Source organism: Anoplophora glabripennis, unplaced genomic scaffold, assembly GCF_000390285.2.
Source record: "Anoplophora glabripennis isolate ALB-LARVAE unplaced genomic scaffold, Agla_2.0 scaffold65, whole genome shotgun sequence".
NCBI lineage: Eukaryota > Metazoa > Arthropoda > Insecta > Coleoptera > Cerambycidae > Anoplophora > Anoplophora glabripennis.
Window position 1 is genome coordinate 1460281 of NW_019417609.1, and position 72089 is coordinate 1532369.

General features: G+C 30.9%; 4 protein-coding genes across 5 annotated transcripts in view; all 4 read right to left on the minus strand.

The window, feature by feature from the left end:
* Positions 1-1176: 1176 nt before the first annotated feature.
* LOC108904432 lies at positions 1177-26867 on the minus strand. The gene is made up of 10 exons (XM_018706989.1): positions 26599-26867; positions 26234-26445; positions 23621-23864; positions 22217-22375; positions 19296-19575; positions 16619-16698; positions 14290-14489; positions 8902-9228; positions 2936-3054; positions 1177-2001 (listed from the first exon to the last, which is right to left on the minus strand). Exons 1-10 carry the CDS (start codon positions 26710-26712, stop codon positions 1925-1927), a joined length of 1812 nt encoding a protein of 603 aa, XP_018562505.1. The 5' UTR covers positions 26713-26867; the 3' UTR covers positions 1177-1924.
* Positions 26868-27137: 270 nt separating this feature from the next.
* Positions 27138-28307, minus strand: LOC108904433 (histone H2A.V). Its single transcript, XM_018706990.1, has 4 exons — positions 28215-28307; positions 28002-28079; positions 27746-27859; positions 27138-27693 (listed from the first exon to the last, which is right to left on the minus strand). The coding sequence occupies exons 1-4, from the start codon at positions 28215-28217 to the stop codon at positions 27499-27501; spliced, it is 390 nt and encodes a 129-aa protein (XP_018562506.1). The 5' UTR covers positions 28218-28307; the 3' UTR covers positions 27138-27498.
* Positions 28308-32104: 3797 nt separating this feature from the next.
* LOC108904428 (SPARC) lies at positions 32105-56842 on the minus strand. The gene is made up of 7 exons (XM_018706980.1): positions 56736-56842; positions 42094-42179; positions 39199-39328; positions 37652-37914; positions 36046-36248; positions 32346-32493; positions 32105-32287 (listed from the first exon to the last, which is right to left on the minus strand). Exons 2-7 carry the CDS (start codon positions 42157-42159, stop codon positions 32243-32245), a joined length of 855 nt encoding a protein of 284 aa, XP_018562496.1. The 5' UTR covers positions 42160-42179; positions 56736-56842; the 3' UTR covers positions 32105-32242.
* Positions 56843-71421: 14579 nt separating this feature from the next.
* The window catches only part of LOC108904429 (ras GTPase-activating protein-binding protein 2), a 31822-nt gene continuing 31154 nt past the window's right edge, over positions 71422-72089 (minus strand). For both annotated transcript variants that reach the window (XM_018706982.2, XM_018706981.2), the window contains exon 7: positions 71422-72089. This exon is cut by the window's right edge and continues 408 nt beyond it. The gene's annotated coding sequence lies outside the window, so the exon portion shown is untranslated.

Below are 72089 nucleotides of genomic sequence, written 5' to 3' on the forward strand. Positions count from 1 at the left end.
CTGTATTCGGATATAAAACACATGCGCCAGAGGCAGAGTTACCGGGAGTCGTTCTCACTGAAAACACCAAAAATGCGACACCAATATACAGGGTGTGCCATTTAACACTCCCGCTGCCAATATCTCCAAAATGAAATTTATTTTAGTTCCGGAAAGTGGGGTTGTTAGATCCCTCGAATAGCTTCAAATTGTAGTTGAAACTGTTGGTTCAAATCTCTCTGTATAGTAAAAAAATGTTTGCTCCCTGGAATGTGGAAATGCGGCCCATCTGAAGGATCATTAAATTTTGAGTAATTTTTGTAATATAAAGTTTTTCCCAATATTTACTTGTTTTCGAGACATGTCGACTTCAATATGCAATGTATGATGCAACAGGAAAATCTATTATTTTATCTAAATCACACCGAGACAAAATACTCTTTTAAAATATTGTTATAATCACTTTATTCACACCACACACTAACTAACAAACAATAAATTATAAAAAAGCAAATGATCACCTACAGAAAAAAAATTGTACAATGGTAAAACTAGTACATATAGTTAAATTGAAAACACAAGCTGATAAAACTGTAATTATTGGAAAACAAATTAATATGTGTCATCTGCCACATATGTTTCATTTTAAACAAATAAATGAGCCACCTATAACTACATTTTTTAATAACATTTAATAAAATGCGGTTCGCCTCTGCCCTTTATAAGGTTTACCATTGTACATTTTTTTTTCTGTACTTGACATTCGTTTTTTTTAGATTATTGGTTGTTAGTTAGTATGTGATGTGAATAAAGTCATTATAATATTTTAAAAGTATATGTATTTTGTCTCAGTGTGATTTAAATAAAATAATAGATTTTCCTGTTACTTCACAACAAATAAATATAGGGAAAAACTTTATATTACAAAAATTATTCAAAATTTAACGATCTTTCAGATTGACTGCATTTCCATGCTCCAGGGATAAAAAAAATTTTTAATATCGCCACGCCCATCTATACAGAAAGATTTGAACTAACAGTTCTAACTACAATTTGAAGTTATTCGAGAGACCTAACAACCCCCAATTTCCGGAACTAAAATAAATTATTCATTTCGGAGATAGTGACAGCGGGAGTGTTAAATGGCACACCCTATATATGTATATTGCAGTATTCCCCAAAAAAAAATATCCTTCATTTTCTTTAAAAAATTATCCATTTTTGATTTATTACTTTTTTTAATTTTCATTAACATTAATCGAACATACCACAAAATCGTAGATAATTATAAAAAAATTTTAGAGGCATAAATTTAAGAACAGACAAATTATGACACATCTTTAAAAAAGCAAAAAATATTCCACCAATTATTTTCTTGAACTTCATAAATATGTTGTGTTTAAAATCGTATATTTAGAAAAAAGACATCATTGCACTTTTTCGCGAAGCAAGTAGTTCTAAACTTACAGGTATGTTAAACTTTAATGAAGTGCTTGGTAATGTTAATAAATGTTTAAAAAAATATATAAATCAAAAATGGTTAGTTTTTAGAATAAAGTGAAATATATTTTTCTTGGAAACATTAAAAGAAGTTGAAAGAAGTGACAAAATTTTCAAAATATCCAGTGGTGTCAAACTTCTGAGGTTTTGCATATGAAATCAGTGAATCTTTACCTTTAAATTAGCTAAATCATTAGCCTATGTTTCATAACTTTCTATTCTATAAGATTTTTTTAAAAAAGGTGATTTCTTTTTTAAATCTTGACACCCTATTGATTTGTGGGCCCATATAATATAATAGTTGGTATAAAATCACCCAAAAAATCACACTTTAAAGTTTGCCAAAGTACTTATTTAACACCCTGTAATTTCATTGATTTATTTGTTTTCTCTGAAACCCTGTTTTATAGTTCAGTGATGAGTCATTTAACATTAAGAACTAATACTATAGAAATTCCTTGTGGCTTAACAGTTTGGAGACATAATATACCATTTTGTGTTCGTCAGTGATATTGCCAGGATCTGAAAATAGACATACATAATAGAAATAGTCAAGAGTGGAAATATTGAATTTGAAAGCAAGGAAATTATATACATAACGTTTCAGTTTTAAAACATTTTCTAATCTTTTCCTGTTTAATTCAAAGAAAAGTGTTGCTGAAAGTCATTAAGTGTTCTTGGAAAATTACGGTGAATATACTCCATCATAAAAATGTGTGAGTATTGGTATTAATATTTTAGAAGTGGTGATTTCGATACAGTTGACAAAGAATATGAGGAATTGCAAGCATTACTCGACAAATGCAAAATGAACTTACTGAATCATTGAATGTTGATCGCATAACAGTTTCCAAACGTTTAAATGTACTCGGTATGTTTAGAAAAGAAGGAAATTTGGTGCCATATGAAATAAAGCCGAAAGATAACGGCGATTTTTCACATGTGAACAATTGTTTCAACAGCAAAAAAGAAAGGTTTTTTTGCATCGTATCCGTACTAGCAATGAAAAATGGATATGCTATGACAATCCTAAGCATAGAAAATCGAGGGGTTGGGCTGGTTATGCATCAACATCAACATCAAGGCCGAATATTCATGGTTCCAAGTTCATGCTCTGTATTTCCTGGGAGCAGCTTGATGTTGTGTACTATGAGCTACTTCAACCAAATGAAACCATCACTGGTGAACACTACCGAACACAATTTATGCGTTTGAGCTGTGCTTTGAAGGAAAAATGCATTTGATGCATATTTCAAGTTTAGGCATCCAAACAACAACAGAATGACCGAAGGCGAGCGAGCGAACGCGGAGCTGAACGCGTCAGCCAAGTGCAACATTGCCAAATCTAAAGGCTGGCTACTTTAGTCACTAGCGAATCTACAGAAACTCTCATTTGACTTTAGACGTACTCGATAAACCTCCTTAACAAAAACAAAAGCTGCGAAGAAAGCCTTACCGTAATCATCATATATCACAGTTGGAAATATTGGGTATTCTGATAAATGATAAGTCGTTGTTATTTCAACACTACCAACTTTGGAAGTCATCTGCATTGCCCACGCAGCTGGCGTTTCGCTGAAATATAAGACATAAATATTTAATAAATTAAAAATAGACCTTAAAAGTGCCAGCATTCGGGAACTGTATTTCTAAAGGTATTCTGAAATATATAAATTTTCTGACCCAATGAGACAAAAATTTTTAGTTCTAAAGTGTTCTTTTTGATTTCCCCTACTTCTTCAAGCACCAGCTATTCTGCTACAGAATGAATCTGTTATAACTATTTAAATTTGTCTTATTTAACACATTTGAAATTGGTCTGAATTTTATAAGACATTTATAAGCGTTCTTAAGGAACCCAAAATATTCTACATTTAAAATGGCTGCATTAACAGTGATGCTTCATGCTATGTTTTTATTTTAAAAGATCATTAGTACATTTCAATATTAAATATGTATAGTCCCATCTATTTATAGTGGTGTGCTGTAAGCCTGTAAAGATGTATAACATGTATTTCATAAAATACAATACAAAAATTTGAAAAATCTTGAAGACAATAAAAAGGATCCATATTCAAATAAGTAGTTCAAAAATTCGCCAAGCTTTAATGGCAGATTATGTCACAATGTAACAAAAAAGCTTATGGAAACATGTATCCAGAACCATTTCATTTTCAAGATACAGTGTTTGAAATTAATTAAAATATCTAATGAAAATAGAAAAAATTGAGAGAAAGAATAACTTCGTCCACCTCTGGGATTTTCTCTTATGTGAACAAAATCTGTGTTAAACACACGTGTTTGAAAATAACACTGGCACACAAAACGTGACATGCTGAAGACAATGGAGCCATCAGATATGCTCGTTGATGACAGGATTTTTCTCTAACCTCAAAAAATAACTCGTCAGTGAAAATCTCGATTTTTTGTTATAATAGTTAAGTATGTACAGGCTGGTCCATTTTCGATGGGATTTCAGGGTATCTCAGAAACTACTAAAGATATGATAAATCTGACACCACGTTCTCGAGCTCGATTTTCATGGCAAACTCGACTGTCAAATCAGAAATTTGCTATCTTCATTTGTTTCTGAGTTACAGGGCGTTTCTCGTTATTGTGACACTTTTTAACATGTCTGTATCTCAGCTGTTAAATAAGTTAGAGTTAAAGTGAAAACTGCTCAAGACTAATTCTTTGGCGTAGAATTGAATGCCGGTATTAGATTTTTAGTAGATCTTAAGATTTCGGAGTTATGACCCAAAGTTATATTTTTTTAAATGGAAATCGTAGCTGACCATGGCCTAAAAAAATAGAGATTTTTTTCCGCTTTTCAGCAATATATCACATGCTATAGTTATTTTTACAAACACGGGAGATACGGGGTGTTTCATATATAAATTATATTTTTTTTTCCTTTTTAATATGACCGGCTATGAAAATACAGATAAAACTATAATTCTTACTTTTACAAAAGTCATATCTGTTGTAAAAATATGACATTTATTTTAAATGCACAACATATACTCGTGTGATAATATAATACTAACGAAATTTTAGGAGATAGGTGGATAGGAACAAACGGACCGATCAGATGGCCAGCTAGGTTACCTGATTTGAGTCCGTTGGACTTTTTCCTTTGAGGTTTTCTAAAAGACATTATATTTAAAATTCCTTTTAATAATATTTCAAATACCTATACATTTAATGAATGCTACCCGAAGCGTTGCCAGAAGATGCGTGAAATGTGTGACAGTTGAGGGACGGCAATTTGAACATTTAGCTATCATTTTTGAAAGTTTTTATTGATGTAGGTACTTACTATTGTTTAATTTACGTTTAATATTGTAACTTCAGTTGAAGTGGAATAAAAATTTGAAAACTCTGTCTTTTCTTATCTGTAATATATATTTTAAATAAACGTCATATTTTTACAACAGATATGAGTTTTGTAAAAGTAAGAATTATAGTTTTGTATGTATTTTCATAGCCAGCCATATTAAAATGTAAAAAAGGATCGAATTTATATATAAAACACCCCGTATCTTCTGTGTTTGGAAAAATAACTATAGCATGTGGTATATTGCTGAAAAGCAAAAAAAAATCTCCATTTTTTTAGGTCATAACCAGCTACGATTTCCATTTAAAAAATTATAACTTTGGGTCATAACTCCGGAATCTTAAGACCTACTAAAAATCTAATACCGGCATTCAATTCTACGCCAAAGAATTAGTCTTGAGCAGTTTTCACTTTAACTCTAACTTATTTAACAGCTGAGATACAGACATGTTCAAAAGTGTCACAATAACGAGAAACGCCCTGTAACTCAGAAACAAATGAAGATAGCAAATTTCCGATTTGACAGTCGAGTTTGCCATGAAAATCGAGCTCGAGAACGTCGTGTCAGATTTATCATATCTTTAGTAGTTTCTGAAATACCCTGAATTCCCATTGAAAATGGACCAGCCTGTACACAGACGTGTTAATGGGGTCAAAATAAAAACTTTTTATTCCTGCACTTTTTTCTCATTAATGCCATTTTTAACCAATTTTGACCATTAAAAATTCCTTAAGCGAAAAAAAAGCAACAATAAAAAGTTTTTATTTTGACCCAATTAACACGCAACAAACAACAAATAAACAAAAAAAAACAAAGAAAAACAGAAACACAAAATTAAAAGAAAAAACAACATTTATATTATACAGGGTGTTCCACCTAAGAGAGATTCTTCTGTAACTCTGCAACTGTAAAATTAATAAAAAAAATGGTTTTAATAAAAGTTGTCTGGAATCATGTGGGCCATGTAAAGAAAATTTTTAGCTTTACAATGTGTTCCACTTCGCGTGGGCGCTACATAACATTGTTATTTTAAATGGAACACCCTGTATATTATTGCATTTTTGATTTCCTTGGTTAATATTAGGTAGAGTTTATTAAATGTACATGATGTTTAAAACATACCGTTTTCGAGACCATCATCATTTTTGAAAATAATCAAAATTTCAGGCTATCTAAATGAGGCTAGATAGCGTCTAAACCGTAAGAGTTACAAACCTGCAGTTTTCATAGTTAATTTTTGTATAAATTACCCTATCTTTTCATCTGTGTATGTTTGTCAGACTCGGAAATACTGAGACCTACATTTAATAATCTTACGAGTTGAAAAACTTTTTTTTTCAAATGGAATGACCCATATAATTGTCATGGCAATGTCAATGCAAAATTGAATGCCCTTTTTGTAAATTAAAACTTGAAAAACAGGCAAAAGACATTAATAATAACTACAAATTTACTCCGAACAGCAAAAAGAAACAATTTTGAAAACAGTGGACAGAGCTTCAAGACTTCAGCCGTAATCATTAAGTATCAGAGTATTTAGCATTAGATATGAAGAAAAAAAAATCTGACTAAAGGACCAAAGAGTACTCTGTACCGAAAACAGGAATATGAGTTTTGAAATATTTTTCTTGGGATGAAAAACATTCATTAGTATTTTAAACAAATGTTCAAGGACTGATGAATGAACTAAAGCCAGATATTTATAAGGCAGAAGAATGAAGACTGTTCATATATTCCTCTAAACAAAACCTAAAGGGAATCCTTCTCCATAATACTAATAAATTCGCTTCTATTCCTATAGCACATTCAGTAACGCTAAAAGAGGGTATGATAAAATGAAATTGATTTTAGATAGGATAAAATATGATGTTCATAAATGGCAAGTTTGCGGAGATTTAAAAGTTATAACCATTCTTTTAGGGCAACAAGAAGGGTACACAAATATCCCTGCTTTTTATGCAAATGGGATATGAGAGATAGGAAAACCAATTACAAGAAAAAATGGCCAAGAAGAACTTCCTTGGATCCTGCAACAAAAAATATTGTCAATGCCCCATTGATAGATCCATCCTTCTTCCACCATTAAATTTGGTCTTACAAAATAATTCGTAAGAGCTTTAAATAAAGAAGGAAACTGTTTCAAGTACTTAGAAAAAAATTTTCCGAACCTTTCTGATGACAAACTATTTTAACGGATCCCAAATTCGTACTATGATGAATGCAAAAATTTTGTTGAAGTAAGGAACAACGTAGAAAAAGCTGCCCATTCTGTTTTTTTTTTTTTTTGTTTATTTGTTTATTGTTGACGTGTAATAGGTTCCAAATAAAAACTGCCTATTCCTGCACTGTTTTCTCTAAAATGCACTCTTGAGGAGTTATAGGCATTTTAATGCTCAAAATTGGTTTAAAATTGTAACTCCACAAGGAAGCATATTCGAGAAAAAAGTGCAGGAAAAAAAATTTATTTGGACCCTATTAATACATCTGTGTACTTTAATTTTAATATCTTAATTATTTTAACAAAAAAAACAAGATTTCCACTAGTTTTGGGCTATTTTTTGAGGTTAAGGAAAAATCCCGACGTGATGAAGCATTTCTGATGGCTCCATCGTCTTCAGCAGCTCAAAATACAAGAGATCATACTCTGTTAAAAGGTATATGAACTTTTTTTCATGTGCCCGTGCAGTCAATAAATTCAGTGATGTGAAAAACAAATAATCTTCACTTTATTTTTTGTAATGTGCCGCGGACATGTCAGCTGGACATGTTCATCGGACATGTCGTGAAAAGTGTACATGTCCTGAAGACACTATTCAAGAGTGAAAAGTTGTATGAACATGCGCGGAAATATTTGTTGCATTCATAATTAACGTAAAAAATTTTTGAGGTTGGTACATGTAAAATTAAAGATATTTAGCCATTTTCTTGTAATTTTGTTGGTAATTGTTTAACTGAAACCGACGTTTTAAAAATATAACCTCTTTTATATGTCCATATTCTATTATTTTTGACAAAGTTAACGATTAGTAAATAGTAATTGATTCTTAATTTAATATTTAATAGTTTATAAATGAAGTATGACGCCAAAATCAACAGTTTGGTTATATTTTTCTCAATTGAGTAAAAATCATTATAAATGTAACTTCCGCTCAAAAACAATTTTTAAGAATTCCAATAGGATGGAAAAACATTTAAATAAGTGTATTAGCTGTCCGGGGAAAATTAGAAACCAGTTTATAAAAAAGTCTAACATATTCATTAGAATAAAAGTAATATTTTGCTTTGTGTACCCTCAAGCAGTGACCTGTGAAAACATGACGTCACTCATAGGTGCCTTATCAGATTCAAGTCAAAAGTACTTTTCCCGACATGTCCGGACATTCCATCGACATGTCCAAAGGACATGTCCGTAACACACTTTTCCGAAAAGTGCCCATCTTTAATTATTTGTTTGATAAGCAAAATTTGGAAAAACGTCTAGATGCAAAACAGGTGTATTTTTAAGCGCTTAATATAAAACAAATATCAAACTTAATAAAAAGTATATGCTATATTTCTTGCTAATAATATTCTGCTTGGTTACCCTCCTGGATGCCAATGGATTAAATAAATAAAAACTGATTATATCTAAAAAATGTTTTTTTTTATTATAAACAAAGCTGGTTGGTTGGTTGGTTTTAATGGAATTTTCTGATTTTAATTAAAAACTGATTTTTTTATGAAAATTTTAACATTCTGTATTTTGAAAATTTGACTTTCTGGATACTAGTGTAGAGAAACATTTTTTCTTATTTATTTATTTTTAAGGAATCCCTACAAGAATGTTTCACAATATGATTCCTAAAAAATTTTAAAGTGGTATCTTAGTTTGTAATAAGCCACACTGTATATGCTTGATATGAATAGATGTATAAGAGAAGTTTTTTTTACAACATACACATTAAGTGAATTAATTTATTCATTGCCCTTTTTGCTAAATATATGCGTTTAAGAACACGTAACTCTTGCTAGAACATTTAGAATTGCAATCCGAATGATTTATTAATTTTTAATATAATTAAAATTTTCTAGTGTTTATAATTACCTTTTTATAATGTTGGTATCAGCTGAATTAAGAACAATCGAAAATTCACAAAGCGGACGGGTTTGCAAATCTATAAAATTATGTGGTGCTGTATCTTTATCTACATAATTTTTATAAACTCGTTCACAAAAATAATCAAATGTTTCTTCAGGTAAATTTGCTTGGTCTTTTATTAAAAATGTTAATTCTGTCGCAATGTGAAGTTTACCAAGGTATGCCAATTTGGATACGTATTGATTCAAGTCCATTACCCCTGATTTCAAATTTACAGTAATCCTCGTTTTACGATACCCACTCTGTGATGTTAATTCTCCACTTTTAAATTTGCTGAAACAAATAAAACTCATTTTATTAAATATATGGGTGTCTTTTCTTAAATTTCTAAATGATCCCTCAACTGCTTTATTCTTATTTTCTTATTTAGTAATACGAGTAATATGTTTGATTTATTTTTTTTGCGTCACACAGTCTGCAGCTTTGTGAGGGGGTTTTTAATTACTAGGACTGTGAATTAATTTTGAGGGATTTAGAATAATTGATGCCGCAACTTATGCTATATCACATCGGACACTAATGTAACTATCTATATTCAAGTCAAAGCTCTCTCATTAGGCTTTACTTTTTATTATGTATCATTTTGCTGGAAGTGTAAACAACATTATTTCTCAGCTCCAAAGATGTTGAATTATGAACTAACAAAACACCATTTATGGGAAATCTTAGTTTTCTTGTTTAATGCAGAGAAAAGTGCTGCTGAAAGTCATCGAGTTCTGTTGGAAACTTAAGGTGAACATAGTGATTGATAAAAATGTGTAAGTATTGGTTTTGACGTTTTAGAAGTGGTGATATCGATATAGCTGACAAAGAATGCTATGGTCAACCGAAAAAGTTCGGAGATGGGAAATTGGAGTTATTATTACTAGAGACCGAAAGAATGTGATTTTTTGGCCAAAGCCGAAGCCAAACTTCGGTTTATGGGTCACCTTCGGCCGAAGCCGATGCCGATGCCGAAGCCAAAGATATTTTTATTAACTAAAAAATTTTAATTAATAACAAAAGTATGATAAGATATAAAAGTAGGTCAAAAATAGATGCATAATGTTTTGGAAATATAATATAAGGGTGTTTCAGGAGGAGATGTGCATACTTCAGTATGTTATTTTACGTTCAATTTTAAGTAAAAAATTTCCTATGAACTCAGGTCTGGAAACGCTTTGTTTAGGATATACAGGATGTCAAATTTAAAAAAATTAATTACATTTTCTTTAATAACTCTCGACTACTTTGAGTTAAATTCATGAAATTTTGTATGCAGGGGTTTCTTGGAACGGGAAATTCAAATTTTATGGACGATTGGCTGTATCTCCCAGAGGGCGCCACAAGCGACCATTAGGATCCGTTTAAATCACTTCAACTTTTTGTGCCACAGTGTATGTCATTTTGGAGTAGAAAAACATTTTCCCCCTATCTTTTTTACTTAAGAAATGTACACCCTATTGAAGTCTCTAGGAGCAGCCGTTTCCGTTAAAAACTCATCTAAAGATGATGATGCACGCAAATTATGTATTAGAGTCAATCGAAAGTTATTGTTGTCAGGTTTTGTACATTTTGTTTAGAGATTTTATTTTTGCAATTCTCACAAAAATTTTGTGAATAGATCAACACTAAACATCAACTAGTTCCAATGATGCTTTTTACTGACGAAGTTGATACATAATTATCACTCTAATACATAATTTGCATGCATCATCATCTTTAGATGAGTATTTAACGGAAACGGCTGCTCCTTGAGACTTCAACAAGGTGTACATTTCTTAAATAGAAAAAATAGGGGAAAATGTTTTTCTATTCCGAAATGACATACACCATGGTACAAAAAAGTTGAAGCGATTTAAAAGAATCCTAATGGTCGCTTGCGGCGCCCTTTGGGAGATACAGCCAATCGTCCATAAAAATTGAATTTCCCGTTCTAAGAAACCTCTGCAAACAAAATTTCATGAACTTAACTCAAAGTAATCGAGTTATAAAAGAAAATGCAATTATTTTAAATTTGACATCCTGTATATCCAAAACATTTTCAGACATAAGTTCATAGGAAATTTTTTACTTAAAATTGAATGTAGAATAACATAGGTACTGAAGTATGTACATCTCCTGAAATACCCTGTATATAAGGTGTTAATTAAGAATGTACAATAAATTCAACAGACGATTATTTGAGTGATTTTAATACAAAAAGTTCATATAAACATTGGTCCACAGATGCTTCGTTTTCAAGATACAGTGTGTTAATCTTTTATAAAAAAATGCTATTTCATAAATATTTTAAACACCCTTTACCCAATTTTGTTGTAATTTGGCACTGTTATTTGTAGTGTTAAGAGGCTAATTTAACCCTAATTTGATTAGATTTGTTAAGTCCAGCGACGTCCCGAATGGTACCTTCGGCTTCGGCGAAAAGTTCGGCTTAATTTTGACAGAAGCCGATTCTTAGCCGAAGGTTCAAATAATGGCCGAATGTGGCCGAAGCTGATTAATCGGTCGGTCTCTAATTATTACACCAAGATGTATATCAAACGTAAGATAAACTTTCTGAATCATTGAATGTTGATTGCACAACAGTTTAAAAACTTTTAAATGCACACGGTATAATGCAAATCCTAAGCAAAGAAAATCGTCGGGTTTGCCTGGTCAAGTATCAACGTCGACGGCATGCAAGGCCGAATACTTCAAGCAAAGACAAGATAAAGTAATTTTTCAACATATCAATGCTTGACCACATGTTGCTCACGAAGTCACAAAAATATTTAGAAATGCTGAAATAGGATATTCACCAAATATTGCTCCATCAGATTACTACTTATTCCGATCCATGGAACACAGCCTGACTAAGCAGCGCTTTCAATCTTATGAACATACAAATAATTGGATCGAACCAAAATTTTTCACAATAAAGCCTTGAATTTACAAAGAAATCCCTCAAAATTAATTCACTTACAAGCATGTCGCAAGTGGGGACCAAATTGAAAATATATAAATATGACTAATATTTAATAATTTAAAAATTAAAAAAAATATATGTTGCTTCATTAATGAAAAAATTTCGAATCTGTTATACCGTGCTTTCACCGTACAACGCTACATAGGGAATTAGCTTCGTTCGAATTCGTAAGTTCGGAAGGGTGGGGAGCGCTGGGTGCTGCAACCTGGCTGATGTGAGATGTGATTCCGTACGCCACAGCGCCGCACGGCCGCGCACACAGAGATCGACATCCCCACCGCTGAAGCCACACGAGTTTGACCGACGCACCTCCTATATAGTGTTTTCCCGTGAAAGCACGGTATAGTTATTCTTAATGTGTAAAGTGTCACTAGATTCTACATTCAAAAATAAGAAAAATATGCTAATACAAGTCTGAAAATACTTTCCCTGAAAGTGCACCTTCCAGGAGGGTTTCTATTCAATATCTCGAACACTTGTGGGAATAAATAAGTGAAATTTTAGAGACCTGCTAATTATTTTATTCTCACAAGATGGATAAACAATCATTCTATAATTTGATTTAGTAATACATCAGAATTGATCAGGTGAGCCCTTTATTATTATCTGTCCCTGAGTAGGGCCTATAACTCCCTTAAAAAGAATTTTTAGATCTGTATTTATTAGAACTTTTCTTTTTCACTCTTGAATCTAAAAGCCACTGATGTTTGGCCGGCTAATGAAACACCTGATTTGGTTACTCTTACATTTTGAATGGATGATTGAACTTTTAATATGGATTTTAAATCAAAACGGTACATCCTATCGAAGACCAACAACAGCACATTTCTTTTATAAAAGTCTTTTCTTGAAAAAAAAATAACTCATAAAAAAGTTGAGGTAGTTTTTACCCTTCACTTCATAAATGGGTCCTATTATGCAATGTTTGACATGTTAATTATGAAATCCCTGTATCATACTAATTAAATCATTATATAACTATAAATGTAGGTAAAAAAATGTGCATACTTGCACATTTGTTGATGAAACCAATTTACACAAGATTTGATTTTTTCACCATTTGTGCGGTAAAATGTAGCCAACAAAAAAAAACAGTGTGATAGCTGAGAGTTCAGGTTTATTAAAAATGGAGCACTACACAAAAGAACAAGGCGTTTTCATTGTTGAGAAAAAATTTAAAAATAATGTAGGTTTGGTAAATTAAAAAATTCAGGGACACTGAATTAATTAGTAATCTTAAACATTCTGGCTGTCCTTCAACAAATCATTCAACAGAAAACATCGAAGCAGTTTGCTGAGAATCCAGGAATTGGTTATTTCGAGAAGCTCTCTACAGTGTATTTTCATGAAAGATTTGTATGTTTATGATTACTAGGTTCAATTGATACAAGAACTGAAGCCTATTAACCAAGCAGAGTGAAGAGGGTTCATTAAAATGGATTATGGAACAAGTGGATGCTGATTTTTCGAATAAAATCGTCTTCAGCGATAAGACTCATTTTCATCTTGATGGTTTCGATAATCGACGAAATTGTCATATCTGGGGTTCAGAAAATCCCCAAATGATTGTTGAAAAACAAATGCACCTATGTGTCATTGTTTGGTGCGCATTTTGGGCTGGAGGCATCATCGGACCATTCCTCTTCGAAAATGCAATTGGTCAGGCAATAACAGTTAATGGTGCCCGCTATCGCGATATGATAATTCAGTGTTTTGTGTCTAAATTGCAAGATATGGATGTAGACATCAAGTTGTTTCAACAAGACGGTGCCAACCCAAGAAACAATTCAATTATTGCATGAGTTATTTCCTGCGATTTAACGCCACTGGACCTTTTTCTTTGCAGTTTTTCGAAGTCTAAGGTTTATGCCGAACGAGCTCATGACTACCCACACCTTCAATGAGGAAATTGAGCGCTGTATCAACGAAATTCAGCCCCATTTTGCAAAACAGTTATGGAAAATTTCGACAAAATAATGTGTATGTGCCAGCAAAGCCGAGGAGGCCATTTACCTGATATGCCGATCCATACATAACCCTACACTGAATACTTTATGAATCAATAAAAAATTTATCATTTTTAATTAAACACCTGTGTTTTCTATCAAAATAACTTCTTGCGTAAATTTTGGTTTCCACTTTTGCAATGTTATCAATAAGTATTTCCAATAAAACAGATCTGGACCTACATTATTATTTTCTTTTATAATATTGAAACAATTTATCATACTTATGTATTTTGACACTTTGTAATAACTTTTTCAAGATATTTAAAGCTTTGTAACTGTCTAAGATACAAACTATAGATAATTTGTCATCTTTGTTCAAAATAATATAACAACTAATTTTTACTTTTATATTGAAAAAAATATATTAAAATAACTTACCTCCATTTTAAAAATATAGCTTGCTCAGACGATGAGTAAAAATTTTTTAATATAGCTTGGTAATCGTTTTTTAATTTTTCAGCTCCCAGTTCAAATAGGCATTCAAGCGCTTGTGAGAAAGTAAGTGTTGGAACAGCTAATTTTCCATTAAGTATTCCATTTATAAGTGTTGCAATATTTGACTTGTCATTTTCTGGAATCTTAACATAAAATAAAATAGCATTTTTCATCAGCTGATACTGAAATTTTAATGTCAATTTTATCATTAGTAAAAGGAAAAGTGTGTGCCCTATTTCTTCTACTAGTCCCCCTACCTTGTAACATGCCTATTCCACCTATCCCTAAATTTGCAGATACCCTTTACTATGTAATTATTATGTGTGGGTTTCAACTAATTTTAATCTAAAGTATACAATGTTACTGTAACAAAAGCAGACTTCCCTATATTTCTTGGCGAATTTTTTAGATAATAGAGTGGCCTGAATTCAAAGAATAGTTCCTGTCAATTCCTTTCAATGGTTAGTACAGAGCCATAAATAATTTAAGGAAATTTTATGTGAAATTATCAACTTAAGGGCACATAGTTAAACTATTAAGAAGGCATTTTTTTCTCACCCAAAAGTAGTAGGTTTACCAAAGTAGTAGTTGTAAATCATAAAAATAGAAAGCTTTGAATAAGTAAATAAAAAACTGCGGTAGTCATCTGGTAAACATCTGATCTTTGGAAAGTTAGCAGACTCTGCTTTCAAGAAACTGTCATCATTGATTTCAATGAGAGTAACTAGAGAACAAATGCATGAAGGAAGGTCATTGAAGGATTCAATGTTTTGAAGTACATAACGTTGTATAGACGATAGTACATAGAAGTTTTATTCGGAGGGTTCTTTCCTCTATGAAGCTAAATTTGGAAATAAAAGATTGAAGAATCCTCGACGGACCTCTATAGCAGAGGAAGATGAATTAGGCACAGGATTATATGTAAATTCGGTTTTGTGTAAGGATTCATATTAAGTTTTCAAGTTGTTTTAGAGTGTTTCCTAGGTTCAGGAAGCAGAGTCAAACCGACGCGATTGCAAATAGAAAGAATGTACTTAAAGCATAAGAGGAAACCGCCCTCTTTATTGTTATAGGCCAGAAAAAGTGTCGGATTCAGAAGGGTTTCCAGACAGTTCGGTTTTATTTCATTTTAGAACTTCAGGACTAATGGTTAATGGGTAACATTTTTGCTTTCAAATTTCGACTCCCTGATCTGCAAATAATTTTGTCACATGTAAAGTAGTTATTAATACTGTTTGGCTCAATCCATTGTATTATTTGCACATTCTATTTGTTCGCTTTAATTAGAAGTATTGTTATGAAAAACCTTTCTTAAGCAGTTCTGGTATTTTCTTGAACTCTTTAAAATAAGTAACCCATAGAGTGAGAATGAAACAGCATTCATAACACATCTGTGCATTACACGCTGCGTGAGCTAAAGAATGGTAAGTGCCTGAATTCATTTGCTGTCTTTACAACATTTCTAAGATTACACATATCGAAATTAGAGTTTAGTTTAGATGATAATTAATGTGCTCCTTTTCCAAAACTAAGGTCATCACAGTACACTTCGTACAATAACATATGAGTAATAATTCCTCAAGCTACATTACTAACCAGAAAGTAAGAAACAATTATTGATATGGAAGCACTCATCACCTCATATTTAGACTTGGTACCAAAAAAAATTAAAAAGCATGTCTATTGGGAATGTTACATTGATCATCTTTTTGAACATCAGAGTAAGTTGACAGTTACCCACAAATTTTGTCATTTGTAGATACAGACAAATTGTGCATTTATTATAGTGGTTTAAGTAACAAGTTGTCTTTTTTGAGACAAACATCTCTAGAGCCGACGGCATTAAGCATACTGCCCCCAATTTCCCTGAAAGCTGTGAGTAATGTAAACAATTAAACAAACGCCCTGATGATACTCTCACATCTCATGCCATCAGACTTTCATTCGTTTGGATTTTCAAAGAACATTGACAAGGTCAAAACTTTACAGTAGATAATAAAGCAATTGTGCAATAAAATATTGGTTATAAAAACTACATCAGAAAGCTTTCTTGTAAAGATCTTCCATAGACTTATAGACAGGTAGACAAAAAATTTCTATAAACCCTTGTAAAAGTAGTATTAAACAATTCCTATCATTTTATGACTTTTCCTGATATTTAATTAGAAATTGAAATTATTTATTTTGGGAATAGAAACACACATGCATTATCTACATTATTATAATCACTTTTTAAATTAGGAATCATTATAATTATGTATATTTAACTTACTTTAATATTTGTTTCGGCTTCAACCAATTCTTCAAAAAAGTAATGCAAACTATCTCTCAAAACTGACAAATTTTCAGATTCTAAAAATAAACAATTTGTATAAAAAATTCATACAACAAAAGTTGTTTATTTAAAAAAAAACATAGTACAAAACTATTAAAAGCATTAAAGCCCTTTGAGACGATATCGATTGAGGATAAAATGTTGTACTAGGGCCACACAGACCGTTATTCTAGCTATGTTTGCTAGACAGGGCTGGCTAATCCAAGATTACATTACAGAGGATAGCGTGTAAGACAATAAAAGAATTTTTTTGCAGTTGTTAGGCGAAACAGTAAATATAAGGTTCCTTGGAAAAGTCTATAGCAATACAATACACATCTAGGTACCTTTGATTTAAATATATGTGACCGCACAGACTGTTACTGTCCATATGTAACAAATATGTACCGTTTTTAAAAGTAAAATAAATTTTGTTAAATATGAGATGGTCCTAAATTTTCTCCTGATAATTTCAGGAGGTACGTCAAATAATAAGGGTACCTTTTACAACAACCCAAGACTTGGGATAAAAAACTTAGCAGTGAGAAAAAAATATAGCACAAAACAAAGGATTGAGTATTCATGGCACCCTTTAAGTTTCAATTAAAGAATAAATTCATATTCATATTCGGCTAATCCAGAAACCTCCTCATATCAAATTAAATTGAAATAACTTTAAGAGTGAGTGACCCTGAAAAAAAAATTAAAAAAATAAAATTGTACTAGGGTTATTCTAAATTGTCTTATTTTTACTCAAGGAAGTTACACTTGAATTAATGCAAATTCACTTTCGGTTATCATAGAAATATAAACTACCATAGCACGCCGTGTGGCACTAACATTAACAGAATACAGTGAAAATTGGTTATAGCAACATTGCTTCATAGGACCTATTCAATATTATGACTGAATTTAGAAGTCCCAATTAAATCCTATAGAAATATCATATTTAAAAAAATCGTTTACTACGACACCGTTTACGACATTTCGGATTTAGCGACGCGTTTTTATATACATTTACTATAAAATCTATCAGTGATAACGACAAATGACGATATATGGCCTTAAAACCAATATACCGTTCTTCGCCTGCCCCGCCGGCATCAATGCTTTTGACACCATTAGGACAAATTACTATTTCTCTACACATGCAGTTATTTTATATGTATTAATTACCACTTTCTATCACGATGTTGAAAAGAACAATGTTTAATAAAGAAGAAAAATCACGTACATATAATATGGAGGTTAGAAAATGGAGAAACTAATGCAAGCATAGCAAAAAAATATGACGTGTCACACTGCGATTTCAACAATTTGGAAGGATAGAAATAAAATAAAATCTCTCTTCGGTAGGGAAAAACATTTTTCTAGCCCAGAAAAATACTTCCCGAGTTTCCAAGAACATGTAATATGGCCCTGGATCTCGTACCAATTCACACAATGAGCAACTGCACAACATTTGAGTTTTTGCCCAAGTATTCTTCTCCAAAATTTTGAACTCTGTATAGTCCGGCAGGGCTATTTTCCCGATACTTCCACACTTCACTGACCAATATAGGATAATTTTGCAAGCGCTACATAAAACATTGGGAAAACGTTCATCCTGTTCAGCATAATTCACACATTTTTTTAGATCCACAAATAAACTACCACTGATTTTGACCATTTGTTTCTTCTTCTGGAGGCAGGGAGAACATATCCGCCCCCAATTTTCTTGATCGGTTCCTGCATGATCCTTTGATCTTCTGTCCATACTTTCACAAGAAATTGAAATTTCGAAGAGAACAATTACAACTTTACAGTCAAAGGGTCGAAGACTATCTAAAGATTTAACTAATTTCATGAATAATATTGGTCATTCGATCTGGAGTATCACAAAACGTAAACAAACAATCGGGGGTGGGGGTTGGCGATAGTTCAATGACCTCGCAAATCAAATAAGGATGGAAATAAATAACATGATTCTCGCTTGTTGACATACTACCGCAAAACTCACTCGAATGAAAAATAATTTTTTCGAATTCTTTTTATTTTAACCTGTTTCTGAGAATCGTCAATGAGTATCTCCATCTCCGGTCTTAGTAAAAGGGGCAATTTGAAAAATATGCTTGTAAATGTTTGTATGCTAGTGTAAAACTTTCAGGAAAACGTCATTTTTGCCAAATTGGGGAAGTTTGGCAACTAAAAGTGAGTGAAAGGTAGAAAAATCCCGATATCTCGAACAGTGAATTTTTTTTCGTTGAAAAAGGGTGTTTTTTCAAAAACAGCTCTAAGGATTACGGTGGATTTTTTTTTCTGGCCTTCTTATGACTCCAGGAATTGAATGCCGAAAGAAAATCGGTGTTGCTAAAACTTCACATTTAAGTCATGTTCAAACCCACCGTGCATACTTAAAGACTTGTATTGTAAATTTCTAATTTTTTCAATAAAAATTTTAAATAATATATATGTAATTGCTTATTACGTCTATCGGTTATAACAACCGTAAACAAACAGTCCCTTGAAGGTTGTTATAACCGATTTTCACTGTATTTAGTCATTTAATCGATTTATCAAAAAACCCATTAAGAAACTTTAATGCAATATCAATAATATTCAAACAATGGAGTTTTTCAACATTGTATACACTTACCTTTTAATATACTCCACAATTTATCTAAAATTTGCTCCTGGCGAATATGTTTCAAATCAAATTTCATTTTAGCTTCCCGCTTAAGCAAATTTGTAGCTATGATATTATTAATACTTTTATAAATATCTGACTCTTGAAGGGGGTTATTCGATATAATGGTGATTTCATCATTACATTTATCAGAGTCGGATAAAATATCTAAATACGTTTGTAGTAAGGTTAATTCCTCCCACAAGAAGTACACTGAAGAAAGATTATGTCCAGCTATAATTTGTAAAATCTAAAAAAACATTTATTGAAAAAGAAAGCTGAAAGTATGTAATACATATAATATTTCCAATATATGCATATAGTGATATCTTAAAAAGATTTTTAAAAAATCGTTATCTGGTACAGTGTGGCGCCTTAACCTATGTCTACTGAAAACTATTAAATATTTGTAAAAATAAAAAAATTCCATAGGCATATGCTGCACATTTAAAAAATCAGTTTTTTTTTGTAAATGGCTTCAATTTGTCATAATCCATGTGAACACTAAATACCAAAAAAACTGGAAAATAATATCAGAAGATTAATAAAGTGTACCTCAACATACTGCTGGAGGGTATGTTGAAGTCAAAATGTACAGTTGTAATTTGAAAATCAGGATGTCAGTAAGCGTTAGTACCTGTACTATCTTTCAGGCAGAAATCCATGACATCGAATTGTTTGTATGGAGGCAATAAAAATTTTTAGACAGCCAAGCAGCTCTCAAAGCAGAAAGATATTTCCGTCATAACTAAAGATGTGTATGGGACTACCAGCTCGAGCAAAAAATAACAAACTGACTCTGATCTGAACAGTCGATCTCAAGTCTTCTGAGCCATGAGATGGCAAATTTTCTAACTCTCGACTTATTAAGATATGTAGGTACTCAAACTGGGCTAGATCAAAGAAATTAAGTACCCGTTGTGCTCAGAGCGTAAGGAAATGGCAGAACACATATTATGTACCTGATCCTCTAGGAAACGGGTCAAGTTCTGTATATTTGACAAAAGTACTAGACTAAAGTGTAGACAAAAACATTGCTCACAAATTCACTGGTTTTATTAGAAAGTTAAACGTATTGGATGAATTACAAAAGGTGTGAGCCACAATACAGAACAAGGTCGCAATGAAGGGCTAGGAATTACTAGGTTATAGAATTGTAATAAAAATCAATTCAAACCAATATCCCTCATTACTATTCAGGATGATAATTGTGTAAATTTTTTTCCAAGATTATTTTAAATGATACATCCATGTATTGCTTTTTTCAAACACTGCTTTTAATAACTTTTCAAATTATATAGTATTGGTCCGGTAATGCTTTATTTATGTAGATCATTCATTCAGTAGGTCAAAACCTATTAAAATAACTACACACAAAAATAATAAGTCTAGACTACGGGACAGTAAAAGTGTAAATAATTGTAAGTTTCTGATAACAGAAAACAACTTTTAAGTTTTTCAAATTAACGGCCTCTATAACACGCTAGTGTATTATTATTAACGATTCTAGAACTTAAGTAAGAATACGATTTATAAGTAATATTTAAACGTACAAAGGAAACATAAATATAACCCCCATTTCTTTGATAATTATCCTAGTATTAAAAATATAAATACTAACTTCAAATAAGTATAAACATGGTACTTTATTTTTTATTTTTTTATTTTTAAATTTTTTAAACAACCATTAGTGACACCAGTTATACATCTAATTATCCTCTTTTGACAAAAAGACTTTAAATTTCTGAACATAAACAGCAAAGAATTCAACTTTGAAATCAAATTGGAAGAATCCAGATTTTCTCCAAAATAAATGCCAAGAAACTTAACAGATTTAGAAGTACTGGAAATATAAACATCACCAAGACTTTCAGAATCACAATAGTTCTGTATGGAACTTGCTGTATTAAATTAAATATCATTATTAAAGAAGATAATGTTACTCAACCCCATATATGACATGTCATAATTTTATTATAATCTTGAATGTTACTCTTGCATTATGGCCCATTTACACAAGGCCAGTTATGAAGACATTCCACTAAGCCAATCCAATGATAAAGTTGAAGGCAATCCAATATAAATTCAATTGAAGTTTACACGTAGGCCAGTCCACCATCTGCCAGGCTAGTATCTTTGTTTAATCTATGGTCTAGTATATACGGTTGTGTAGAATGGATACGCAAAAAGCTTTGATGCCTCCTTAACCAGATAAATTGAGTGTTTTCAAAAAAATGTATATCTGAAAATATCTTCTGATCAAATGAAGATATTGAAACGAGATGTTGTATGTATACATGAATAATACGGCATCTAACATGAAAAAATTAAGTACTGAACCCAAACCAGTGGCCTAGAAATAAAGTACACTGATTATATCTTTCACAAAAATGATGGCATGCCACTGGAATTTTTTTTGTCATTCCTATGAAAACTGAGCCTGGATCCACATGCATGCGTGATCACGGATCCGTTGTAAATACCATCAACATCCAGTCCGTTTTGACCTTGACAGAGTGTCAAATGGCTTTACTGATGCACAATTCATTGGATGTCACGTAGTTACAAAGGATCCGGGATCACACATACGTGTGGTTCCAGGCTAAAGGAGCATTTTCCTAACAAAAATTTAATATTTTTTATATAAACAAATTATCTTACAACTTTTGTCTGAGATATAAAACATCAAAAAAAAAAACTAAGAATTCGAAAATATTTGAGAGAGTAAACAAGTATGTGACGTTTAAATTGCCCTCTATAGACTATAGAACATGTTGTGCACCACCCTGTTTATAACTTATAGCTGATGTAAATTTAACTGCCAAAAGATGGAACATTTTAATAAGCTATTATAATACATATTACTGTTAATCATTTGTCTCACGTCTCACCATTTTCATATTAGAAGGACTCTGCGGAACATTAAATACGCATCTATTACAGGTAACTTCAACCGATACATTTCCATGATATTCGGATTGGTTAACATTCTTAAAAGTCTGCAGCACACTTCCATACAAAAAATATTTGAATTTCACTAAATAATCCACCTAGAAAAATTATAACTCTATACCACAAAAATGTAACCCATTGAAATTTATGTCGAGTTATTTTGTAATCATCTGAGAGATCTGTCCGAGGGGTGATCCACTAGCTCTCAAAACATACACTGATTACGGTTTATTGGAATATTATCATTTATTTCTGCTTTATTCCTATTTATTCTGATTTATTCCGGTTTATTCCAACTTATTCCCGTTTATTCCGGCTTATTACTACTTATTCTAATGTATTCCATTCTATATACAGGCTGTTACAAATTCGCTTCTCACTACAGGATCTCGGAAACGGTAAGAGCTACAAAGTAGCTTAAATGGGGGCAAAGTTGCGTAATCAGGGGACCAACATTATGCCTCTAAAATATCAAGGCTAACATGATTAGTTTTCGAAATATTTGAAAAAAACCGAAATTTTGGAAATCCGTTTTTGTTTCATTTCAGCCTTGTTTGAGGTGATATTGAAAAAAGAAGAACATTTTCTCATGGCCACTTTTTGCCCTGTATCGAATGGCACAATCAATTTTTATATGTAACGTTTCGTCTTTCCAGGACCATTATCAACGTCATTCTTTTAAATACGACCCTAGAAATTTTATTACATTTTTTGCAAGCCTTCATGTGATTCTAGTTATTCCACAATATTCAAGATATTTCATCATTCATCATTCCAATGTATTCTATAAACACTGAAATAAAAGTTTTTCATATTATTGCGTCTATGTTTCATCTTTTTCCCATGTATTCCACTAGTATTTTGGTTTATTTCGGGATATATTCCATTATATTCCAGCTTATCCAATGTAATCTTGTTTTCGTCAAAACGTACACTGATTCTGGCTAGTAGATCACCCCTTGGATCTATCATCCTATCAGTATATTCAAACAGAAACAAGCTTCATTTGGACATTGACAGTTTTTTCACTGAATTTCACACGATTCTATTTTTTTAATAAAACAATAAATCTGTAAACTTAAAAATAATATTTTTTCTTTGAGAAAAACGCAAATTTCTGTTTCGAGTGTATTAATAGAAAGATGATACCACCTAAAGCGATTTCTCTCAGATTACTCAGTTACTATACGAAATAAGAAGCACATGTTAGAAGAGATTTAGTTAGAGATTTAAAATATGCTCATTTAGCCACTGGATATAAATAGGTACTGAAAAATTACTCTCTTTTTAAATGCACTGGGCCTACCGAAATATATTTCAATTATGTTCAAACAAAAACTTACTTTGGGATTTTTAATCCTAGTATTTTTAACATGATCGATTTCCATAGCTTCTAAAGATGTTACTTCATGGTCCTTTGAATAGCATCCAACTACATTGACTAAAGTTGTCATTATAAATTTATTGCATTTCTGTGACCCTATCAAGACTGTATGTAAAACATTTTTTCCATCACATACAACATATATTGGTTTTTGATTCTCTTCCTCGCACTTCTTAAGACAATTCTGTCGATTTAAAAATTCTCTACGATACAAAAGAGTACACCTGTCAGGCACAGTTCCATAATAAACAATTTGAACTACTTAAAGTTAATGTAATTTTTTATTCTAGATTGCAAAATCACTTTTTTGCATTAGAGAATGCAAAAGCATTTCGCTGGCGTGTATCAAACATTTGACAGTAAGTACGATTTATTAATATCAATACAGGTAAAACATTTGCAAAATTTCTGTTGGAACTTTAAATTTAAATGTTGTTAAAGAACAACACACTGACACCCGTTGCACACATGCCGGAACCGGCTAACCGGATCCGGTTACCCGGCAGCAAGGTGTACAGAGTCTTATGGCAGCTTTCACACGTGACGGAAGGAGCTATCCAGCGAACAGCCGCTGGGTTGTAGCCGGTCGCCACCACTGCCAGCCCGGCTGCCGTGTACCTGCTAACCGGCAACCGAAGTGGTAGTAGTGCGTAATTTTGTATTGACGCTTTCACACTTACTGGGTGTTTGCCGGGTTCAGGCATCCGGTTTGATTGAAAAGAACAGGACGTGTCAATTATTTTTTTAAATATTTGTACGCAATTATGTCGAATGTTAGAGATTACATTCTTTATATCACTGATTGAAACCAGACCTGCCCAGTGGAACAAAACTTTAGCCTTTTCATATTTTTTGTTTTTTTTTTTTTTATTGTAATGACATCGGCAATAGCCAAGCCACATAATTGCAATGTGTCTACGATCCATCTCTTGTCGTGATAAAAATGCAACCGAGACTAATATTGGCCAAACCGGTTTGAAAATTAAATTATGTGTGAAAGAGTCAGTCGGATCCGGATAGCCGGATCCAGCTAGCCGGTCCGGCAAGTGTGAAACGATGCTTACACTGTTAACTAGTTGTTAAAACTGATAAGTCGATAAACATAATAGAAAACCTGTCACAAATTGTTAATTCTGGCTTTGTCTTTAAAAAACATTTGTAGAATATAAAAATCTTTTATGTACTGGATGTGAAAGACGTTATACATACAGGGTCGCTGATATGTATGGAAATGGTCGATTATATCCTAAAGTAAGATAGCTATTGAAAAATCATATGACACAAACGTTTCAGTTTTTTAAAATCCATTAAAATAAAAAAAAATAAGCATACAGCATCAGTCATTACAATACAAAGTTGCTTTTTATTTAATGGAACATCTTGTACAATCAAGAATTCAAGAAAAATATCCTACTTCGTCTTCTACCAGCATATCCAATAATCATTAAAACTTCAATTCGCTCAGTTTCACTGAAACGTGCCATTTTTGCGAGAAAATTATTCACACTAAATGTATTTTTGACATTTGTTGTCAAGATAATCACTCTTAGACAAAAAAACGACGTGGTATTGTTATTAGTGATGGGCATAATCGACCAATTTTGATAATCGAGTTATCGGTAATCGAGTACTTCTAATAATCGAGTGATCACTCGAGATACGAAATATTGGTCGTTTTCATCCCAGCGGCGCACAAATATGTTTGTATTAGTCATATATTACTTATAAGCGTAGCTAAAAAAAAAAAAAAGCTAACGCACTTCTAAACCTAACCACTTTTTCGTTTTATTCTAAAAAAAAGGTTACGCAATCAGTGACTATTTGCAGTATGCACTAACATTTTGGGGTGCAACCTCGAGATATCTCGAGTGATCTCAATAATTGAGTACCACTCGATTTTTCACTCGAAATCTCCCATCACTAATTGTTATGAAGCTAGAAACTTTCAAAGGTAACTGGATGGACTGCAAACTTAATGGACAAATATTTTTGTATAATTTATAAGATTATGATTTTCAAAGTTGAATATCTCAAAAACGGTTAAGTTTAGGTTCATGATGTGCTACATGAATTTGGGTTAGAATTTCGAGAAGAATTGAAATATGGAATAATATAAAGGGTGTCCCATTAAAGAAAAAGCAACTTTGTTTCATCATGACTTTTTGACTGACCCTGTATACTTAATTTTTCTTGATTGTAATAGATTTTAAAAAACCTTAAAACATTTGTATTTTATGACTTTTCGATAGCTATTTTACTTCAGGAGATAATCGACGGTTTCCATACATATCAGCGACCCTGTATATAAAACATTTGTTTTGACACCTGAATAGATATGTCTTGCAAAAGTTAACTTTTTAATATTTTATTGGAACAATGCACGGCCTGATAAAATTCTTGTATTTCCTAATTAACCACTACCTATTTCTTGTCGCCCTGCTAATGAAAATGAAAGAGCAAACATAACACAAAATGTACTAACAGTAAAGTAGAAAAAACTAATAACACACAAATTAAAAATAAAATCATTAACAAATTTGGTATAATGATAGGAGTAAGTTATATATTCTACCTGGCTATTTTAAGACTTAATGGAAAGTGATGAGATTCCTCAGCACTCCAATGATTTGGTTTTTCCGAATGAACATAAGATCCAAAAGATTCGTCTCCATCTAAATCCACTTTCAAAGGATCACCAGTTAAATCGCTTGTAGTATTGTTAGCAATTTCTTGTTTAATATTGTCAACGGGAGAACTTACTCCATTTTCATCAGGAACGTCTCTCTAATAAAATTAAGAAAGTACTGGTCTGTGTTACTTTACATGCTGTATATTAAAATTACTATAATAATTATTACTATGTAGTGTTTCGAACACTTCTAAGTGTAAGACTGTTTGTAATTTATAATTGAAATTAAATGATATAGAAAATCTTACCTTATCATAAGCCAAGATTATACTATCTTCATCAACAAAAAGTTCCTTTAGATAAGTTGGAGGCACAATTACTTCAGTTCTTAAAATATAACTGTTTCCATTATAAAATTCCATGTTGACTTTATTATATATAACCTAAAACACCACAAAACACTAAAACATTTGTCACTCTTTAAATCGCACGTAGATAACTGTTTGAATAAGTTCAAAAGAGTATAAAAATATATAATATATAAGTGAAGCAAAGTTAATAAAAGCTTTTCATTAGACTGACTGGAATACACAAACAGTAGTCGACGTTAGTTATTTTCAAAATTCAAAATATAAGTTGTAGTTCGTTCGTCAGCTGTCAAATGTCCAAAATCATAGAAATCGCTTTTAGCGACAAAATTTAACCCAAATTTATCCATTTTCCAAACTTTCAATTAACTTTTTTGTTAAAAATTGATACAAGACTTGTTAGATATATTGCATAATATTGCACAACTCAATGAAAATATTTAATCAATTACAGCTTAGGTTCAAATAAAATTCGTATGTGAAATATAAGAAAATTATTTATTTATATGAAATGAACACAAATTACATTTATGTAAATGTAAAAATGAACAACTACATGCTAAAATACACATTAGATCTATACCTAATTACAACTGAGAAAAATATTAAAGGACAAGGCACGTTCAAACAAATTATCAGTACAATTTCAAAGACAAATAAACGTCTGCGATACCCACAGTAGTAAAGTTGAGTCAATTTTAAAACGACAAATAATTCTTTTAATATTTAACATACTGCACTGCCTTGCATACAGTGAGTATGTGCCGAACAATATTAAAACACATTATCGACACATGGTACAAGTCTTTGTATAAAATGTAACTAGGTGTTAAGTTAGCTTTAAGCTGGCTGTGAATGTGCTCCCTTCTTTCCAATCAAGGATTTGTGAATATGTGGAATTACTCCTCCACCGGCAATTGTGGCTTTAATTAAGCTGTCGAGCTCTTCATCTCCTCTTATTGCAAGTTGTAAATGACGTGGTGTTATTCTTTTTACTTTTAAATCCTTACTTGCGTTACCAGCTAATTCTAGCACCTAAGTAAAAGAATATGTTTAAAAAATAACTATATCTCATTTATAAACATACTTCAGCTGTTAAGTATTCTAAAATAGCTGCTGAATAAACTGCTGCAGTTGCCCCAACTCTGCCGTGACTCGTTGTCCGATTTTTCAAGTGTCTATGGATTCTTCCAACAGGAAACTAGAAGAAGAGTAAACATTAGAGATATTCTAACCTAAAATTCTGTTACAAAAATATTCGTACAAAAATATTGTCATCAATGCACGAAAAATGTCGACAAAGCATTTAAGAACTTGTGCTTTTATTATTATAATACACATACCTGTAATCCAGCACGCGCCGACCGAGATACCGCCTTGGCTTTGGCTTTTCCGCTATCTTTACCAGCTTTACCGCCTGCCTAAAACAGCAAAATACATACAATTGGCTTATGGCAATACTCACAAAATTTGGTTCCAATGTTTGATTATCCTTTCCTCCTAATATTTTCCAACAATATTACATTGTTAATAACAAATTTTGCAGACAAACTTACCATTGTTTAACAATGTTAATACAACGCTACCAAAGCTTGCAAACGACAAATCACGAATAAAACGGTTGCCGAACGTAAACGCGCCAAATGATAATTTTCCACCAATATAAAATGACAATATTATCACGTGGCTCAGGAAAGCCAATAAGAAACAAACTCTGCAGCGGGAAGTGACTTGACTATTGATTGGATGGTTAGTGAAATGACGCTTGCTCGGCTTGGTTGACCTCGAAAAATTAAAGATTTGGAGGGAAAAAGAAATACCTAGAATAGAAATAGGTCGATTTTATTTTCTTTGTTACACCTAATTTAATTAGAATCATTTAAAAACTAATATTGATCACACATTTAACAAAATTATAAACATTTTATAAATATTTTTGCCAGGAAAAAAATATACTTACGTTGATAGATATGTACCTGCTTAAATAATCTAGGTATGTATTTTATTTGCGTCCTTGCGGAAAACCTTTAATATTTACTCTTACATCACATGGGTAAAACATTTAGCATTGAAGTACCACCTTCTAACCTATATTATTTCGTAAAGTACAAAATTTCTACTTCCACTTAGCGCTGTAACAATAATTTTTTCGATTTTTTTTTTCTTGATTGCTGTAATTTCAAAAATTTAAAATATTACATTGCGTTTCATATTTTGAAAAGTGTATGCTGAAAGCTTTTTTATTATTGTATTAAAATTCTTTCACTTATAAGCATACAATAAAAAATTATTACAAAGGATTAGTTATTTGTTTGTAGGAAATTGGCATTTTTACAGATAATTTGATTTGATTCAAATTTTGCGTACTTATAATAGAATGTAAGGAATGGACCATATCCAGCTAAAAAGTGTACTCAAATACTTCCTTGGGTGCATGAAAATAAACCAATATGTTTATTACACGAGCCTTCAAAAACTTTTAAATTTTTTGTGGTCATGTATAATCATCAGTTTTAAGATATTTAATTATTTTACTGAAACTTTGTGAGTTTATGCAGGGATGGGTTTGGGGTAACTACAGAAATAACTAGGCTGTCCTAACTTTATTAATTATTTAAGCATATATAATACATAAATAGATACGTGGTTTCTTAAAAATTGGCTCGTTACGACAATACTTTGTGATGTGGGCAGACCACTTCTGCACATATAAACTTTTGTTCAAGGGCAAACAAAAAATATTTCATTAACTTTTATTGGTTTTGTTAACAGGAAAATATTTTTACATAAAAAAAAATTGGATGTAAACATGCATTGATCTGGGATTAAGTACGTAGTCCTGAAAAAAATGAATTCCATTCCCTTTAGTGTAATTGTTAAAAAGTTTTGAGTATTTGTGGGGATATTGTGGTTTAACTAAATCACTCGTTTTAAAAACTGTGTAAAGCACAAATTTTTACAGGGGAAACAAAAAACTAGATAATGGAATAATTTTATTTAAATATATTTTTATATTATTTAAAGTACAAATAGAAAACATGATTCTAACAATAATTATTGATTTAATAGGTTTGTCAAAAAAATTTTTGTAAAATAATATTTGATTAATTTTGATTTGCAGTTTTTGCAAGGATTAAAAATGGAAGTTAACTCCCAGTTTACTTTTAATAGAAATACAATAAAATTTAAAATAAAACATAAAGTTAACGTAAATGAGACAAATTTTTATTAGAACGTTCTAATTAATAATAATTATTGTACAATGTTAATAGAAAAATCATTTTTAAAAAATAGAGAATGTAATCATATTTATTGTCATCTTTAACTTTTTCTGATGTTTCAACATCGTTTTGATTATTGGACAATGTAAGATCTTCATAAAATTATTATTCTTGTCAAGAATACCTACTTTTCCGAACTTGTTGACTACTTTGCACTTTATTAGGATTTATAATAAGAATATAGTTATTAGAATATCCTTTTTCTGCTTATGGTAAGGTGAAATGATTTGTTGCCTTTCGTAATAAATAAAATGTATAGAACAAATCCAATCTGAAAAAAAAAATACATAAAAAAATAGGTTAACATTGGAGATTATATATTAATACTGATCTAGAACATAAATATGATAGTCTCTTCTTATACTTCTCTTAATTACAATAAAATCTTGAACGTTTGACACAGAAGAAAGATCACGAACTGAAAATTAATGTATATTCTTGAAAAATTACACCTGTTTGTTAATAACAATGAAAATGTCACGGTGTGATTTTTTATTTGCCCAGAGAATAAATATATTTCTACATGTAATAAACGTGGAACAGATTTCATTAGAACCTTTGTTTGCCATGCCTTCATGAAATACGTAAAATGCAATATAAATTCATACTTACATGCGTATAGTAGCAACGTCCTCTAAAAACATTTGTGATGTTTTTGCAAATGTATGAAACAAATTATTCAAACTTGTTTAAACATGTCAAAATACAAAAAAATTACTTGTAGTTTTTGAAACCAGAGATTCAATTAAACTTCACTTTTTTTACTAAATTTATAACTAAATATAAAACATTCTTTTCCAGTTAAACCAACTAATATTTAATAAATTAAAAAGTCATGATAAAAACAATATATTTGACAGATATAAAAGGAACTATTTTCAAGATCTCAAAATTTGCCAGATCTATTATTATAATTTTTTATTTTGCAAATTTCATTTGAAATTTTTTCACCACAAAAGTTCTACATGTTGGCCTAGAAATCATCCCCTAAAAAATGGTTCGAGTTCTTTGCTTTATTAGCGCAATATTTTAATTTTCATCAATCGCAATGGAGCATTTTATCTGTCTAGTAACGTTTTTTTATGTAAAAATATAATGAAAAAGAAAATAGAGACATTTATATAGAGACGTTCCTGTACACTCTGTGTTCGATAATTAATTCAATCCACTGAATTATGTTGATTTGATGTAATAGAAACCTTATAACTTACAAACGAAAACTATTGCTGGACCATATAAAAAATATAAAATACAGAAACTGGAGATTAAGTCCTCTGAACAGTATTTCTATCTGCTGGCTGTGCTGGTCGATGGTGTTCTCTGCATGATTGGTAGTTATTATGGCTCATTTTGTTTATCTTTGATTTTTGCAGATGGATCATATTTTAGTTACAGGGTCCTTCGTCCCGATTGAAATCATCTCGATTCTTCTGGATTGCCTCTCTGTAGAGCCTAGGTCAAAATCTCTCTCTCTGATTAGATTACTCGTTGTAGTTATGTTCATCCCATGTCCTGTATCTGGTCTGTGTTCTGCAACTGCCCATTTTTCTACATTTTTATTCTTCAGGTGACACTCGTACTCCTCTAACCTTCTAAGGATGTGTCCAATGTATGCTTTTCCACATATACATAGGACACTGTATACTCCGAAGACTTGGAGTAGAACGGCCCCCAGCTCATCTTGACTTGGTCATCCTCATCTTCCTTGTGGTGTTGTAGGTATTAATGTACATAGAGCAGATGCATTGTTATAAAAAAATTCAAAAGGTCAAATGCAGTGTTCAACTTTTTACTTCAATATATCAAAATCTTTCAGCCGACACATATATGGTGTCAGGGACGTATTTCTAAATTATGCGCCCTGGGCAAATATGGTTGGCCGCCCCAGTACCTGTTAGTAAATGTAAAATGTCATCAAAAAACCCAGAGAGGCGGCCCGGGCAATCACCCCCTAGGCCCTTAGGAATATACGTCCCTATACGACGTGATATAAATGAATGTATCGAGTTGAATAAAATATGTTTTTTTCATTTTTATTTAATTGGTTATATACCTATATAAACATTAAGCTAAATAATATAATACAAAAATTACACTTTTATGTAAGTATCACTGGCAGTGTTATAATTTCAATAATGAAATATAAAAGAAATATAAAACTACAATTTCAACATAATATAAAAATATTTTCAAAAAATATATTTTTTAACTAAATAGCACCATTTCATTCTGCAACAAAGATTGAGTATGTTAAAGTTATGTTGGCATTTCCTAAATCTAACAGATTAATGTACAATTTAGTATTATTCCTCATCAATAATTTCTTCACACTTGTCTTCAATTTCATCCTAAAAAAATTATAGACAGTAGTAGTGAATATTTACATATTTAAAAATCAAAATATACCTCTTCCAATTCTAAACATTTGGCCCACTCCTTAAGGGTAATTCTGTGATTATTATCACTGTCACAAGAATTCAAGAAAGGTGCGATGCAGTGTTCCAAAGACATTAAGGGCGCACGGATGGGGAAAAGTTCATGTCGAGATACTGATCTGAAAAACATGAGAAAACAATAAATTAATAAAACCATATAGCATATACACAATGTTTCAGGATTAATTTATCAAATTTAGAATCTGAATTTGAGCTGTCGAAATAAGACAAAAAGTACTATTAAGGAATGTCCTGGAATGATTCATTTTCAATATACAGAGTATAAACAGGGTGTCCGCAAATTTCACCGACAACGTTTGAGTGCATATTCACGACGATAAATAATTACGATCTATGAAAGAAAAGTTACATAAAAATTTTTTGGTTTTTGAGTTACAGGCCTTCAAAGTTGTCAAACATAAAACTAATTTAATTAATAACTTCATAACCCTTTTACTGATTGCGTTAAAATTTGGCGCACTTTTTTTGGACTATTATGGCATATTATTTGTTAAAGCTTTAGTCAAATCGATATATTGGGTGATAGTTTTCTCCGGTTACCTCTCCTTCTCTTTAGCGGTCAAAACTTTTACAGTGGTTGTATTTTTTTAAAATGGGCAGCAACATTGAAAAGTCGTTTTATTTAAAAAATATATTGTCTCTTGAGAAAATCGCCTACAGAAAGCCATTCTTGAGAAAAATGTTATTATTTGCAGGTCTGTATGTTTCGGTTTACGTAGCAGTGTCTCGGATTTAAAACTTTGAGTTCAGTAGGCGATGGAAACAAGATGTTGATTGCTGTGCTTATCAGGTACTGTCATTATTGTCGTGTTTCTTTAGGACTCTCATCACTCAAATTATGAAAATTTACAACTCTGTTCCTAGTATAACAAAATTCATCGGTACAAACCAATTTTTGAAGCAAATTATTATCTTCTGTGAAGCCTTTCACCAACCAGCGGCTAAATTGTAAATGTGCATTGGGATCTCAATTTTCAAGTTCTTGAGCAGAAGTTAAATGAAATGGTCGAAGAAGTTGATTATTAAAGTTTTATAAACATTAGTTTTACATACATTTAATTCATTAATTGTCTTAATACACTGCGGACACTTCATAACTTGCATGTATGAAGTGATGAGAATCCTAAAGAAACACGACAATAATGACAATACCAGAGAGTCACTGAACTCAAAGTTTTAAATCCGTGACACTGCTATGCAAACCGAAGCGTACAGAATAATGCTACTTTTCTCAAGAATGGCTTCTGTAGGCGATTTTTCCAAGAGACAATATTTTTTTTTAAATAAACCGACCTTTTCTATGTTGCTGCCAGTTTAAAAAAAAATACGATCACTGTAAAAGTTTTAAGTAAGTAATGGTACTTGGGTGAATGAATGATCTAAATAAAAGTAAAACTGTGCTGAATTCAGTTACAGTATAATAGTGCTTAACTGACCCTGATTTGTTTTGTGACTGAACATGATTTTTACACGTTATTTTTATACTACATTTTAGCATACATATAACTAGGTACCCAAATGCAGCATTCACGCAAGGGCAACATCTTTTAAATATACAGTATATACTTAACTTTTATTCAGCACCTACTAAACACAAAACATTACTTATAGTTACTGTCAGAAAGCAACCTACATATCTGTAAAAACTATGCAAGCAAGACTAGTGTTACATTGAATGAAATATCACAGGAAACAACTTCTCAATGGACTAAATCCACAGCCAGTAGGCCATAAGTGAGATGACAATTAATAAGTTTGAATAATATGTCTATGCCTGGTGGTTCTACTGGCAAATGATATTCCCCCTTTTCTATACATATTACGAATGTAATACAATACTGATTGGGTATATATTGCTTTCTACGATATCATTAGATAAAACTTCGTTTCACCTTGCTTTTACAATACCTACAAATTAGTATGCCACCCTCTGATAGTAGGTACAAAATAATGATTTATGCCTGTAGCAATGACTTTTAAGAGATCACACTTTGTAGGTTATATGTCGCCTACATTTCACGTTTTAATTTCCAAGATGTCTGATGTCCCTGTTTCTAATTTATATGTTTAAAACTGATTTTTCTAGTTTTGAATATTGGTTAGAGGAAAAAATATTCAGTCCAGAATTGTTTATTTATTTGACAACTGATATTGTACAAATACATCAAATAGTGACAAATATACTGGGAATCCCTATCACTTAGACCCCAAAAATACAATGCTACTATAGGAATTTTGAAAACTGGATCGCTTTTACCATTAATTAGATAGTTTTGAGGATAGATCAATAGCGGAAATTTCATTGTAACTCTATCTTCCGATGTATTTTAGAAAATGTGATTTTTTTTTTAATTTGAATGACCTGTATCTTCACGTGCCTGTACCTATTCACTAATAATAGAACTTTGTTTAATTTAACCACCCTAATTCAAATTTTAAATTTCGCTAATTAATCCCAAAGCACCTTGAAAACTAATTGCGAATTAATAAGAGAATGTTTAACCATCGTCTGCTAAATCGCAGCACCAGTGCTATTGCAAAGCTTCAGTTTATCTAATTGATTATGATTTAGGAAACCTACACAGAAAACTTTTTGTAGGAAATTATTGTGGGAAATTTTGAATTCTGGATTGAAATACTCATGTGGACTGTTACAATCTGTTTTTTTTTTAATTATACTAAGCTGTTATAGGTACCTTTGAGGTAAAAATAAAACTATTTTACATAACTAAATTCAAATAAAAATAACACACATATATACAGTGTGATTGATTTATCTTGCTAAATGTGTTTTTCTTGAAATCAAACGAAGATAATTCAGTTCTGAGAGCGTTGTTGTATTTCTATAGTGTTTCTAGCTTCAAATAGATAATAAAATTTGAATTATCATATCGCCTGGTGATGATCTGTTAATTTTTTTTCCTCAGCAATATGCCCCTCTTTTAATGCCTCTATAAAAAACTTTTAATTGTAATTTTTTTTATTTATTAGCATTTTTTATAATTTATTTTTTTATAATTTCATCAAATTTAGAGATATTGACAGTTAAAAACTACTTTCCTAAAATTCTCAGGTACATGCCTCGTCTGTTTTGATGGAATTGGAAACAACTTTTTAAATTGTAAGATATTGTTAAAATAGTGTACTTTTTATTATTTCAACTAGGTACTTTAGAGATATTAACTAATTTAATTTATTCTGCAAAATGTGATTTTTTAAGATTCGATAACCATAAAATATTTAAAATCAATTTTTCCATGTATTTCAATTTTTCCATTAAAATCATTATTTATAGACATCAATAATTATTATTAGTCAAAAGTAGAGGTAACGTTTTGCATGGAGTTACTTTAAAATTTTCTAATAATGGACAAAGGTTATCGATAAATTTATCGGTCAAATGACAAAAGTGACATTTTCCAGCCAGTTACCTACCGATTTTTAAATGACTGATTGTTTAAAAATCAATATTTTCAACTGTTAATATCTTTCAACAAATCGGTAAATTGAAAAAGTCTTGCAACTAAAAGTTCTTCCCAGTGGCATAAAACAGGGGTGTTTGTGAGAAATTATCAGTGCCACTGGGTGGTGCGAATATAATTAGAAATTAGATTAATATTTTTCTGTAAAATATATGCGCTTATACGAACCTATCTGGTGGATGTCCATCCAAATCACAGAATTTCCAAATAGCAGCATTAGTCCAGCGGCGGGTCATATTTGATTCGGCCTCACGTTCCATAGTTAAGTAATGAGGAGTTAATTCCTGACGGTCAGCTAAATCTCTCATAATGTTAAAGAGCCAATCACGCATCCTGCGAGGAAAGTCAGCCATTTCTTCTTTAGTACATTCCTAGCAAAATAAATTATTCAGTTATACTTATAGGCAATCTTGGTATTATCATGTAGATAGTCTAGATATATCTCTTTCTCTTTTCATTTGTTCAATTGGAAAGACAAAAACCATTTCAGAATGTTAATACTAAACTTGATTTATATCCTTCCATTCTAGTGTTGGCAACATATACACTACAAGAATTTTTGTTGAAGTGTTTAGGTTTTGAAATTTCATATCGACAAGTTGCTGATTGCGTGACCTTTTTTGTTTCTAGAAAGAGGACCTGCATATAGTGCTTGTAGCCCTGGGCCTCACCATAGGTTAATCTGGCTCTGTATGGAAATATGTTTTACACAGCAAGAAACCATAGATCTAGTACCATAGACCTCCATGGAGTTCTTCATTTAACTTTAGCCTTCCAATTAGGCTCCACAGTTTTGACAACGACTCATTCACATAGCTCTAGCTCCCGATTTTTCCCTTCTCTTACAAGTATAATTATGAATTTCAGACCTAAGAACTCACAATTTTCAAAATAATTTATCAACATATGCAAGATGTTGGTAATAATAAGAATATAACGTAACAAAATTTGGATGTCGTTCATACATTTTGTTGATTTTAGATAATAGATGAGCTGTCTCAGTTCTGATAAAGGTTTCTAGCATATTCAATAGTTAACATAAAGCCATATAAATAAAAATAATTTAAGACCTTAAGTAAAATTATAAGCATGAAGGCACATAGTTAAGCCATTAAGAAAGTTTATATATTAGATTTCAAATACTTTGATTAAAATAGCAATAGATTTACCACAAACAAAATTGCTATGGTGATAAGCTATATTGTCTGTGGATTTACAATATGCTAAGGGTGACTCTGCCCTAAAGAAATGTACTAGTCTTAATTTTGGAACTAGTATGGGGAGAGGAATAGCTATTTTAAGGTAAAATGATATTATGTTATAATGTTGTAAGCCAATTCACAGTAATGTCAAAGCCTTTTCTCTTTAGTCAAAATAAAAGATTTGTATCAATGAAGCTTCTTTTCTTCAGATGACTATGGAGAGTATATAAACAATAGGGTGAGAGGAAATTCGTTTTTAGTATAATTATCAATACCAAGTTTTAAAGTTGGAAGCTATATATGATATTAAGATCCAGGCGAGGAGCTAACTTGAGAAGCCCATATATAGCCAATACCAGCAAGAGTGGTACTGATGATAGGAAGGTGAAATTATGATTATTAAAGTTAATTGTAATTATTGCTAATAAAAACATAATAAAATTTGGACACCAAAAATTAAAATGAAAGTGTCGAAACTAATAATATAATCTCTTAGGATACAATAAATTTCCTGAGATTTACTTTAGACATTTCATATTCACATACATATCAAATTGTTTTAAATAACTTACTGGCATGTTTCTACATTCTCCGTAGTATTCGATATGGACATGCTTATATTGCTCTCCTTTGCATTCTGGGTCTCCCTTGTCACATAAGCAACGTTGTTGGTACACAGCACAATCAGACGACCAAGTTTCATTGTGGTTGGAACAAACTTTTCGACGTGACTCTGTCTCAACAGGACAGTTTGGTATGCAAACGCATTGAGATTCCCCTTTACTGTCTACTTCACAAATTCGGCCAGCACCACAATGAACTTGAAAACATGGATCTATAAAAAATATCAGATATTAGATTGGTTGAAATGTAGACCAGAATAATATTTTAAATTATTTTATTTTAGAGTTGCAGCACCCAGGACTATAAAGGTGTAAGTCAATGGACTGAATTCTGCTACAACAGATTCTGTATATGGATCTTGTTAGAGGCTACTACAATAAGTCTATATGCTGCAATATTTCTGAAAATACTGCCAGACGTCTTTCACAAAAAAAAGTAAAGTAGTACAAAAAAATTAATATATTTATTACTGAATTGGGACTTGTATTATTATTATTTTTTTTAATATAATATACATTTAATATATTTATGTTATTCCAAACCAACAATTGTAGTTAACTTAATTTTATTTGTTATTTTAGATTTAAATTCGTCGCAGCATACCTTTTATAAATTTTCAATAATAATAAATGGGATCGTTCCAATCATTTTTTAGAAGACGATTCTTAACTCACATAGAGAATTCTAACAAAGAAGAAATTAAAAAACAACCCCTCACTGATCTTTGCAGTCAAAGAGTTTATTTGTATTCTTTTAAATAATTGTTTTGTTTCCAGTGTGGCACGGTTCGATAAATATCCAAACAGTTAAAAACATTAAAGGAAATATTTGAATCTAAAAGTAAACGGATAAAGAATAAAGTTGTCTTTTCTTTTTTCTCATTAAAAATATTTCCAAGGATGAGAGGGGTTGTGGCATTGTTTAGATACTGAATATATTTGAAAATGTCAAGTTGTCCCAAAGATAAGCAAAAAAAGTTTACACATATCTTGGTCGGAAATTGCACTATTTCAAGGATGTGGGTTTTTATTTCTTTTTAACAAATATCCAAAGATCTATGTATGTATAAATTTTGATGTAGAAACATTGTATAAAATACTACCTAATTTATTATGTATTATTTTTTATATTTTTTATTATTTTCAAATACATACATATTAAATACATCAGTGAAATTACAAAAGAACATATTTAATCAAAATGTTCGGCAAAGACAGTCCTACTAGTTAGGCAACCTAACTATTATGTCTCTACTGATGATTGATCGAGTCAGTTACTGTTAGTGTCAGTAGTAATATTGTAAATATTTCACCCTTAAAAGTTGTAAACTATATGTATTATACTGTCCACTAGTTTAATAGATTAATGTTCTTCATTAGTATATTGCAAGTTAATATTAAAGCCGAAATAAAGTTTATTAACCCTGGGTGTCAACCGAGGCAGTCAATGAGAATTTTCCGAAACACAAAATATAAGAAAATAACTAATAATTTACCTATTAATGGTGTTCTGTTATCAATAACATCGTCAGCTACTTGTGCTGGTGTGTCTGGTACATTTTCCTCACTTTCAACAATTTCTTCCACAACTGCTGCAGGTCTCTTCCTATACTTTTTATGTTTCCTCTAATAAAAAAATAAGAGATCATGTAAACTAATTTAAACACAAGAACTTAAAATCGATATGTTTACAAATTAATATATGGCCACAATCCATTATCTATTAAATGACTGGCTAGATGAGAGTTACTTATTGAAATTGTGTATTCAAAAGAGCATATTATTTATTAGGTGTTTCCATCTGTGACAGTTGGTTATGTTACATAAATTTTAAATTTTTGACACTGGTACTTATTAAGAAAGCTTATTGCTAACCAACTGCATGATGTAACTGTGAATAAATATCATTATCATTACTTTTAACAATTTTCTAATTCACCGATTAGTAGGTACTAAAAAGTATTGCCCGTTATATCTATTAAAATATTCGTTCTAATGTAGTTCCCACTTCCCAGCTATCTACTATATATCATCTAGAAGCAATATAAACAGGTGTTCCATAAAAAAAATTGATAATATTTGCAATTAAGTTTATCAATTTTTATTTTTTTATTTTCAGAAGTTAAAAGTTCAGGACACAGGCAAAATATTAATGACATTTTTATTTGTTGTATGGATCAACCATAAAAGAAAACATAATTGCAAAAAAATATTTTTTCATCACCGTTTTAAAACTTATCTATATTATTCTGTATAAAACAGCAACAAATAAAACAATAAAAATATATATACGTTTTTTGGGTTGAGATCAACTAAAATTGTAAATATTAATAAGGTGTACATAATATAAAAAACTAAATGAGAATGCAAAAATATTCTACGTAGTTATTACGTATTATGATAAAATTCTTTATTATGCGTTTGTTTATTTTTTTATGTTAATTGAAAGTGTCATCTACGCAAGGTTGAGAACCCGGCGGTTTTAATCAGGATGCATTTGCCGGATTGTGCAAAAGTCTTGTATATTTTAGAAAATATACAAACATGTAAAATTAAGGACATTTGGCATCCTGCAAAAAAGCTTGCAAAGACGCAGAACAATTTTAATGAAAAATTCACGCAAATGATGAACGTCCACCGAAATTAATTAATTACAGATTTTATACTTTTCCGATATCTTCAAAGACAAGTAAGTGATGATCTTGTACATCTAAATAGGTACTAACATAATTTAACTTTTAAAATAATAGTTCATATTCTTCAATTCATTAACTTCAAGTTGATTAAATAGACCCCGAGAATGTAATAAATTAGTTTCATTATTGTTAGTGTTCTGGAAACAAAAAATTTATACAAATTAATATTTTTTAACTACTGCTTCCATATGTTGCAAAAAATTTGTCTTTCTCGCAATATAATATCACACTTCAAACAATATGCTTAATTAGCATAACGGTGTGTGTTGGTGGTGTAGGTCTTATATTACACCCACAAACCCACATAGAGAAACCTGTCCCAAAATAGTGCATATGCAGGTAAATTTTATCTGTAGATTTTAGAGATTGACTGTCTGCGTCGACATGAGTTGAGTTACCGCCCATAATAAAATTTAATTGTTGCGATGTATGCAAGAAGAGTGTTTTGCTCAGGCAAGACCAAGAACAAGGCTGTACTTGGAAGAATCTCTTTCTGGGAATCAATTTGCAATGGGATAATAAACGGATGAAATTCTTGCAAACCTATAGTCATGTCAATAGTTCATGTGAACCAGGAACATAGGTTTCATTATTCAAATATGTAGCGTTTGTGGATGGGCAAATAATGTGAAGAACAGCTAAAGAGGATACAGCTACAGTCAGAAATAAAAATCGAAGAAAACACATATCTGATTTACATGCTAACGAGATTATAAAAAATGTTTAAACAACTGTCATTGAGCGTGAAGAGTTCGTAAAACGGAAAGTGTTGAAGAAATGGCCAAATTAACAAAAGTTACAATGAAAACCGCTGCGATAAAAGCGCGGCAATGCGCAGCATAACCCGACCACCAGTCGTAATTCAAAATCCTACTAATCGGCTAAGCGATCCATCACGTGGTACAATAGAAATAGAACGAGACATTAGCTTTGTTCCTAGTAGAATCCAAAACAGTTTCCAACAGTCAGACGCATGCGCATATGGATGTAATGCCTACATAATTCATTGTTTCGAATCAAATGCGATTGCGTCGGACTGTTGGAAACTGTTTCTAATGCACTAGGAACAAAGCTATTAACAACTTTGACTGGTCACTGGTCTGATCGTTCACTTAACTAATTCTTATTAGAATACTGTTTACTTGATCTAAGCCAGAGATAATTTAATATTCTACTACTAGTGCCAATGCATGTAAATGGACTGAAATTGAAAAAATAATTTAATAGACTTATTTTTACAATTTAGTATACTTTACTTTAGTACTTTAGTACTTTACTTTATTACTTTAGTAAAGTACTCTAGTACTTTAATTTAGTATACTTTTACTTTTTAGTACTTTATAGTGAGTATTAAGAAATGTTTTATTAAGAATCAAAATATTTTTTTGCCTAAAAATATCCAATCCCTTAGATCAATATAAATAATGGATAAAAGATTATTGAAATCCATAAAGTTAATAATTATTGATTTAATTAAAGGCGGTAATAAGAACCAGTTTCCTAAGTTTTCGTAATTATAAACTTTCTGCTTAGACAAGGAATATAAAGGAATTATTTAGTATTCTCTGTCCTTTCAGATTTGTTCTGTACTTTTCTTATATTGAGATCTCATCAAAAGTTAATTTTACTGCATAACACAGTTTCATTTGATACAAAGTAAATTTCTTAATTTACAGATTATAAGATTATACTCACAACTTTCTCAGAGGAAATGTCGCTGACCAAGAGAATTAATACTATCGACAGAAGTAGGAACCTCATTTTGACTGGTGAAAAGTTACCTGTAAACAGAAAGCATGACAAAGAATGTAGATGTAATAAAAAAAAACAGTTCATATTGTGCCCAGTAAATTACTTGTAAATATATGTTAAAGGATTAAACAGGACAGCTTCCTTAGATAAAAGTAAACCTATTTAGATCAAGTTACCTTAGTTCAATACAATTTTGCGTTCATTAAAGTTACAAGTTTAAAAAAATATTATATTTCATTCTATTTAGGTATTAGGTGTAAGCAAGTTTCTGGGATAACCAATGATATTTATAGGCTTATTTAATATTTAAAGCATAAAGGTCTGAAACGGTTTTTTACCTTATTTTTTGGTTGATACAGATATTCAGAAAGTTCAGATACTTTACTTAATATAAAAAGATATGTTTGTTGCATGTCGCTAAAATAAACCGTTGCTGGGGAAAATAAATTTAAATTTTCTACTATTGTCAATTATATAAAACCCCTCCAAACATTTATATAAATATTTATCAAAACATTTACATAAAACATTTATATAAGTATTATATTATTTTTCTAATTTTTTAATTTTATTTTGTATTGTTAATATGTTAAAAACTATTTTGTCAGCTATTTTATCATTATAAATTAATATAATGTACAAGTATAACGAACAGTTATTTAACAATTTACAATCAAATTTTCAATACGATAAAGATAATAATACAAGGATATTTTAAAAATTATCACACATTTGATTCTATTTATCTCGTGAACTAATAACTCTGCAGCTTGTGTTAGATACTGAGAACCTTTTTTATAGCAAATTTAATTTTCTATTATTTAGTCATTTATGAAAAAAATGCAAAAATCGATAAAAATTAACTTTAAGATTTTTTATCAGTGAAACCGTTCAAGTCGCATAGATCCTACAATGGGCCAGATTCAAAGAACAAATATTCCCCTACAATTAGTGCCTATGGACAATAAAATAACGTGATATAGATAACTTTAAAAAACCGGAAGTTTACGTGTTATATGAACAGGAAACTTTTAAAATCAATTAGCGATTATACTTAAAATTGAAATTAAGAGCTGAAATTTGGTGAACATTGAACAGTTTTTTCTAATGTTCAAAACAATATTTCATCAATGATGCAAAAACAGAAAACGATCGCTTCAAACGAAACACCCTACTATACAGGGTGATTTCACGTTAAATAAAGAAACTGCAGGAACAGATTAGTTGCCAAAAAATAAGTACAGTTTGCTCTATAAACTTTTTTCCTGGGGGACGTAGTATTCGAGATACAGGATGTCTAAGTTTCTAAAGAAAATTATATTTTCTATTATATCTTCATAAAAATGCACTGAACGATTTGAATGAAATTTACTACAGCGTATTCACTTAATTAGACCTTTTATTGAATGTTAACCTCGTGGCATTAACCACTGGCGTGCTACTGAAGGTAAAGCTTCGTTTTTTTAAGAAAAAAATATGCCACTGGTGGTTTTTTGCATAAATAATGTTAAATTCAAGTCCTGTAACGTTAAATAAATGAAGTGTTTTTTAATAGTAGCAGCCATTTAGGAGGTAATTTTCTTATTGCCGACAATAATGCGCAAACGTCCACATACTCATATTTGTTTAAAATCCATCTGCAAAAATTGTTTCTTTTGTCTGCATTATCAGATAGTAAGCTTTACGATAATCTCGTTTTAGTATTATAACTACAGAGAGATCCAGAATGATTGAAGTGTATGGAGATCGCAGCCTGTGCCTGTCTCTTGTCAATACTAGTTTTTATATGCTAAAGATGGTGTTAGAAACAGGCTGCGTTCCCCAAAAGCTTCAATCATTCTGGATATCTCGGTAGCTTTAATTATTCCTGAAGCTGCAGTCCATCTTGGGACTATGAACACGAGACGAATTGTTGCAAAGAATAGCGGAAAATTGTAATCTCCTCAGGGAAAATCATACCTTGAAAAGTTCCTCTATAAATAGCCTGATTAGAAGATGTCGGAAGTCTATTGATGCGGAAATATTTCGTTTCGACCAATTGTTGTAGGACTCGTTACTTAATTACTTACCAGAGCTATTTGCTAATGTTATTTTATCATTTATTTTGATATTTTTTGCAGATATAAAATTATTTCTACAAAAAAACGCCAATGGCGTATTTTTTTCTTGGGAAGAGTTGACGGACGCTTTAGTAGCACGTCACTGGTTAAAACCAGAAGATTTTCATCAAATAAACGGATTCATTTATTAAAAAAATACAATAAAATGATAAAACAAGCCCGAAATATTTCCTGAATGGCTGCTACTACTAAAAAACAACAAAAGACATTTTTTATTCATTTAACATAACAGTACCTGAATGTAACATAAGTGACGTATTTTTTTCTGGGAAACGTTGGGTGGCACCTCCAGTAGCACGCCACTGGTTAAAGCCACCATGTTAGTACATACATTCAATAAAAGATCTATTTAAGTGAATACGCTCTACTAAATTTCATTCAATTCCGTCAGCGCATTATAAAGAGATGGCAGAAAAAATACATATATTTTTTTTTGTAAATGTTAACACCCTGTATCTCGAATACCGAGCAGGAAAAAGTTTATAGAGCAAACTCTTCTTATTTTTTGGTGATGAATCTAGTTCTGCAGTTTCTGTAGGTATTTAAAGTGAAATCACCCGTATATCTATCTATGTATACAGGGTATATCTAAATAACACCTAAAAATGTAAGGGGCGATTGTACTTTTTGAAATTTTTTCAACCCTGAAGTATTTTTGTATTCCATTGCAAAGAACAGGCCACTAGATTTTTCGGGAAAATACACTCGCGTTAAACAGCTTATCTTTTTAAAAATGCATTGCAATACATTTAGATTATATGTTAAATATAATTTTTAAAAGGAGTTTTATTGAAAAAAAATATATAAGAAAAACTGTCATAGGGGTTGATTACTTCAGCCCCTTCCAAACATACTTCAGCGTTGAAAAAATTTCAAAAAGTCTAGTTCTTTTGACAGATGTTTCCTTAGCTTGATATGCATGGAAGATAAAAATGAAACTTTTTTTTTTGAAATTTTTGGAGGGTCGTAACTTTTTAGGGGTTTTTTCAAAAAATTTTATACCAAAGACCCCTATTAATTTTCACCAGGGAATCGCCCCTTACATTTTTTCGGTTCGTTTTTTTTATTACTTTAACGAATTTAACTTTTGAGGAAACATCTCGCTTTTACATTTAGTAATTAACTATACCACTACCACCGTGGCAGAACAATAAATTTTTAACAAGTTATAGACTGTAAGTACATTCTAAACAGTTTTGTCCTTGTATCTTTTACATGTTCTATTGTCAAGCTGCCAGTTAAATATTTTCTTTAGGAGTTTTCTGTCTTTATAACAAATGATGTTAAGTATCGCATCCATTCATTGATATTTTTTACATGTAGTTTAATTTGTAATTCCTTCAACTAGTATAAAATTTGAAATCCCAGAACCCCAAAAATACTTCCGGAACGTTTTGCCAAGTTCAACAGTTAGTGCAAATGTTATGCTCGTAACATCTGAAGGACTGTTATTTCATTCGATGACATCATGCTTTATTTCAGGCACTTTCCATATGACCAGATTTATGGGTCGTACTCAACAGCAAAGCTAGGTAATAAAATTCCAAAAATAAATGACAAAGAAAAATTTTATTTGAAAAATTCAATTTACAGACGTGGTAAATGATCGTTATTCGATGAATGTATGTTGATGAAATACTTACCTACAGGATGTCTTACTTATTAAGACGAACTCTTTCGTATCTCTGGCAATATCAATAATACAAAAAGTATCTTAAATAAAATAAGTCACACCAAATCAGTTTCTCTATATTTTAAAATTATTTCCTCTTCGTTGTTATTTGATGTTATTTTAAAAATTGACTTTTGCACAAACCGTGTGCACTATCATCGCAAATATCAAATATCTCCGAAACTAAATATGAGAAGGAGATACGGTTTTCGCCATTTGTTTAAGCATGTCAAAGTATATCTTCTGCATTGCATAAAACATTACTTAACATATTCCAACTACATAAATTGTAATTATGGGCTTTCAACATTTTTTTAGATGATACAGTATGTTAAAATAAAAGTTTTGGATAATTGATTTTTTCTTAAATGGAACCATATTGTAGATGTAAAATTTAATTTTCTTTGGATTTTATTAAGATATTCGAGGTTTTTCATATTTTTTGTTACTGTTTGTCATAGAAAACTGATGTTACAAAATAGTACTGTTTCCAATCGAAAATAGTGAAAATCTACGTTTTTCGTGTAAATGACGCCCCAATTGGATGAATCTCCGGATTTAACAAAATCTAACTTTTTGTGAAGATTTATAAAAACTAAAGTTTTTTTTAGAAGATATGCAAAACTGTCAAATGCAAGCTTCCACCAGAGACAGTGTATAACTAAAAACCTTGATAATGCTGATTAGAATTTTAAGAAACGTATTCGTGTTCAACAAAGTATTTTGAACAATGGGTATTATTGTAGATATTTGAGTGTTTTACTAATAATTTACTGTCTTTATGAACAATTATTTTTACGAATTAAGTAAGTAATGCAGAGGCAAGTTTTTTTTTCATGTTAGAACGATGGTGAGCATGCATCTTATTATTATTATTTTTGAAAATATTTGATATTTTCGAAGATACTGGAAATGCAAATAAAAAAAAACTCATACAAATAACAACGAAATGATACGATTTAGAAATAATACTTATTTATAAAATTAGGCCTGTAATTCAAGCTGAAATTCAAAAATGAAGTACCTAATGTGCAAAGTACTTTATTCGAAAAAAAGAACTAAAGTAATGCTCAGAAAAAGTGAGACAACCTTTATTATCGAAAGTAATTTTAAAATATAATGAAATTGATTTGGTGAAATTTTTATTTGTAATTTATATTTGTATTATTGATGTTACTAGAGTTATAAAAGAGTATGTCTTAAGTGCCTTAATACAAATAAAAATATGAAAAATACATAATCATCGATAATCCTTACTTAATTTCAGATAAAATTTTAATAAGTGGATCATTTTCTCAATATGCCAAATTTTTCAATACGTAACAACGCGTGTAGGAAGGGTTATCATATCCGCCATACATTGTATACAGGAAACAATTGGTGATAATTTGTCTATACATAGATTGCAGTCATAATTTCTTTGTGTAAAATATATCATCATTATTTTTAATTGACATGCGTACCCTAAAGTGCTCAATGCCACTACAAAACCAAAACAATTTAGATTACATTTTCATTTTATTTATTTTACTATTATTTTGATGAGTGAATGTCGCGTTTCTATAGATTCCCAAAGAATATTTAATGAGCTTAAATGGTGTGACAATTAAGTAAATATAATTCAAGTAAATTCCGTTTTTCACAAAAAATATCCACATTAGGTATCAATATTTTTCAAGTATTTGTTAGTTAATAAATTCTATTCAGTTTTTTGAATTTTTAATTATTTTCCGAGTATTTTTTATACAAATAAATAACACAATTTTTTTTCGTCGTGCCTTCACGTTAACTGCGCTACCGTTATCCTCAAATGTCCAAATTAGATAACCCCTAAATTGTGTCGTTATAAATAATGTCCCAAATAAATGAGATAAAGTAGTCGTGATTATAGAAATGTTTACAAACTGCTCATCTCATTTGATGGCAAAATCTTGTTTCATATTTCACAATCAGCTTTAGTGGGTTATTATAACTGACAAACTGACCACAAAGTACATAAATATCCTGAAATGTGATTAAAAATATATTTTGATTGCTGATATCATAAGACAAAATTTATTTATAATTCATCTTAGTTAAAATATTAATAAATCTGATTATAGATACATGATATTAGAATACCTATAAGAATAAATTTGATATGACAGAAAATATATTTCAATTTCTATAAATTGGTAAACAAATTGTAACCAAATAACCTACCAATAGTTGAATGGGGCAGAAAACAAAATTTGGTTATAATACTGAACCGCAAAGGAAAGGTTATGCAGGCGCTAACTATATTACTTATTTAAATTTGGAATAAAATAGTAGCAAAATATTATTAAACTTCAAGTATGAATGACCAGTGAAAAGCTTATTTTATATACTATAAAGCAATGTATGTACGTATGTGAATAGTACCAGAAAGAAAACGAAATATCTTAAAGTTATGAAACTTCAGAGATGCAATTGAAAACAAGGTATTCATTAATTGAATTGAAAATAGAGGATCCTCGCATATTGATCAAAGTAAAAAAGAAGACTAATAACATTACTTTAAACATTACTCTTGATAAATATTTAAACCATACTACTTCCTTATTTACGTCATATATTTTAACGAGAAAATCTCTTAAATGTATGGATACTGACTGTAATATAAACTAAAATTCGTTGAACCGGTTACTACAGCATACATACACAACATCTTGAACACATAAAGAAAACGCGGGTGTACAATGTGTAATAAAATTCAGGAATATTAAGTGTAGAACAAAAATCAATAAGTGGTCGTTTACTATTTTTGAAAAAAAGAAATTCTGTAACAAGTTTGTTAAATTTCACGTTCAATAGTTTTTGAGCTATAACGTCGTAATATTTTGTTTTAAATTTTTTAATTTTGGATTAGATTGAGAATTGGATACAGCTATAGCTTTATATGTACCTGTGTACCTACCTACATTGATACTATAAACGTGGGTTCTATTACTTAACATTTAGAAATTATGAAGAGGTGTCCCCAGAAAACTTATTTTTTCAATTAATAAGAGATCTCAATTCAAAAAATATAATTTTAATTGAGCGTTATAGAAAATATTTAAAAGCATTAACCGCGCCATTATTCCATGGCTAGAAATTGGCCTCAATGATTTGGGATCGAGGGGGATTATCCCTCTTTATCCTGCCTCATCTCGTGTAGGCCTGGACAGCCTTCGTAGGTGGGCCCCATCCGTCGTCTACCCCGACCGCAAATGCGGCCGGTGTAGGCGCTTTGTGGGACCTCCTTTTTTCCTGGCTGGGCCCCGCCGGCTAGGGCCCTTTCTTCTGGCGTCCTTCTTGCTTCGCCGGCTGGTCTGTGTAAACCCCGGGGGTAGTGTCATGTTTATGTGTGGTATGGTTGGGTAGGGTAGTGCGGCTATGCAGCCTGGGATGCGCTTTGCTAAGGTGGCCCTTAGGCTAGCGCGGGAGGGGAGGGTTAAGGAGGGTATGGGGGGGGGTGTGTGTGTCGTTGTCTTCGTTTCTTGATCCTGGCTGTCTCTGAAACAGAAAAGGTTAGCGGGCAGGGGGGGGGGTCATTGGGGGTCACCCAGGGTCAAAAAGTTGGTGTCTAGGTCTTTTGTGTTTGTCGGCTTGCCTGAGGAGGGGATTGTCATGTCTAGCGGCTACGTCAAATCGTTTCTCCGCGTTTTGTCTTATTGTCTGTGTAGCGTTTGTGTATTGTAAGTCTCGTAATATGTCAGTGTTTCTTACGTACCAGGGCGCGTCGGTGGCCGTGCGGAGGGCTATGTTTTCCACAGCCTGTAATGACTTTAAGTGGCTTTTTGCCGCGTGACCCCACGCCGTGGAGGCGTAGGTTAGCTGCGGTTGAAGTACCACCTTGATAAGCGTTCGCTTATTCCTTAAACTGAGGGTGTTTCCACCTTTGAGTAAGGGATAGAGCCTAGCCCTGGTGGTCTTCGCTCGCGCCACCGTCTCCACGATGTGCGGTTTCCACGTGAGACGCTGGTCCATCGTCACGCCCAGGTATCGTGTTTGTCGATTCCAGGAGATGGGTTCCTGGGATAGTGTCAGTCTGTCGAGGTTTTGTGGGATTTTTCGTTTGGTAAAAAGGATAGCCGAACTTTTGTTGGGATTAATTTTGACTTTCCACCTGTTGCACCAGGTTTCAAGTTGGTCTAAGGAGCTTTGGAGGAGGTAGACGGAATATCTAGGATCTACGGATTGGGATGTGATTGTCAGGTCGTCGGCGTATAAGTATATGTTGGTGTTGGGGGGATGTGGGATGTCGGAGTTGTAAATGGTGTATAGGTGTGGGGACAGGACGGTGCCCTGGGGGAGCATTAACCGATAACAATAAATAAAGCCAACGGAAACCTTTTAGACCTAGAAGACTTGAACAATGGGGTCATAGAACGAGATAATGCAGATTTCTTCTGCAAATGTTGCTCAATTTGAACATTAGTTATAATAATTATAGATGTCATTAAAGTCTTTAAATGTTTTTTATAATACTACCTACCTTCAATTAAAATAATGTTTGTCTGAAACTGAAATCCCCAAGTGATTAATAGAAATAAGTTTCCTGGGAAACACTTCATAATTTCTAAAAAAAAATTTATTAAAGAAGTGTATGGTCAGAAATTCATTGTTAATTCAAAAGTTAAAAAATGTATCTTTAATATGCTGTACCAAATACTACGAAAAAAATTACAGGGCGAACTTTTTGGAGAGGCCACAAAAGGATAGGAATTTTTCCGGTAATGTCCTGGAATTTTGGAGTTCTGACTGCAAGAGTTTTCATTTAGTGACTATATGGTGTATATCAAAAAATAAATTAATTCTCGTAAATGATTCCAAAGTAAAAAACTGTAGCTAAAACGAATTTTAGGAAGGAATTAACAAATCACTCTGTATATCCCCAAATTTTGACTCGGGGCATTTAATTGATCATCCCGTACTTGTCTAGGTTGCCTCAATCTACTATTACAGTATGTATAGTTTATCATGAAACACACTAATGTATTTACTTTTGGCCAGTGATATAATACCCTGCTGTTACAGTAAATTTATCATATCGTCTAAATCTAATTTAAAGCTAAAAAAATATTTTCTCCTTACCAATCTTTTTAATAAGACGTATTGAATTCAGTTTTTATTCAGTATATTCAAACGGATTGTTCAGTTTAAACATAATGCTAACAGTAAACTGTTTCCATTAAACTTTAAAGTAGAGTGGATTTATTTATAGATTTGTTTACTTAATGTTTTATATACAAAATAAAGGAATATGGGGTTTATTGGGTTCATGCGAATTAATCGTCATTATTCTAAAACTGGGTTAATGTGAAAAAAAAATTGGTATTCGCATTATTACGATTTTGAAATATTTTGCTTTTACTGTTGACTACTATCGAAATAAATTAAATAGACCCCTGACTTTGGAAACCTATAATAAGAAAACGTAGGGGCCAAAAAATTTGAAACGGGATAACGAAACTAACTGAAATTTTAGCACACAATAGAGTGATAGTGAGTATATGGTCCAAATTTCATATTTTTTTGCCCCTACGTTTTCTTAAAATCGGATTCCAAACTCAGGGGTCTATTTCATTTATTTCGATAGTAGGTACATGCTGACAAAATAGTCTTCGAAATCAGAATATATCTACATATAATATACATACATATACAGGGCTGGAAAATCCGAATGGTCCATCTGCCTTTACATTAGAGCGACAAAGTAAAGAAATCCGTGCAATAGACAAGGATGGCTATAGTGAAGACGTTTCAGAATCTGAATAGTCACCGACCGTTTCGGGTTAGAAGTGGGAGTGACTATTCAGATTATGAAACGTCTTCAATGTAACCATCCTTGTCTATCGGATTTCTATGACTTACTTTATCGCTCTCACGTAACGGCCGATGTACCATGTACTTTCCGAACCTGTAATTATAATACCTACGAGGTTTTCGGAAAAAGTGAAAATTATATTTTCATTTTATTTATAAATTAAATAATATGTGATTTAGAATTAAACCATAATGTTATAATTTATTTACTGGTTCCTTTGGGTGGTTTTCCATTAAAGAAAATTGATGTTTCGGCAAATATTTGACAAATGATTTATTTATTATTTTATTGTATTTATCAACTTTCAGTTGAATATGTACTTTTCTATGCAGTATAAAATTTGATTTGATAGGTATGTACGTGAAACATTTATAAGCAGTTTTTGGGCTTTTTTCATATTATATTTTAATAAATAAATGTAAAATTTCTTCTTCTGACATCTACTTGTTTATTTTCATGAGTCCAAAGGACAAGTGCAAATTGCAGACAGAAAACTGTATAATTTTTTGTTTGCAATTTTTATAAAAGTAGGTACTTTCGCGAATAATTAAAAGTACCTATAAATTAAATAAGTACATCTATAACGATCTGAAAATATGAAAACAGTAAAATCCTATTTTACAAAAACATTTTTACCATTTGTTCTGTGGTTTGGAACGTGGAATTATTTTGATTTTAGATCATAAAAAAATTAAAAGAACAGTTTAATAAGTTTTTTAAATAATTTGCAGATTCTGTAACTGCTTTATATGTATACTGGGTGACATGGAACAAAGTGCAACGCATAGCACCACTTGATAGAGGACCTCAAAACATATTAACAGTTACTATACACAAAAGTCTAAATTTCTTTTGTTTTCGAGATACAGTGTTAAAGAAATTTTAGAAAATAATGATTTTTTTTATTACTTTCAACTAAGTGGAGGGAATGTACTGACGATTTATACATAATATCCTTTACAAGTTGAAAACCAGTGGCGGAGTTACAGGCTTCACTATGCTTAAATCAAATTAATAAATGAATACAGCCCTCTACATATTACTATTTTAACATGTTGCGATAGGTAACATAATTCCTATTAAAAGATCCTCTCAATTTTTTAACTCCGCCACTGGTTGGCAACCTGTAGAGGATATTATGTACCCACTGTCAGTACATTTCCTCCACATAATCAGAAGTGATAAAAAAAAATCAATATTTTCCAAAATTTCTATAACACTCTTTATTTGGAAAACAAAAGAAATTTAGACATAAGTGTAGAGGGAGTTTTTATATGTTTTAAGGTCCTCTATCATGTGGTGCTATGCATTGCCGTTTTTTCCATGTCACCCTGTATGCAGGGCGTTTATTAAGTACATGTACAAACTTTAAAGAGTGTATATTTGACTAAATTTAATATAAACAGTTCGTATGAACATGGGTCAGCAACGGTTTGGTTCTTGAGATACAATGTCCAAAACATAAAATTTTTGTTTGGTATTTTGATTATATTTTTGTTCAATATCATGGAAATTTGTCAAAATTCGGGAAAGTGGGAATATTGATGATGAGAATCTCAAATATTTACTTAGTTTTTTTGTTTAATATTAGAGGACGCCACATGCAGTGTTGTACCTGGATTTAAATAACCATAACATTTTTGTGTCGCACTGTATGTCATTTTGACTAAACATACCTATTCTCCATTCAATTTTAAATACTCTTAGTATTTGTCGCTGAAAGCAACCGTTTTGTAAAAAAAGAATTTAAAATTAAACCTGCGTTGGAATTTTGAATTTTGTAAGTTGAATCATAAAAAATTATTGAAAAATAAGCGAAAAGAATCATGTATTATGTTACACTATCACTTTACAAATTAATATCATCAAATTGACGTTATTAAACAAACATAATCAAAATATCAAATAAAAATTTTTTTTGGACGCTCTGTATCTCAAGAACCGAGCCGTTGCGGACTCATGTTCATATGAACTTTTTATCTTTTAATTAGTCAAATATTCACCCTTTAAAGTTTGTACAAGTACTTAATAAACACCCTGTATGTACATAAATATAATTGTAGAATCATAAAATATATATGACATGATGTAACAGACTTGAATTCGATTAATAAAATACGACATATGTTAGTTCTATATTATAATGATTGCCAATGTCACTTGCGAGTCATCTTGTTAAATATACAACACACTTATTTGTGATCCACCACAAATGTTCCAGCTCCTATTTTTTCTGTTAATCTTCGAGATATACCTACCGCATATAATAAAAGTTGTATGAAAGTTTTTGAATTTTATTGCAGAAACATTCGAACTGGATTGATCTGGATTGAAATATTAAATCAATTGTTTATAAGAATCCTAATGATTCTCAAGCTGCCTTGTGGCAAAAAAAAAGAAATATATAGGGACATGATATAAAACGATTTCTTTTTTTAGGTTTAAACAATCTATTTATAAAATAATAAACCTATATACTGAACAAAATGGTAGGCACGTTGAAAATTAATTACTTATGAATTAACAAAAATCAAGAGGTTGTATGTAGGTCGGAGGAACGTGGCAGCCAACGCACGTCACGTTTCCTACCTATCCAACGATTTGAATAACGCATATTTGAAGTAAATATTACAATAACTTGACACAAATTGTTAGATTTTGTTTAATTGATTTTGATTTAGTCCTTACCGAAATTAGATAATCTTGTATTTAATGTACATACAACTTTATATTTGAAAAATGTTGAAGATATGAGTTTCCACAAGGTACAATAAGGCATGACAATTTTCTGTAAAGAAGTTCAATTTATTATCTATGTAAAGAATTTTCACCCAGTTAGGTAAAAAATGACTTTAAAACTCTGATGATATCAACTTTTGGAACAAAATAAGTTCGGCTGTCGTAATAATATTATGTCTAGTTCACTCTTGCTCTGTGATCTATTATTACTTATGAAACACGATATACAGGCTATCCCCAAATTTCACTGACAACGTTTGACTGCATATTCACGACGATAAATAAATACGATCTACGAAAAAAATGTTATATAATTTGTTTTTTATTTTTGGGCTTTCAAAGTTGTCAAAAATAAAACTAATTTAATTAATAACTTCATAACCCTTTTACCGATCGCATTAAAATTGTACACATTTATTTGGACTATTATGGCGTATTATTATTAAAGCTTTAGTCAGATCGATATACTGGGTGATAATTTTCTCCGGTTACCACTCCCTTTTAGCGGTCAATACTATTACACTGGTCGCATTTTTTTCAAACGGGCAGTAACGTTGAAGAGGTCGTTTTATTTAAAAAAAATATTGTCGCATGAAAAAATCGCCTACAGAAAGCCATTTGAAGAAAAATGGCATTATTTGCAGGTCCTTATGATTCTGTTTGCGTAGCAATGCCACGGATTCAAAACTTTGGGTTCAGTAGGCGATGAAAACAAGATGATGATTGCTGTGGCTATCAGGTAATGTCATTATTGTCGTGTTTCTTTAGGATTATCATCACTCCATACATGTAAATTACGAAAATTTACAACTCCGTTCCGTATAAAACAAGATTCGTCGGTGCAAAACAATTTTTGAAGCATATTATTATCTTCTGCTAAGCTATTCACCAACCAGCGGCGTTAGGATGGTCGAAGAAGTTGCTTTTTTAAAGTTTTGTGAACATTATTTTTACATACATGTAATTGTCTTGATAAAATGAGGACACTTCCTAATTTGCATATGTGGAGTGATGAGAATCCTAAATAAACATGACAATAATGACATTACCTGATAGCCACAGCAATCAACATCTTGCTTTCATCTCCTACTGAACTGAAAGTTTTAAATCCGTGACACTGCTACACAAACCGAAAAGTACAGACCTGCAAACAATGCCATTCTTCTCAAGAACGGCTTTCTGTAGGCGATTTTCTCAAGAGACAATATTTTTTCAATGTTGCTGCCCGTTTTAAAAAAATGCGACCAGTGTAAAAGTTTTGACCGCTAAAAAGGAGTGATAACCGGAGAAAACTATCACCCAATATATCGATTTAACTAAAGCTTTAAGAAATAATACGACATACGTTCAAATAAATGTGCCAAATGTTAACGCGATCAGTAAAAGGGTTAGGAAGTTATTAATTAAATTAATTTTATTTTTGACAACTTCGAAGGCCTGTAAACCAAAAAGTTTTTATTTAACTTTTTTTCGTAAATCATATTTAGTTATCGTCGTGAATATGCAGTCAAACGTTGTCGGTGAAATTTGCGGAGACCCACCCTGTATATTTATTCTTTCAACAGTTATAATATTAGAAATGAACCGAAAATACAATTTTTTAAATTTGTTTATTTGGTGATAGAAAAATAAAACGCGAGTGAAAAAAGGAGCGCATATTTTCGATATTTTGCGCCTTTCTATTAAAAAAATTATAAATCCCTTTAAAATCATTTTGTTCTTTATAGAAAAGTAATTGACAACATTAACTTGTGCGTTTAATAGCTGTAATAATTATAAATGAACACCTAATGCGAATAAATGACAAATACAGAACTGTACAAAATTTCTTAAATTTATCAAAATTATAAAAACTCAAAATTCTAAATTAATTACGCTAGATGCGTCTCGGTGCTGTAATATATAAATATGCAGTCTATAGTTATAGGTACATTCTTTATAGCTAATATTTTATACCGCCTACATAATTTTAATTTTTATTTAGGTATAGTCGTCATAACTATCGAAATGTAAAATCTGAGATGTGCCGGTTTTTCCTAGTTACCTGTATTTTAAAAAGTTATGCTTTGCATTAGGCGCAAGTTATTTCTAATATCAACTTCATACACAACTCTCGTTACAAGAATGACATAATCGTTAAATAAATAAATAATGAACCATTTGTTTATGGCTAGGTAGGTTTACTAAGTAAATCAACGAAGAACCTTATATGTACACTTACCAGTCCGGTCTGATACACTGTTACTCAGTCCGCACTCAACTCAAAACTGCAACTGAATGTGAATAATGAAATGAAAATCTTTCTTGGGGAACGAGCAAAAGAGAATAATTATTATATTATTGCTCCACACAGCGCCCACATCCTGAGCAAACATAAACTTCCCGATGAAGTATTTCCATCTCTCTTCTGAACATTGATGATTGCATAAACTTTGTACTGGAAACGTGTAAACAATCTTATATAATCTGAAGGCGCAAGTTCACCAAATGTCCATACATATGCGTGACCTATTACGATGTATGATATGTTTTTTAATTTAGATTCGCAGCTGATGACACCAATCTGATTGCTCTCAATTTAAATAGATATTGCACATGCTAGTGCCACGTAGAAAAAAAGGAGTACACAAAATAGTTCACTCTAAATTAGAAACTATAAATATTAAATAATTTACCATATACCAAAAATAAATTTTTTGAAACAGATTTACAAAAGTGTTATCTTAACCACATATCTACTTAACCTTACCTTATCGTAATTAACCCAGTTTGTCTTATTTTTTATATACCTTTCCTATCAACTAAAAAAAAATTTTTGGTAGTAATAACATATACAATGAGGGGATAATAACAACTTATTGCAAAATTTTTAAATATTAAAAGTTCATTACTGACAGCTGAAATTAAAATATAAAGAAAAAGGTTTCCTTATCTGTAAATGATTTTAAGGTATTTCCAAACCAGACAGCCAAATATATACGCCACTGGTAAATAGCTGTACTGGTTATGCGGTAATGTGCGGTATATTTATACTATAGCATGTTTCGTTTACCAGTTCCCAGCAGGGCCGCATCAACCTATCAACCTATGGTGAGGCCCGGGGCTGCAAGCACTTTTTCTGAAAAATTATTATTTATAAAATTTCAAAACCTACACATTTTGGTTTGATTCTAAAATAAAAAAGCAAAACCTGAACACTTTTTGATTTCATTTTGCCAGATCTTGTCGAAGCCCCCCGATCTCGCGAGGCCCGGGGCTATAGCTCTCGTAGCCCGACCTGGTTCCCAATATTCAATTATGAGTACCTACCTACCTATAAATAACGTTAGTTTTTCTATATATTTTGACTTCAACAAGTACTTTTTTTAACAAATAATATTACAGCTTCTTTAAAACTAATTTTAGAACCGACAATGTAAAGTATGATCATTTCATACAAGCAGGAACTTTACGGAAAACACCGTAGACTGTGCAAAAGCGAAATTAATTTAGTTTTGAAAATTTACTGCGATTTTTCGAGCCACACCGAGATTTCGATTATTTTTAATAAATGCAAAATCGTTAAATCAGCGATTTTTTTTTTCTTCAAAAGTTTTCTGCTAAAAACTGGAAATGTTTATATATTTTTAGTCGAAAACGAGAAGAGGTGCACTTCTTACTCAAACCTTGACACTTTTGTTTTCCTTGTGGACGTGTGTCTTCCTATACCAAACCCCGCTGATCTCTGATGTCGGTAGAGTTTGAAATACGTAAAATTTTTTTTGGAGAGTCAAAACGGAAGTAAATGCAACGGAAATAACAGTTTCGAGTGAACTGCCGACATACATAGACACAGCCAGGGGAGCAGGGGGGGCACAGCCGCTCCTAATTGTTGCTGCATGCTGCAAGTTTCAAAAATTACTTTATTATTACTGGACGCATTTTCTATCTTGTCAAACAAAAAAGTCTTTAAGTTTTGAAGTACGTTTTTTTTAGAGATCTCCATAGAACTTGCAGTCCTGGGCCCACTCTTAGCAAAAATTCTAGCTACGCCCATGCCAACATGTGCATTTCGTACTAACAGTACGATGACCAGTGCCAGGTGGACAGTGTAATGGAAGCTCCGCAACTTATATTTTACAAGAAAATCCTATTGGGCCTTTTTTAAGACAACTAATATATAATTCGTTATAGCTTGCCCAACATTTCTTACTACCGACGTTATATCAACCCAGACAGAGAGACAGCCGGTATTCCTTTTCAGGATTTCAGGGACAAATGGCGAGGAAGACGGTATCATACTTATAAAGGCAGAGAATCGTTGCAAGACATAAGGTAGTCAAAATTTAAAAATGATCGTTTTTTAGGTCTGTTTACTACATTACATTATTATGTACATTAATATAATATCTATCACTGTGCTTGGTTAATGATAAAAGCCACAAATTGTAGAGGGTATCATTTCCGTCACTTTTGAATATTAGAGACCTAGTGCTTGCCTTCGGACGAAGCACGGATCTGTTTTAAAATAACCCTTATTAGCAGGGTTGCCAATATGTGGGTAATTCCCCAAAACGAGGGGAATTTCATTGACTGTGGGTTTTTTGTGGGGAATTATTTTTCCTGGAGATTTTATGGGGAATATTTATTTTATTGGGGAGGTAACAAGTAACTTTATATTGCGTTGTAGTTGGCTGGCCTACTCTACGTGTATTGCTATCTCTTATTTTATACATAAGATAATAGAGGATAGATATAATACTCTCGTTGTAACACAGAACAGCTGACAGTCCGTCTCACTAATTAATATGTGCCTTCTTCCTTGTCTCTTGTGACACTGAGCTATGCTATGAGTAGCCCAGTTAACATTATTTTTATGTTTTTGTGAAAACTGATGTCGATACAGATTATTTTATGGGCAATTAATGACATATATTACATGCCTTGCAAAAGGCATATTCATTACAACTGCTAGAGTACTACTATTAGTTTCTTGCTTTATAAGCTAGTCTTTCAGATTTGGATCTAAGTAACTATCCATTATTAAAATAGTAAAAATGATCTGTATCGACATCAGTCTTCAGAAAAACATAAAAATAATGTTAAACAAATTAAATCGAATATCAAAATAAGTGATCTTATGACAAAACGCATTTAAGAGTCTACCAAAAAGTCTTAAATTATGTGGACTACTGGCAGTTAATAACTTACCATTGCGAATAAACATGCCATTTTAAAACGAATAAAAAAACCGTATAGATCCTGTGTTTTATTTTAATTCTTGTCTGAAATGTAATAAAGATCGAATATTTATTTTATATGTGCCGCCCTGTAAAAAAATTGTAATGTGGGTATTTGTGGGTAATGCGCACAGACCACCTAGACTAGCTTATAGAGCGACTTTGGTGAAAACACTTCGGAGCCTGATTGGATGCCCAGCGCTCAGTCGTGTCCTAGCATTTGACGTGTACGCATCGCTGTGATTTCGATTAGTGATGGGCATAATCGACCAATTTTGATAATCGAGTTATCGGTAATCGAGTACTTCTAATAATCGAGTGATCACTCGAGATACGAGATATTGGTCATTTTCATCCCAGCGGCGCACAAATATGTTTGTATTAGTCATATATTACTTATAAGCGTAGCTAAAAAAANCGATAGAGAAGGATGGCTATAATGAAGGCTTCTCTTTGTCACCGCCCGTTTCGCCCTTCCACAAATAAGATCCACTTCTTATTTGTGGAAGGGCGAAATGGGCGTTGACTATGATACGCCTTAATAATAGCCATCCTTCTCTATCGCATGGATTTCTATGTCTTACTTTATCGCTCTCACGTAACTTGTGATAGACCATCGGCGCTTTCCTACCCGGTAGATAACAATCAAAAATAAATTTTATAATAGTAAAAAACAATATTATTTATTATCATAAAAAAGCATATAAAGACAAAAATGTGAGGACTGGAGAAAAAAAATAAAAAGGTAGATATAATGGTATAAATAAAAAATTGTAACGTAAAATTCTTATTAAAAATTTGTACTTAACCCAATTTATCTAACCTAATGTAATCTAACCAACCTAATTCATGTCTTCGAGGTTGAAATAACCTTTTTTAAAACGCGAAAATTATCGATGGGTCATTCATTCATTCATTGCATGATCACCATATACTGCTCAAATTTCCCAAACTGCTTGAGCGCCTGTAGCATTTTCCTCGTCCACACAATTTGATAGAGCAATAAGTCCTCTTTCGAATGACATGTGTCAATTTGACAACCCGTTTAATTTTCATGTGAATTTTAAATTTGAAAAAAAAATGGGCATTATTCTCCAACCATTATCTATTGTGATACATAAAGAACAGCCAAAGTCCTAAGATTGACAAAGGTGGAGAAAAAGCCTTAAAATTTTAAACATCATTATGTTTAAAATTTTGGACCAGGGATTTTGAAAGGAAATTATAAAGTTGTAGATCTGACAAAAAAATAGTTCTAATCAGTGCTTCATCACTATATTACAAAAAACAAGTTATTCACATACTTATGAGTAATTATCAGAAAAGTAACAAGGTAACCAAAGCCAATTAAACAACTCATTCCATCTCACTATAAGAAATGGCAGAGCAATCGTACCTAACAAAAAATAGAAAAGATATATTTCAGAATTATACAATAGTGCAATTTACCTTTCTTCTAAATTTCAATGTCATGTATTCTACAATTCCCTTTCATGTGGACATCTAAAATAAAATTCTGTACTACAGTAACAACTTCCTTTAATGTTCCTAATTTAACAACTTTACATTACAGGACCAAAAAATTGAAGAAAAGAAAAAGAGTACATCCAAATAAACAATTTTCAAGCGTATTATGTTTTATATTCTATCAGAGTTAATATTTCTTCTACTAATCTTGGTGTCCTTATTAACATTAAAATTATTAAAACATTATAAACTTGAAAAAAGTTATGTTGGATATTATGTTAAAATGTGTGACTAGTGGAACTTACAAAAGTCTTAGTTTTTAGGGAAGAACTTTGGTACAAGGGTATAATAACGATCGGTAAACAGAAAATTATCACAGGAAGAGAAAAAATACTGATAAAAAATTTGCAAAATGTTGACACTAAGCCTGTTTTAAATATTCCACTTCTTCACTAAATAAAAATAGATAGACATCATATAAAAATTAAAAAACACACACAGAAAACAACTATATATTTAAAAAAGAACTCAGCCTTTTTCATATATTTTTAACTTGAACTAATTAGATTCACGTGACACTATCAGTAATTGCAATAAAGTTGCTCTGTCCCATTTAATGTAGAAATTGAATTTGAGTTGAATTTCACTTGAAAATTCCCTATATAATGAACACATGTAATTTTTTAAAAGAGCTGGAGAATTGACCTACAACAAAAAATATTTACACTTATGATTTTCATATGAAATTCAAAAAAGGCGTCAGTAAATTCCTTTTACTCGTTTCCCACAGTTTAATTTAAATAATTTTTAATTAATAACTAAAATCACTCGATAATATAGTTTTTAAAGTTAAAAATATCTGAGTAACACGTTATGTTTCGCATCTCCTAACAGTCACATTTAAGGACCAAAGCCAAAGTTGTAACTTTTAAGGATAATGCTAGAAAAATAAATTAAAACACTAAAATATGTTACAATGCCTGCCTTTGTCTTACAGGTTATCACATTGGGTAATATATTGAATATTTCTGTTAGATAAGATTTTGTTAGAAAACATAGTAAAAAACACTATAGTTAATAGTTAATCAAAAAAGCATACTAATATTTTCAACTGAAATTGATTCAGCATAAAATTACCTATACATATACTACCAAAAACTCAAAAGAAAAACATTTCGTCAGATAAAATACTACACTTTTAATCAGTGTAATGCAACATTACAAAGCTGTAATCGTTTAATTATGAATTAGAGCCTTAGTTTTTTTTATATAATGAAAGTACAATGTAAGCTAGTTTTTGCATGTACTCAAAAATTGAACGGATGAAAGTTGCAGTGTATTTCAATTATAATATCCTTTAAGCTGTAGCAACCAGTTTGCTCATACAAATGTACAGTTTTAAACTTTACGCTTTAATTTTTATTCTGGCCGATTCTTTTCACCTACCTATACAGTGATAAAATTTGTAAATTACTACTTATCAATAAATAAAAACAATTAACTAATTTGTAGGTGAAAAAGTTAATTCTAAAAGCCAAATACTATCAATTTCACAAAATTTTATATTATATATTAGACCTTGGTATAATTTTCAAATATTTTTATATCATTTTTCTATTTATTTAGACAGACATTACTTTTTTAACTATTTAAAATAAATTATTAAAATCGTCAATTTTTGTAAATAAATATCTAATAAATTAGTGTTCTGTATTTGAATTATATAGGTACTAGGGTAAATAATGTTCCAATTGAATGGGCCTTTAAATCGCAATTTTGATTAACTTGCAACTATATATATGAGTTACTTTGGTATATAATAAGAATAAGTGACAATTTTTTTTTCAACCCGTCTCCAGGAGTGAAAAAAATAAAATAAAGTATTTTTTCAGGATAAATCAAGAGTTAGAAAAAAGTTTCTTATAAATAGCTGGAGAGAATACAATTTTACATAAACATAAATTTACATAAAAATAATAATTATTATATATTTTATAAAAATTGGACTTTTTCTTCTAACTATTAAAATTAACAGAGTTAGGAAGGCCAGAAGTTATGGGATGATGAGAAATTTAAAAAAATCAAGCAGAAAACTTAATGAATTTCAAGTTTGTTTTCTCAATCTTCTCTAAAAAAATATAAACTTTCCTTTTACAGATATATTTTTTGTTTTTAAAAACAATTTTTTTTCTATGCTATTCAATTCATTATTTAAAATGACAAAAAGTTGATTTTGAAGAGAATATTTTTTTACCTTTAATTTTGAAATATAGATATGACGCATGCGCATTGACAAAGACAACAGTGTAACGTGTGCGACAATAGTGAATGTAATAATCTATATTTGTCATGAGCATTGGAGTTATCCAGGAGTTTGGTAGAGTGTGACAATAGCAGACACAATTTTTTATCTTTGATGTGGCAATGTCATACGAGATAAATAAAATTCAAATGGTACTTTTCATTATTTTAATATAATGAATCGAATGATATAGAAAAAGAAATGGTTTTAGTTTTTAAATTATTAACCCTTAATTTGGTAATGTGTACTATAGGATACATAATTTTTAAAAAATCACAAATGCCAGAATAGCACGTATAGCCCTCTGTTATAACTGCTAGGTATTAATATAATCCAATTCCAAAGTTGCAACGCATTTACGGAGTCATCTCTTCTGTGACAGTAAAACTACTCAAGTATTTAATCAAAATGGCCGCAGGCTGTAGCAGTTGGTCAGCACCTCAGGCAAATTTCATCAAATTTTACACTTTTCTGTAATACAGTTTGCATGTTATTGGTCATAACTCTTTAGACAAACACCTTTAATAAGATTCTATACACTTTCTGTAGTTCACACGATGTGTTTTGTGGTGTAAATACTTTGTTATATATTATGTATCCTATAGTGCACATCGCCAAGTTTGCATATTATAGTAGATGTTACTCATAAGATACATCACCAAGTTTGCATAGTGTAGTAGCTGTTATTTATAAGACACATTGCCAAATATTCTTATAGCAATATTTGACTGTAACAACGTTTTAGTGTTTTTCAAAAATACATTTTTAAAGGTATTTGCGAGGGTGTTTGTCTAATAAAAACATAGGCACCATTACAATTAATATATCTCAGGGAANTTTGTAAGTAACAAATCAGTAAAAACAATGCAAAACTAGTACGATGCCACACAATTATTTACATATTCCAATAACATAACCTCATTACTGATCTGAAGCTGGAAATCTGTTGAGTTGGTACTTCCAAACTTCACGAAGAAATTGACAAAAATTAGAACATGCTCTAATTCGTCAAGAACTTGATGAATAAATTCATGAAGTTATTTGATAACAGATTTGGTGCATTACACTTGCCCAATTTCTTGATGAAGCGACTTCATGAATTAATTGATCAGTAAATTGTTAATGTAAAACAGCTATTAGTGACGTCATTCTAAATCCAATATGGCGGCCTCCCAAAGATGTCGGACCAGTTATTTTTTATGCACCCCCATGATATGGGTATCAAATGAAAGGGTTGCTGAGAAGAATACGAAAGTAAAATGGCATCATTAAAGGCTTGTTTTTTTTAAAAAAAAAATTATACATGAACTTATTTAGAGTATGTATATTGAAAAAAAAATTTTGAAATTCATTCACTTCTCTGCTGATTTTCTAGTTTTTCTTAAATCCCTTAACCTAACCGCCTCTCTAACTCTGTTAATTTGAATAGTAGAAGAAAAAGTCAATAGATTATTTTTTATATAAAATTGCTCTAAAACTTTTATAGGAAACTTTTTTTAGCTCTTACCCATTTTAACACGTTGACTGCGGTACATACCTCGGGGGGTATGTACTCATTATAAAAAATATGCGAATCTCAATAATCACATTTTTACTGTATCTTGTGGAAGTTGCAGAATCTGTAGTTTTTAGAAATAATGATTTTTCTATTATTTTCTTTTCAAAACTCTTTGCGAATAAAAACGTTAGTATCCTAGGATATATAGTTACAGATACATGCAAGTTTATAGCAATAATTGTGTTATTTTTCATTTTATAGGGTCAAATGTAAAAAAAAATCACATATCCCCAGGGATATGTACCGCACACAGAAGTTTTGTTACATATCCCTGAAGATATGTATCGCAGTCACGTACAAAGTACATTGAGATTATCTCGCAGTCAACGTGTTAAGTTATTTTGAAAAAAAACTATTTTATTTTTTTGCCCCTGGCCGGGGATTGAAAAAAAACTGTCACTGTTAGTGTATACCTCAAACTAACTTATATAAAAAATACATTCAAGTTGGCCAAAATTGTGATTTAAAATCCCATTTAATTGGACTATAATATAGGTGTTAATTGAAAACTTACGTTTTATTTTCAAATTCCTCAAAATAAGTAANGCTCTAATTCGTCAAGAACTTGATGAATAAATTCATGAAGTTATTTGATAACAGATTTGGTGCATTACACTTGCCCAATTTCTTGATGAAGCGACTTCATGAATTAATTGATCAGTAAATTGTTAATGTAAAACAGCTATTAGTGACGTCATTCTAAATCCAATATGGCGGCCTCCCAAAGATGTCGGACCAGTTATTTTTTATGCACCCCCATGATATGGGTATCAAATGAAAGGGTTGCTGAGAAGAATACGAAAGTAAAATGACATCATTAAAGGCTTGTTTTAAAAAAAAAAATTTATACATGAACTTATTTAGAGTATGTATATTGAAAAAAAAATTTTGAAATTCATTCACTTCTCTGCCGATTTTTTAGTTTTTCTTAAATCTCTTAACCTAACCACCACCCTAACTCTGTTCATTTGAATAGTAGAAGAAAAAGTCAATAGATTATTTTTTATATAAAATTGCTCTAAAACTTTTATAGGAAACTTTTTTTTAGCTCTTACCCATTTTAAGTTATTTTGAAAAAAAAACTATTTTATTTTTTTGCCCCTGGCCGGGGATTAAAAAAAACTGTCACTGTTATTGTATACCTCAAACTAACTTATATAAAAAATACATTCAAGTTGGCCAAAATTGTGATTTAAAATCCCATTTAATTGGACTATAATATAGGTGTTAATTGAAAACTTACGTTTTATTTTCAAATTCCTCAAAATAAGTAAATAGTAATGTTGTAAATTAGTCAACTATTCCAGTCGTTCTACAAAATTTAATTCCATTATACGATATTTTAAATAAAAGTTTTGTCGAAGTACAAGTGTTTTATGTTAAACAATCAAATTTATTTTTGCACCATTCCCAAAGATCGATATATAATAGAAAGTGACGCAAAAATTAAACTGCACACCTTATACGTAATAATTAGATTGTTTAGCATATCTTTAAACAAGTAAATTAAAAAAAAATGGAAGTATGATTATAAATTCTAAATTCCAACACGTCAAAAATTTGAATTTATATACAAAAAATATGGACTTACTGCAGCCACTACTTTGCTTATGTCAAATATTTGGAAAAAATTTTATGATAGATAGCACGTTAAAACAATGTATTTTCTTGACATTTTTTACAAGAGTTGAAAAGTATAAAGTTAAAAGAAATGTTAGGACATTGATAACAAAAATTGTTATTTGCTTTAATATTTATGCAACTTGACAGCATAAAAATTTATTAGTAGTAGTGACAAGCTGTTACAAATTTAATGATATTTTCGTACACTGAAGGCTATTTGATCAATATTTTTGGGTCTGATTAACACACCTTGAAATATTATAAACCGATACTTTCTTTTTCGTCGCAACATCAATTTTAATGATGGACAACAGTAAATTTTTTTTAAATGCAACAAAATATTCTTTATTTACTAAATCTGGGTTTTTTCCGGTACCAATAAGATAAAATTGTCAAATGTACCAAATAAAAAATGAAATCAACAGAAATAAATACCATTTAAGATAAAAAAAAACACATTATGATATCATATAACTTATAATATGCCTTTTATATACATTTAGTATAAAAAAATCAAGAAAAAAACCTGTTACCCAACAAATTTTTTTGTTAATTTTATATTAAATTCAATGTTGAAGTTTAAAGGCAGAAATCACTGGTCACGTTGCATGCTTAACACGTTGACTGCGAGATAATCTCAATGCACTTTGTCCGTGACTGCGATACATATCTTCGGGGAAATGTAACAAAACTTTTTCTTAGTGCGGTACATATCCCTTGGGATATGTAAGTTTTTTTACATTTGACCCTCTATAAAATTAAAAATAACACAATTATTGCTATAAACTTGCATGTATCTGTAACTATATACACTAGGATAACGTTTTCATTCACAGTTATGAAAAGAAAAAATAGAAAAATCATTATTTCTGGTTTGAGTATTATTTTGTACGTTTTTTTTATAACTGGACACAATAAACTAGAAATAAGGAGCACTTATTCCCCCGGGATATGCATATTGACAGCAAGCTAATATGTAAAAATTGGAAATCTCATTCAAAAGCTATTTTGAAATTGGCCAAAAACTACAGATTCTGCAACTTCCACAAGATACAGTAAAAATGTGATTTTTGAAATATATTTTTGAGTACATACCCCCCGAGGTATGTACCGCAGTCAACGTGTTAATAAGCATTGTTCATTGATATGTATCTCTGTTGATGACTGTTTTTCATGGTACATTTTACTACTTCTTTTTGGAATGAATAATAAAAATCTATCTTTGAAAAAAAAATAAGTTCCAAATTGTATAGTTTACAACCATAAACTTTAGATTTTTTAAAAAATTAGAAAAAAAATGATGGAATTTCTTACGGCATATTTTTCAAAAAACGTGTTTAATTTCAATATTTCGCTGATAAGAAATTTTATTTCTGCTTTCAGTATTATACTTAGAAACTGAAGTTTTAGCAATTTTTAGTTACTTGATTTACTAAAAAAAAAAAAAACAACAAAACCATTTGTGGAAAATTCTGCTTATTTCAAAACAATTTAACAGCATTCAGAAACATTCCGCAACAACCTTGTTTCTCTTATTCTTCAATTTTAAATTTACTGCCAAATGGACGTGGTAATAACAGTATTTGTATTGTAATTAAATTCAATTACATAAAAAGTAATTAGGAAAATTGTAGAAAATATTTGGGATCGTTACACATTTCACAATGGAAAAAAAAATTGTACCTTTGATCAATAATGGCAAAAATATGGTGTGTCCGCTTTAAGTAATACCACCTTCATATTTTAAATAGAAAAAAAATTTTATAGTACAGTATCTCAATTTCTTAACCTACCAAAATAAAAAAACAGCCAAAAAGTGGAAGGAAATACCAAAATTTCATTTCGATAAATCGTACATGATTTTTGCTTTGGCAAATACAATTTTGCCCAAAGCAAATAATTTATTACACTGAGCCGTTTTAGGTTTAAATTTATAAAAAAAAGCAGGTATGTTGGCCTTGTTAATGTTATTTAAAAACCTGCAATCAGTAATCACTATAATTTTGCAATTACAATAAACGAACATTGGACATATAAAAAAGAAATTGATATTTCCTTGAAAATATTTATTTGGTTATCTCTATCTATTTCTTGAAATAAATGCTGTTTAAAATTTCTATTTTCAATATTTCTGTATTTATTTGTAAACAAATTTATCATTATAGCATATCACTCCAGTTACGATAGTATATCGTTCCGCCTTCAAAATGATGACGTGCATATTTTCAGCAAAACTCTCTAAGTTTTGCACATTTGCTAAAGGACATCAAACTGCATAATCCGGTTAAAAACAACCATTTTATTTTCTATAGAAATCACTGTTCAAAAAAACAAGAAACAGTTTTTAACTTCACTGAACAATTTGATAAAATTCACAATGCATCTTGAAGCCGCAACAATGATATATATTATTGCATTAACAAGGTCTTTCTGCATTATAAAACACTGAAAATTAGTAACTGACTAAATTTTTATATCACTGTAATATGATTTTCTTTAGACAGTCTTCTAAATACTGCATTTTAAAAATTGTAATTATTGTACTGCAAACACTGTATGATCTATGGAAAGAAATTCTGATATTAATAAGTACACATGTAGGATTCAATTAATCTATTTCTTAATGGAGAATATCAGAGTAGAAAAAGATGTTTTTTTCAATTTTTTTCGCTCGTTAAAGTTTGTCTTAAGAATATTGCGTGTATTATGATTTTGAAATTCTAATAATTGTGGAAGAAACGCTGATCAGCATTGCGAGATTGAAAATGCAGAACGCGTGCGAATCACCCAAGATAAAACTCACAACCCCAAGTTAAAACTCACAACGCGACCTATAAAGGGAGGATTCAGCGAAGACAGTCACGGATCATTGTAGAAAATGCTGCCAGTGCTGCGGAGGGCCTACTCTATGATCCAGGAATCACAGATTATCGGTAAAGTAAAAAAGTGTCTTCTCAATATAATATATCGACGCTTTAGAACGAAAACATGCTATCTCAGATTTCGGTTGGAAAACATGCCATCTCAAATTTCAGTTGGAAAACATGCTATCTCAAATTAAGCTTGGAAAATATGCTAACTCAGATCTTTAAGTAAAAACATGCTATCTCAGTGTGACTAGAAATTTAAGTTGGCACATTGAATGATTGAAACCGTGCATTTATAATAAACTTATAATATATTTTTAAAAAAGTAAGGAATGTATATGTTCAGGTACACTGTTCATGTTATTTTTTTTTTTTATTCAACATTTTTCAATTAATTTTGTTACTGTTATAAACGACAAAATTGTTAATTAAAAAAATAGAATAATATGCAGTATGCGTATATACTCGACGATTTTTGAAATGACAAATTATAAAAAATAGTATTTGCCTTAATATATAGAAATCAGATAAGAGTACGCTATTAATTTTGATATCAAAGCACTTGTTTGAAAAAAATCTAATAATTTTTAGTAATAACAAACATTTTTATATATTAAGATATACACTATTTTTTTATAATTTGTTATTTCAAAAAACGTCAAGTAATGTACGTGTTGCAGCATACTGCATATTATAATATTTTTTTAATAAACAATTTTGTCGTTTATAACAGTAACTTAACAAAATTAATTGAAAAATGTTGAATGAAAAAAAAATAAAATAAATAGGGTCCCTGAATATAAACATTACTTACTTTTTGAAAAATATATTATATAAGTTTATTATAAATGCAGGGTTTCAATCATTCAATATGCCAACTTAAATTTCTAGTCACACTGAGATAGCATGTTTTTACTTAAAGATCTGAGTTAGTATGTTTTCGTACTAAAGTGTTGATATATTATGTAATTATGAATATTTTATAAAAATAAATTTTTCCAAAAAAATTGTCCAAGTTTGGAATATGAAGAATATCGTGTGTAAATGTTATCATGATATTCCAAGAACTGTAAAAGTTATGGGTGATTTACCGAGAAGCTGACAAATAACCAAGCTCCCAAGTGCATCAATTCTTTGCCAAACTTATCTCAAAACTATTACTACTATTCAATGACAGTTCCCAAAATATTTGGAAAACGGCTGAACCAATTGCTTCCAAAAACTTGACATAATATTTTCCAACAGGTTTACTACTTCGGAACGTAGCACTTTTCCTCAATTATTTTTTTTTTATCAAGCCAGAAACGTCGGAAATTAAGGCTGAAAATGAATGTAAAGTTCAACCGGCAGTCATTTAGTGTAGTGAAGATCTTAATTCATTACATTTTGATAATCTTTTTGAAATTTTTGTTTCAGATCAACCAACTTCATGTAATCTTGGAAACCGCAGACCGTGAAAGCATGGCGACATTTTTTACACCGGCAATAACAACAGTGTGCTGCCAGTCGATTTATATTTATAAAGAAATTTGTCAGCTCACCTCAAGATGTATACTTTCGTATAAAACAAACCCGGATAAAATCGAACAGATAGTTATTGGGATAATAATTCCTAAAATTCGCTTATTTTTCCGATGTCTACTCGGATATTCCCCCTTAATTTATATATAATACTATTTTCAATTTTTTTACAGTAGGCCATGAAATTGAGTTAAATCAGAAATTACGCATGGCCACACAGATCTCGAATATTCCATGCTGAAAAAATATTTTTAAAAATCAATGTGTTGTAAAATACCAAGGCGGTGCTGCTGAAAGTGGAACGCACTGCAAGTAAAAAGCATTTTAATGAATAAAACTTCACAAAAGACTTACTGTGGACAATCGCATCACTTTATTATCATCAACATCGTCAACCACAATCTTAACCTGGCGATATTTCAGGTGGAAAGCACATAATTAGCAGCACATTTTGTACACGTAAATTTCAATTTCTAAGTTATTTACAGCTAGCCTATCCAGCGGTTGTAGGAAGGAAGAATATTTTTATAATTGTTCCCCTTTCACACAAAAAATCAACAACATAGTATTTTCGATCTATTGACTGGTCAACTGAAACAATAATAAAGACCGAACAAAAAAAAATTAAAGCATGTAATATTTTTACAGAGCCTAGTTACAGTTTAAATAATTGTACATAAATACTAATGTAAAATATAAAATAACAGGTATGTAATACATAGTATGACCTGTGGGTGACAAGCTGTGTAATATATTTAATTTCAAACCATCGAAAGGGAGCATTGTCATGGGACTTAACACTCAAGGTCACATTAAGTTGCCAGACATTCTACATAAAATGAAGAAACAATCCTAAAACTTATACAACACAGCCAATAAGTACTTCAAAAAAAAAGAACTACAGTTAACGATTGGTGGATCGTACGATAGAATGAAAAGCAACGTAAATCTATGAGTTTCTGAAATGGTTTGAAGTAAATACACTGCAGCTAACAGTCCACAATTGGCACTAATATTT

Excerpts from the sequence above, each read along its gene's own strand:
- LOC108904428 (XM_018706980.1), bottom strand. The coding sequence starts at position 42,159 with ATGAGGTTCCTACTTCTGTCGATAGTATTAATTCTCTTGGTCAGCGAC. Across the intron at positions 39,329-42,093 it reads ACATTTCCTCTGAGAAAGTT|AGGAAACATAAAAAGTATAG; the intron begins GTGAGTATAATC and ends TTTTTTTATTAG. Across the intron at positions 32,494-36,045 it reads GATGGACATCCACCAGATAG|ATCAGTATCTCGACATGAAC; the intron begins GTTCGTATAAGC and ends CATGTTTTTCAG.
- LOC108904432 (XM_018706989.1), bottom strand. The coding sequence starts at position 26,712 with ATGGAATTTTATAATGGAAACAGTTATATTTTAAGAACTGAAGTAATT. Across the intron at positions 22,376-23,620 it reads CTAGGATTAAAAATCCCAAA|GTGGATTATTTAGTGAAATT; the intron begins GTAAGTTTTTGT and ends TAATTTTTCTAG. Across the intron at positions 3,055-8,901 it reads GATACCAACATTATAAAAAG|CGAAACGCCAGCTGCGTGGG; the intron begins GTAATTATAAAC and ends CTTATATTTCAG.
- LOC108904433 (XM_018706990.1), bottom strand. Across the intron at positions 27,860-28,001 it reads CGGCGCGTGCTGGATTACAG|TTTCCTGTTGGAAGAATCCA; the intron begins GTATGTGTATTA and ends CTCTTCTTCTAG. Across the intron at positions 27,694-27,745 it reads TAGAATACTTAACAGCTGAA|GTGCTAGAATTAGCTGGTAA; the intron begins GTATGTTTATAA and ends TCTTTTACTTAG.